This window comes from Gossypium hirsutum, chromosome A01 (genome assembly GCF_007990345.1).
Source record: "Gossypium hirsutum isolate 1008001.06 chromosome A01, Gossypium_hirsutum_v2.1, whole genome shotgun sequence".
Lineage (NCBI taxonomy): Eukaryota > Viridiplantae > Streptophyta > Magnoliopsida > Malvales > Malvaceae > Gossypium > Gossypium hirsutum.
The window spans coordinates 101944100-102016188 of NC_053424.1; the positions used below are offsets into that span (position 1 = coordinate 101944100).

At 32.4% G+C, this 72089-nt stretch overlaps 1 protein-coding gene, 1 long non-coding RNA gene and 1 pseudogene across 7 annotated transcripts; all 3 read left to right on the top strand.

The window, feature by feature from the left end:
• Positions 1-10624: 10624 nt before the first annotated feature.
• LOC107917455 (protein argonaute 4-like) lies at positions 10625-11449 on the top strand (annotated as a pseudogene).
• Positions 11450-46496: 35047 nt separating this feature from the next.
• Positions 46497-48278, top strand: LOC107917647 (ribulose-phosphate 3-epimerase, cytoplasmic isoform-like). Of its 2 annotated transcripts, XR_005925497.1 has the most exons (6): positions 46497-46690; positions 46792-46893; positions 47431-47493; positions 47589-47695; positions 47932-48017; positions 48108-48278. XR_005925497.1 is itself a non-coding variant. In XM_041111011.1 (4 exons), exons 1-4 carry the CDS (start codon positions 47309-47311, stop codon positions 48114-48116), a joined length of 387 nt encoding a protein of 128 aa, XP_040966945.1. In that variant the 5' UTR covers positions 46906-47308; the 3' UTR covers positions 48117-48278. The 2 variants fall into 2 exon arrangements, 1 of the variants encoding a protein (XP_040966945.1); XM_041111011.1 differs by lacking the exons at positions 46497-46690; positions 46792-46893 and having other exon boundaries at positions 46906-47493.
• A 616-nt stretch (positions 48279-48894) lies between these two features.
• LOC121227991 (uncharacterized) lies at positions 48895-52715 on the top strand. Of its 5 annotated transcripts, XR_005925499.1 has the most exons (6): positions 49222-49752; positions 50457-50827; positions 50923-51783; positions 51927-51960; positions 52060-52177; positions 52374-52715. It is a non-coding gene; the product is annotated as an uncharacterized lncRNA (long non-coding RNA). The 5 variants fall into 5 exon arrangements; XR_005925502.1 differs by lacking the exon at positions 50457-50827 and having other exon boundaries at positions 48895-49752; positions 51616-51783; XR_005925500.1 differs by having other exon boundaries at positions 49223-49752; positions 50463-50827; positions 50923-51960.
• The last annotated feature ends 19374 nt before the right edge of the window (positions 52716-72089 follow it).

The following is a 72089-nucleotide window of genomic DNA, read 5'->3' on the forward strand; positions in this document are numbered from 1 at the left end:
GGTTCCATTGCTATATAAAAGCACATTTCAATGTCAAGATTCATCACACTATCATAATTTCAGACATACGGCATGTATAGCTAGACTCACACACGCTATGGTAGTCCTAGAACTGACTAAACCATAGCTCTGATACCAATAAAATATAACACCCCTATCTCGTAACCGTTGCCGAAATAGATAAGTGGCATTATCAGACAGACAGAGCATACCAGAACAATACCGAATCACATATATGTCATATAACATTAATACATAAGCATTCACCAAAAATTCATCCAATAAAATGGTCTACGAGATCGACAACATACATTCAGGAGGGATCGAAACTAAACCGAACCCATTTAGAATTTTCAGAGCTTGAACAAACTTTTCAAAATTGACAAAGTCACACGCCCGTGTAACTAGGCCGTGTGACTCACACGGGCAAAAAGACGCGCCCATGTGGTCCAACCGTGTCAAAAATAGGTCCTATACTAACTTTGCCTATCGGCCGTGTGCCATGACTGTGTAAAATTTAGCTAGCTACTAACTTTTTCACACGGCCACAAGACACGCCCGTGTTCCCTGACCGTGTGGCACAATGTAGGCTTGGTTTATACCAGTTTGCCACCCTTTATGGTTCCAATTCTACTAGCATTAATTTGAAACATTCATACCAACATTTCCAACCAATTCCATACTTGAAGATGACCAAAACACATTAGAATATAGCACATTTCAAAACATACATCAAACTATACTCAAACTTATCATTTGCTAGCCAATTTATATGGCATAACTCATATACATATCAAGCTTACAAACTTAGACATTCTAGCCTATACATGCCATACTTATAAATATGTACATTTCAAAAGTACCAAAAAGAGTTTGACGATGTGATGACAATCCTCGACTATCCCTGAGCCTTTAGTAGCTACGATAACTGTAAAACAGACAGAAATCACTTAGAGTAAGCTACAAAGAGCTTAGTAAGTCAATACAACTAGTCCATCTATTTAAAACATACAAGTAAAAGTCAATTGTAAGATTTCAGAGTTATTTCACAAAGTAATTCATGATTTTGTACATACATCTCATTCATTGTATCACCGAACAAAGTCTTTCATATTCAGAGATTTAGTACAATACATACATACCTGGTTAGATTATACATTCCATATCTCATACTTTAACATCGAACAATCCAGAAACAGAGTAGACATTCACAGACAGATACAATGCCGAAGTCCCAAAAGTGGTCTTATATGTAATTCAGTATCGATGCCTCTGTCCCAGACAGGGTTTTATACAAAATCAAATACAATGCTGATGTCTCGAACATGGTCTTACACTAAATCTCAAATCGATGCTTGTGTCCCAGACACGGTCTTACATGATAATTCAGTTCAATACCAACATTCTTTAAAGGCATACATAAATTTTCAAATACTAGCATATTATCAGAGTTTACTCAAATTCTATTCATCAAGCTCTCAAGGTCGTCCAATACAGATTACAATTTATATATATATATACAGAATTTATTCAAATTAACATTTAATTGTAATTTGACTTACCTCGGACGAATTTTGGAGAAAATGAGTCGACTATTCAACTATTTTGGACTTTTCTCGATCTAATTTCGATTTTCTTTGTTCTTGATCTAACACAATACAAATTCAACCATTCAATCATTCATATACACATATTTTGGGCACCTTTCATTTTAACCCTTACAGTTTCACACTTTGACAATTTAGTCTATTTTTTCACAAAATCATCAATATGCAAAATTTCTTTGCAACAAGGGCTAGCCGAATTTTCATGGCTTCTATATAAGCCCATACAACATGTTTAATTCACAATTTAGTCCTTCAAAACCTCATGTTCAAAATTTAACCCAAATAGCTCAATTTCATAAAAAAATTTAAAGACAAAACTTATAAATCATCTACCAAACCTTCATAATTCATCCAAGAACATCACAAAGCTCATGATATCAACAATGGAATTTCATGAAATCTTTCACAGAAATAGAAATTCAGACATGGGCTTTGAAGAACAAGAAGCAACGATCACAGAAACGTAGAAATTATCAAAAACAGACGAAAATAAATACCTTAATTGAGCTTTAATCTAGCCAAACCCTAATGCTTATATTTCTTTTCTTTCTCTTTTAATTTCGGCAAGAAAAAAGTGAAAATAGCCATTTGCATGCTTTGTTTTATTATAATAAACATTATATCCATCTTTTACCATTTTGCCCATAACATATATCATTGAATTTATACTAACTAATGTTCATAATTGTCCATGCACTAATACAATGGTCCAATTGCATCATAAGTACCTCTCATTTATAAAGCCAAGTCAAATAAGCACTTTAACAATTCGCATGCAACTTTTGCATTTTACGTGATTAAGTCCTTTTTCGTAATTAAACACAGAAACAAACAATTTAAATAATAGAAGTTTTCACAGATATAAATTCACATATCGCAGGCACAAAAAATAATATTAAAATATTTTTCAACTTGGATTTGTGGTCCCAAAACCACTATTCCGTCTAAGGTCAAAACCGGACTGTTACAACACCTTTAGAGATGTCACCCTACAGGTTAGTCTTTGGAAAAGCCTGCCATCTACCCTTGGAGTTAGAGCACAAAGCTTACTGGGCCCTATGGCAACTCAACTTGGATCTAAAGCTTGCTAAAGAGAAACAGATGCTCCAACTCAATGATTCGAATGTTCTCATACGAAAATGCCAAATTACTCAAGGAGAAACTTAAGAAATGGTATGACAAGCACATTCGAGTTCAAGAATTTGAAACAGGTCAGCAAGTCTTGTTATTTAATTCCAGATTAAGGTTCTTTCTAGGTAAACTAATATCACGTTGGTCCGGTCCATTTACGATTCATCACGTCTATCCATACAGAGTTGCTGAACTCCAAGGTAAGGGAGGTAATTTTCAAGTTAATGCTCAGCGTCTGAAACATTACTGGGAGATAAGACTAAGTGGAATCAAATTTCGTTCATTTTATCAGATGTTTAAACTTTCTTATTTTCCTTTTTAATAAATGATTTATGGTATATTTTTGAGATTACTATGTTTAAATAAATTCTGTCTAGGACAATGGAACATAAGCAAGACTACTTGTGACCCCTCCAATCTTTCCTGGGAATTGATTTTAACATAATTTTTCGAGAAATTATTCCCTAAATAAAATAAAATTTTTGGTTTTTCAAATAAAATGATCAATTTTGATCCAAATTTTAAATTGCAACTCAATTTCAAATTTTCATTAAGTTTAGGGGCTTAATTGAAGTATTTTTAAAATTTGGTTGCTCTTTTCGTAAATAATAAAAATTAGATGCCTCTTTTTGTAAATATTTTCAAAAGGCTTTTAGAATAAATGTTTTTAGTTTAATAAAAAAAGATGATAATTATTATTATATAATTATATCCATTATAATATATATTAATTACTATCAACTTTATTTAGAGTTAGGATTAGTTTTAATTTAATCGTATTTTATTTGATAAGTTTTTTTTAATAATAAGATGATAATCTCTAATATATAATTATATCTATTATAACTTATATATTAATTTTTTATCAATTTAGTATAGAATTAGGATTGGTATTTTTAAATAAATTAATAGCATTAATAATTTAATATGTATTTTATTAATTATTAATTGTTGTTAACTTTATTTAGGATTATAAATTAGAATAATTTAATTGTTCTAAGAATTCTACTCTCAGTCCTATTCCTTCCTCTATAAATTTCACCCATCTTCCCATTCATCCATCACTCAAGCCCCAAACACACCTAGTGCCGTAGCTCCAATTACCCTAGCCTAGCAGCCATTCGGCCAGCAAGCACCTAGCAGCCGGGCTCCATCGCACGCCGCACGCCCACACCATGCACACCTGCCCCCATCGCGCGTTGCATTGCGCACCTCGTCCTGCTCCAGCACCAGCTGCCTACAGAAGGCATTTGTCCCGCGCATGTTACCTGCGCCCAACTCCCGCACACATTTACGCCAGGTCTGCTCAACGAGGATCCGCACGCTACTCACACATCCAGCCTAGCCTGTGCGCGCTGCTGCTTGCTACCAACTCCTGCTACACGCTGTTGCCTCTCACACATGAGCGGTACACCAACTTTGCACCAACCCCTGTAGCCGATAACCCCCAACCCATTCTTATTTGCCGACTTTTGTTTCATAATTACTTTCTTTAGGAGTTTTTAATTTTTACGAAAAAGGTAGTAAGACCGAATTTTCAAGCCAACAAGATTCACGTGTATTGTTTTCAAACTTAAAGAAAAAGCTTCAGGTAAGCAAAAATGGTTCACGTATTTATTCACACAAAATTGCAGATGCTTGCTTCTCTCAATGAAATTTCAAAAGAATAAACTCCAGGTTTGAAAACACGAGTTTGATTACTTGTTCTAAAGTGCAGCAAGGGTTTCATTCTTGCCATTAAATCAAACATGCCGAACCAAAAGAATTTCTACATGCAAAGATTCAAAAAATTTCGTTGATGTGGGAAAAATCATCCTGAGAGATACAGATTTGTGCCGTTAGACGTTCTGGCCCAGCCTGGTTTCCCTTTACGATAACAATTTTGTACTTGAAAGATAAAATTCTTACAAATGTAAAGAAGACAGGCTATTGCCAGGGCACAATCACAGATTGGGACCTCTACCGAATAGCTAGAGATTTTACAATAGTGAGTTGAAGAAATTGAGAATCCCAAAGAAGAAGAAGAAGATCCCATAGAGATCGAACTAATGCAATCGACTGAAGTCCCTGATAAGGTGGAACCACTGGAACCAGAAGTTGAACCTAATGATGAAACCTCAATGTTCAGAGCTCAACCGCCGAGCCCAGATCTTCGAGATGAGCTGTTAAAGTTTATGGACATAATGCAGCATATGCAATGGCAGCAACAAGCTTACTGGAGATACTCAAAAATAAGGGATGACTCGATGCGAAATGCTCTTAAGAAAATTTACAATGACCCATTTATTTTTATGCCTGAATTTCCAGATTTTATATTTGAACCATGTAGTCCATTATCGAAGGAGCAAACCAATTCATGCAAAGGCAATAATGATGGAGCAAAAGATGAGTCAAATTTGGAAGGGTCTGCAAATAAATAAAAGGAGGGATCTTGACCTTATTTTATTTTTGTTCTTAGGTCATTTTAGGATTAGGTTTAATTAGGAATTTTTATTTTCGCAGAATAAGAGAGGAAAATCATAAATAAAATTTGAACAAGTTGCAAAGTATAAAGTGTGGCAATAGGTATATACATGTCTAGGATTGGATCTAGAGAGAGTTTGGTACTTAAGTAGTCAATTTGACTCACCTCCTCTTTTCTAGAATCCTACTTGGTGTATAGTGTCTATTCACTTTACACAATGAGGATATTGTTCATCTTAAGTAGGAGGGACCGAAAAATTGAATTTGAATTATTTCCACTCAGAATAAATTTTTCTTTTAATTATGATTAGGGTATATTTTGTTCAATAATTTGAAATTTTGTTAAGTATGCTAAATTTCAGTGTAAATAAAGTTCTATTATTTCAATAAATTATTATGTTAGCTTAATAATGATATGAATGTATTTCTAATAAAGCATGCAAATCGTACCATAAAATTTTTAGTTCCTTACGAAAGTTAGGCGTGTATGAAAGTTTAAGTCTTTAGAATTGACTTAGTAGTTTCTCGAGGCAAAATCCTAGGAAGCATGGAAAATTGAAAATGATTTAGCCAACTTTTGTTTGGACCGTTTAAGCCTTTCAAGCCAACCATGATGACATTTTTATCCTTTGAAACCCAACTTTGAGACTATATGGCCTAATTTTTTTTGAACCCTTGCAAATTTAGCCATCACTTCTTTCTTAACTATCTTAAAATTGTCCCAAACACTAGACTCAGTACTATTTGAAGTATTCTTTAAAAATAAGTTTGGGGGAGTTGAAAAGAAGTATCAAATGCTCTAAAATTGTAGTACATTCAGCAAAATGCTCGAATTATGAAAAAAAAGCATGATTTCTTAAAATAAGATGTACAAAAGAGCATGTGAAATTAAAGAAAGTTGATATATTGAAGGTAATTATTTCGAAGGTTCAATGCAAGCTGAGTCTAGGGTTTAAAAGCCTAAATTTATCTATCTTTTACCTACCCATAAGCCCAGCCAAGTTACAAATGTAGACACTCAATTTTGCCCGGGCCCAGAAATAAGTTCAAAAAAAAACAAAGTCCAAGTCCAGTACAAAATTACAAACATATAATTTGGCCCAATCGAAATGGCCCATTACTTGAAAAGATTGAAGGTCCATCTATGAGCTTGACTCATATGGAACTATAATCTTTAAGGATATGCAATCTTAGATATGATATGCAATATTAGATATGATACAATCTTAGATACGATATGCAATATTGAAGATATGATCTTGTAATCTTGGAGATTTAATTTGTAGATATCCTTTAATCTTAACCGTTGATGTAATTGATCTGTATCGTTGGATTTGGGGAGGCTCAACTATAAATAGAGGCCTCTCCCTTCATTGTAAATCACTTGAGTTTTGGGAAGCAATAAGAATTCTTGAAAGCATTCACTCAAATTTCTCTCCCTCTTGCGTTCTTACTCTCTGTGGTTTGTTCTTATTTTATTCTTCGCCTATCTTAGTTTTTCAACCTTTTTTTATATTAATTTCTTCATTTTTCAAATATGTATATTTATTTCTATCTTTTGTACATTTGATTATGTATTTTATATATTATAATATTTAACCTTTTTATATAGTTTATTTTCAAATATATATTTTCTATGCATATATATATTATATTATCATTTCATGTATTTTGAACTATTGCATTATATTTTTATAATTTGTAAATGTTCTATTTATTCCTTTTTTTGTGTATGTCATTTATCTTATTTGTGCATAGTTTCATTTTTTTTATATATGCTATGTTTAATTATTTCTTTTATGTGCTATTTTATGATATATATTGTTGTATAATTTTTGCATGTATTATGTTTTTCTTTTAGTTTACTCATGTTTTTATTTGTTTATTATCTTATATTTACCTTAGTATGATTTTTTTCATTAAACGTATGTTCATGTTATTTAGTTTTGTCATAATGATATTATTTATGTTTGTATGGAAATGTAAGAATATTTTGTACATCTATACTTCATGATGCATTAATATGTCATCCTAAAACGTCATTTAAAAATAATATTCCAAGGGTTTTTTTAAAAAAAAATAAAAGGCAATGTTTGATGTTTGGAAACTTCGAGAAAGGTAGTGCCCTAACTTACTGGGTTGCAACTTTTCTCGTTGAATTCGAATAGTCAAGTACCCTTCTAAGTGATTTTGAGTTTTCAAAACTTAAACAATTATTTCGAGATTTCAGAACATAGTGTCCTAACTTACTGGATATGGCGTTTTGTTGTTTCGAGATAGAAATTTTCGAAAGACGAGCTTAGTTTCGAAGGTTTTAAAATGTTGCGTCCTAACTTACTGGATTGATGTTTTGACTCGTTTGAAATAAGTGAGCCTTAATTTTCAAAATTGAGACATTTTAATTAAAAGAGGTTTGCATCTTAAAACTTTCAAATTTCTGACATTAAAGACACTTGATAATCAATTAGGTACCAATTTTTGGGCGTTACGAGGGTGCTAACCCTTCCTCGTACGTAACCGACTCCCGAATCCGTTTTCTCGACTTTCGTAGACCAAAATTAATGTTTTAAAACAAAACATTTTATAAGGTGATCCAATCACACCTAAAAAGATTGGTGGCGACTCCCGTTTTCGTTTTTCTTAAAGTCGATTCCCATTTTCCAAAACTCGATTTAAAAATGGTTTCGACAGCTTGGCGACTCCACTGGGGACTAATAAGAGAGTCAAGCCGTGTAATTGATTATCTCTTGTCTTAATGTCGGAAATTAAAAATTTTAAAATTTAATCCTCTTTGCATTACATGTGTTTGTATTATTGCATGTGTTGCTATATTCTGATACGCATTGCATTTGCATGACCGTTGTGGTCACACCCTTAAGTGGGAGGGAGAAGCTACGCCTTCGTGAGGTTTTCGCCTCCGTGCAGGATAGTGGATCACTTTCGGGATACATCCGTACCTATGGTTTCGTGAGATTTTCATCTCCGTGTAGCCATAAGGAAATGTATTCCCCTGAAATGTTTTCTTTCTTTTGTGCATGTCATTTTACATTTAAAAGGTATCGATTCCCGGTTAGTTTCTAAGTTAGAAAGTTTTATTATGGAGAACAGACTTCTTGATAGAATGGAGGGCAACGTTAATGTCCATAAATGGTCAAAGGAAACGCTGAAGGATACACATCAGAATTATGGGGTTACACTCGCATCAGCGTGGCACAAAATAATCTCCAGGAGTTAAAGGAAATATGGGATCAATGGAGTAATGAAGCCAAGCAGTTGTTCTACAATAACTAAGGGGACTTGCAGTATTTGCTTGACAAGAGGATAGATGAGCAATTCAAAGTGAGTGTGGGAGTATCGATGGACACTTCTACCATTATAGCATTTCTTTTTCATATGAAGACGGTTGACATGTGGATGGTAAGGGTATTGGAAGGAAAGTGATTGATAGAGTGCATGAGACCTACAAAAATGAGTTGGATGGAAAGAATTTTGCCTATGATGGTAAAAAGCTCGTTTACTATAGGACCACAAACAACAAGCTTGAGTTTACTGTTGTACTTATCAGAAACAATGGAAATGCAAGCCCCGGTGGCCTGGATAGCTCAAGTAAGCATGAAAGAAAACAATTAAAAAAGACCGTATCATACAAAGACCTTTAGAGATTAGCTATGCTGCGAAGGTACCGAGGCAGGATGTTCTGCATGGGTAGAAATCTGAAAGCTCTCAAGAAACATTGAGGATATAGGATATTATTTTAAGGTAGCACACTGCAGAACGGGATACCTACCTGTTCGCTAATCTATCTCAAAATAATCAGAACAACTTCACTGGTATTGGAGGAGGTGCCTTTAGCTGCACGGATTACCCTACAGGTGAGGTCATAGCTCAAACTCAGGAGGCAGCTGATTATTTAAAGACATTGGCGGCACAGGCTGACATAATGAGCACCAATATGAGCTACAATCTGATCGTGGCCAAGAGTTTGTTTTGTTGTTAAAACTTTAGGCATTAGGGCGAAAGCGTATTTGTAATCCATTTATATGTAAAGATATTCTTTTTCTAAATAAAGTTTTCTAAATGAGATTGAATCGAGATCGATACCTTTTGCATTCATTTGCATCTTATAGCATTTCATTGCATCATTTGCATTCAAAATTATAAAAATACCCTAATTAGTTAAAGTTATTAAAAAGAGAAAGAAAAAGAGAGAGAAAGAGAAGAGGGTCACGGCTGAGTGGAAAAGAATTTGAATGGGAATTAACGACGTTCCCTTACATATCCCTGACTTTTGTGTCAGGAGGGATAGCTTACCCGGAGAAGGGGGTGTTTGGAAATGAAAATCATCCCATCAATGTCATACATGAGGAAGGGACTGAACAAAGAAACCTTGAGGGCATTCGTCCTTACGAACTGGGAAGTTCTTTAAACAATTGGACTGCAGAAGAACTTCTTGTAATCTTTAGGAATTTTACGGAGTAATATTCAGAACACTCTTGTTGCTCTAAAGCCTAGGAGTAATGAGATTTCTTTTGAGAAGTGGGCTCATGTTCAGACATTTTTATTTTCAATAAAACATACTTTTATTATTTATCCGAGTAAATATTCTTTCATTCTGATTCTTTTGACCTTTGACATTCTTTATAAATTTTCATTTCATGTAAATAGTCATTATTGAATTCATTTATTCCTTGTATATTTTTTCGTGTGCCTATCATAGATCCCTAGATATCAATGACACGGGCAACGATACTACAGATTCAGAGTTCCTTTTGAGTGCGATATGTGTTTAGAGGAATCTCAGTACTTTGAAGGTGATAGAAATTGTGACTTGTTTCTGAATTTGTTGAAAATGGTTTTTACCCCTTGAAGTGGTGGTAAGAAATATAGCCTTAGAGGAAGGAAAGATTGCGAAATTGGAATTAGCTGAGGAGACAAAACAAGACCTTCTTGAGGCTATTATGGGAATTAAAAAATGTGGTCCAAAGACGCATGCAGGAGGATTTGCAATTACCAGAATAAACATGAGGTTTTGGGGCACTGTTGGTCCACCATGGAAAGGGATCGCATCAGTTGTACAATGAATGCCAAATTTAAAGGAGTCAAGACTTATGGGGCATGTATGTTATGGGCTCGAGTTCGTCAAAAGTTTCAAGCTGACAATGACTTATCTTTGTGGACGTCAACTACTCCATTAAGTGGGGGAGATAGCTTCATATGCCAATATTACAAAGTCAAAAGTCATTCATTTAAAAAAAAAGATTATAACTGCATAATGCCAAAAGTTTGCAGTCTTTTCAAAGATAATGCGCCATACCACAGTACAAAAAAGGTTGCCAAAAGAAAAGAAAAAGAAGAAAAAAACAAATTACAGAAGATGACGGAGACTGGTAAAAATTGGCATAAGAAACTACCGCCTACTCTCTATGCTTACGCTGGGGAAAAAACCTTCAATTCCAGTTGTTTCAAAGGTTCCAACCATCATCCTTGGAATGGGTGCATTGTTTGGCTTTCCTGAGCAGTCTGATGTGCTGTCAATAGCTGCGATGGTTAGCTCTAGGCGGTGGCCATTGATTTCTAGCTATGGGGCATCAGGTCGTACACAGTCTCTGAAGCTTAAAATGATAGATTCTTTCTTCGAAACCAGTTTCTGACAAAGTGGATGACGGTATCATAAAGGAAGCTCTCTTAGACTTCTATACAAGTTCAGGGATGGGGTTAACGAGTCCCAATTCAATCAAGTTTTGATCAAGTTATTGAGGCTTGCAAGTTCCTTAACGAGAAGTGGAACCCTAAAGATTATGGTTATTGTTGTACGAAAAACCATCATACCAGGTTTTTTCAGCAGGGATCTCCTGACAATGTGCTACATGGTACTGTCATTGACAAAAAAATATGCCATCCAAAGAACAACGATTTTTACCTTGGTACCCATGCTGGAATGATTAGAATCACGAGGCAGACCCACTATCATGTTCTCTTAGACCAGGCTGGGTTTTCGGCTCATGATCTGCAAGAGTTTGTTCATTCTCTATCCTATATGTATCAAAGGAGCACCACATCCATATTTTTTGTGGCTCCTATTTGCTACGCTCATTTGGCAGCTTCACAGTTGGGGGCAATTTATGAAGATTAGGGATACTTCAGAAACATCATCGAGTCATGGTGGTATGTATGCTCCGGGAGTAATCTCTGTACCTCAGATTTCCAGGTTGAAGGATAAAGTCAGCAACTTCATTCTTGTCTGCTGAGAATCATTGAACCATTTTTTTGTAGGGTTTGACAAACAACAGCTAGGACTGCTGCTGGGGTAATCCCTTTCTCATGGGTTTATGAATCAAGATTTTTCCTCCAAGCTTTGATGGAGTCAAGAATTGAATACCTCTAGTAAACTTAACTTGAAAGTATTCATCCTAAGCAAATGTACCAAGAATGGATGACACAGACTTATGACAAAGAAGGTTCGTCCAAAAAAATTTCATAAAGGAAACCTTGTGCTGAAAGAGATCCTTCCCATGCAAAAGGATGCCGAATTGGGAAGGGCCATATGTTGCGAAGAGGGCTTTCTCTAAAGGTGCACTAATTTTGAAAAGAAATGGATAGGAAGAATTTATCTGATCCAGTGAATTTGGACTCGGTCAAGGAGTACTTTGTCTGAAGGAGAAGGGAAGCCAAGGTGAAAACCCGCAAAGGGCATTTTGGGACTTCTATTTCAAAAAAAAAAAGAAAAAAGGAAAAAAAAGAAAAAGAAAAAAGAGAAAAAAGAAAAAAAATGGAGAGGCCAAGGTGAAAACCCGCAAAGGGCGCTTTGAGACCAAAGGGGTTTTGAGTTGAAAACCCGAAAGGGCAGCTCAAATTTGGAAAGTCATGCAGTGACCTTGCTATACTGGATTCGATGAGAAGTGAAGTATGTTACATATCAAGGCATCAACGAATTACTTTGGATCTTTTAAACACATGTTGAACTCAAGAAAGTCTTCATGGAGCTGGTGTATAGACGCTCAAGCGGCGATATCTGGGGCATCTGATTTCTGTCCTATTCACTATCTTTGGATTCTTTTTCTTCGCAAAGATATGTTCTCAGGTTAATCTTTTTGCATTCCTTCCAATAATTTGTCCAAATCTAATTATCCTAAGGATCAATTTATTTGTCTCCCATTATTCATAAAGCATGTTGCATTGAAATAATGATAGATGAACTAAAATATCTTCACAAACGAAGTTTTGCATATTACTCTGGAAATTTCTAGATAATACAAGAAACTAAAACAAGACAATTGTTTAAGGAATTCTCATATGTATGGGTTGGAGATACTCGAGAGATTTTCTTCTTCAGTCTAAAAGGTGGTTGGACATTTTAAGCAATATTGATCTTAAGAAAGGATCATTTTATAAACATCTTCAGTGGGTCGTAACATTCGGGGAATGGTACGGTAGACCAAATTGATGGAGAACATTCGAGGCAAATGAGCAGAGTATGATTGATATGTCGAGAAGAAAGAGGTGGAAAGCTCGATAGATGAATGAGTGATGACGTCCGAAATAGGAGTTATTTTCATAAACATTTTGCATCATAATATGTCTAATTAAGAGCATTTGACTCATTTCGATCATGGCATCTTAATTATTTGGCATAAGCATAAATTCCAGGAAATCAATTCTATAGGTGGATTCCCCAATGGGCAATGTAGCAAGGTTGATTGAAAATTACAAAATTCAGCGCCTTAATCCCCTAAGCAGTAGGGTAACAGGTTAAATTTGCAGATCTTATCTCCCTAAGTAGTAGTGGAGCAGATCGAAGACTCGCCTTAATCCCCTAAGCAGTAGGGTAACAGGTTAAATTTGCAGATCTTATCTCCCTAAGCAGTAGTGGGGCAGATCAAAGACTCGCCTTAATCCCCTAAGCAGTAGGGTAACAGGTTCGCAGATCTTATCTCTCTAAGCAATAGCGGAGCAGATCGACGACGACTCGCCTTAATCCCCTAAGCAGTAGGGTAACAGGTTAAATTTGCAGATCTTATCTCCCTAAGCAGTAGGGTAACAGGTTAAATTTGCAAATCTTATCTCCCTAAGCAGTAGTGGAGCAGATCGAAGACTCGCCTTAATCCCCTAAGTCGTAGGGTAACAGGTTAAATTTGCAGATCTTATCTCCCTAAGCAGTAGTGGAGCAGATCGAAGACTCGCCTTAATCCCCTAAGCAGTAGGGTAACAGGTTCGCAGATCTTATCTCCCTAAGCAGTAGTGGAGCAGATCGACGACGACTCGCCTTAATCCCCTAAGCAGTAGGGTAACAGGTTAAATATGCAGATCAAAGATGATTAGGCATCTCTGTATTGTCAGAAAACAGATCGAAGATAACAGATTTGGCGTCTCTGTATTGGATGGGGAGTAGATCAAAGATAGCAGATATAACCTTTCTGAGTTGCAGTGAAGCAGATTGAAGCCGTCAAGAGGCCATTTAAAGAAGATCAAGGATCAAAAACTCAAGACTCGGCGAGCCCGGGCAAAATTGGTCCTTTTATAGTCTTTGCTCTATTCCTGTTACACAGCAATGAGCAAAGAGGGGCAGCTGTAGACACTCAATTTTGCCCGGGCCCAGAAATAAGTTCAAAAAAAAAACAAAGTCTAAGTCCAGTACAAAATTACAAACATATAATTTGGCCCAATCGAAATGGCCCATTACTTGAAAAGATTGAAGGTCCATCGAGCTTGACTCATATGGAAATATAATCTTTAAGAATATGCAATCTTAGATATGATATGCAATATTAGATATGATACAATCTTAGATATGATATGCAATCTTAGATATGATATGCAATCTTGAAGATATGATCTTGTAATCTTGAAGATTTAATTTGTAGATATCTTTTAATCTTAACCGTTGATGTAATTGATCTATACCGTTGGATTTGGGGAGGCTCAACTATAAATAGAGGCCTCTCCCTTCATTGTAAATCACTTGAGTTTTGGGAAGCAATAAGAATTCTTGAAAGCATTCACTCAAATTTCTCTCCCTCTTGCGTTCTTACTCTCTGTGGTTTGTTCTTATTTTATTCTTCGTCTATTTTAGTTTTTCAACCTTTTTTTATTTTAATTTCTTCATTTTTCAAATATGTATATTTATTCCTATCTTTTATACATTTGATTATGTATTTTATATATTATAATATTTAACCTTTTTATATAGTTTATTTTCAAATACATATTTTCTATGCATATATATATTATATTATCATTTCATGTATTTTGAACTATTGCATTATATTTTTATAATTTGTAAATGTTCTATTTATTCATTTTTTTGTGTATGTCATTTATCTTATTTGTGCATAGTTTCATTTTTTTTATATATGCTATGTTTAATTATTTCTTTTATGTGTTATTTTATGATATAAATTGTTGTATAATTTTTGCATGTATTATGTTTTTCTTTTAGTTTACTCATGTTTTTATTTGTTTATTATCTTATATTTACCTTAGTATGATTTTTTTCATTAAACGTATGTTCATGTTATTTAGTTTTGTCATAATGATATTATTTAGGTTTGTATGGAAATGTAAGAATATTTTGTACATCTATGCTTCATGATGCATTAATATGTCATCTTAAAACGTCATTTAAAAATAATATTCCAAGGGTTTTTTTAAAAAAAATAAAAGGCAACGCTTGATGTTTGGAAACTTCGAGAAAGGTAGTGCCCTAACTTACTGGGTTGCGACTTTTCTCGTTGAATTCGAATAGTCAAGTACCCTTCTAAGTGATTTTGAGTTTTCAAAACTTAAACAATTATTTTAAGATTTCAAAACATAGTGTCCTAACTTACTGGATATGGCGTTTTGTTGTTTCGAGATAGAAATTTTCGAAAGACGAGCTTAGTTTCGAAGGTTTTAAAATGTTGCGTCCTAACTTACTGGATTGATGTTTTGACTCGTTTGAAATAAGTGAGCCTTAATTTTCCAAATTGATACATTCTAATTAAAAGAAGTTTGCATCTTAAAACTTTCAAATTTCCGACATTAAAGACACTTGATAATCAATTAGGTACCAATTTTTGGGCGTTACGAGGGTGCTAACCCTTCCTCGTACGTAACCGACTCCCGAATCCATTTTCTCGACTTTCGTAGACCAAAATTAATGTTTTAAAACAAAACATTTTATAAGGTGATCCAATCACACCTAAAAAGATTGGTGGCGACTCCCGTTTTCGTTTTTCTTAAAGTTGATTCCCATTTTCCAAAACTCGATTTAAAAATGGTTTCGACAGCTTGGCGACTCCACTGGGGACTAATAAGAGAGTCAAGCCGTGTAATTGATTATCTCTTGTCTTAATGTCAGAAATTAAAAATTTTAAAATTTAATCCTCTTTGCATTACATGTGTTTGTATTATTGCATGTGTTGCTATATTCTGATATGCATTGCATTTGCATGACCGTTGTGGTCACACCCTTAAGTGGGAGGGAGAAGCTACGCCTTCGTGAGGTTTTCGCCTCCGTGCAGGATAGTGGATCACTTTCGGGATACATCCGTACCTATGGTTTCGTTAGATTTTCATCTCCGTGTAGCCATAGGGAAATGTATTCTCCTGAACTGAAGTCGATTCAAATGAGCCTATAATGGGTGAGGATCGAGGAATCTGCTGGTTCGGGTACCTCAAACTTTAGAAACAAACCACATATAGAAAAACAGTAAGAGCTCAATATAGATAGAATTATACTTAGGTTATCTTTGTGTTTATTAATATCATATGATACTGACTGTTTTCTTTCTTTTGTGCATGTCATTTTGCATTTAAAAGGTATCGATTCACGGTCAGTTTCTAAGTTAGAAAGTTTTATTATGGAGAACGAACTTCTTGATAGAATTGAAGGCAACTTTAACGTCCATAAATGGTCAAAGGAAACGCTGAAGGATAAACATCAAAATTATGGGGTTACAGTCGCATCAGCGTGGCACAAAATAATCTCCAGGAGTTAAAGGAAATATGGGATCAATGGAGTAATGAAGCCAAGCAGTTGTTCTACAATAAATAAGGGGACTTGCAGTATTTACTTGACAGGAGGATAGATGAGCAATTCAAAGTGAGTGTGGGAGTATCGATGGACACTTCTACCATTATAGCATTTCTTTTTCATATGAAGACGGTTGCTATGTGGATGGTAAGGGTATTGGAAGGAAAGTGATTGATAGAGTGCATGAGACCTACAAAAATGAGTTGGATGGAAAGAATTTTGCCTATGATGGTAAAAAGCTCGTTTACTATAGGACCGCTACTAAACAACAAGCTTGAGTTTACTGTTGTACTTATCAGAAACAATGGAAATGCAAGCCCCGATGGCCTGGATAGCTCAAGTAAGTGTGAAAGAAAGCAATTAAAAAAGACCGTATCATACAAAGACCTTTAGAGATTAGCTATGCTGCGAAGGTACCGAGGCAGGATGCTCTGCGTGGGTAGAAATCTGAAAGCTCTCAAGAAACATTGAGGATATAGGATATTATTTTAAGGTAGCACACTGCAGAACGGGATACCTACCTGTTCGCTAATCTATCTCAAAATAATCAGAACAACTTCACAGGTATTGGAGGAGGTGCCCTTAGCTGCACGGATTACCCCACAGGTGAGGTCGTAGCTCAAACTCAGGAGGCAGCTGATTATTTACAGACATTGGCAGCATAGGCTGACATATTGAGCACTAATATGAGCTACAATCTGATCGTGGCCAAGAGTTTGTTTTGTTGTTAAAACTTTAGGCATTAGGGCGAAAGCGTATTTGTAATTCATTTATATGTAAAGATATTCTTTTTCTAAATAAAGTTTTCTAAATGAGATTGATTCGAGATCGATACCTTTTGCATTCATTTGCATTCAAAATTATAAAAATACCCTAATTAGTTAAAGTTATTAAAAAGAGAAAGAAAAAGAGAGAGAGAGAAGAGGGTCACGGCTGAGTGGAAAAGAATTTGAATGGGAATTAACGACGTTCCCTTACATATCCCTGACTTTTGTGTTAGGAGGGATAGCTTACCCGGAGAAGGGGGTGTTTGGAAATGAAAATCATCCCATCAATGTCATACATGAGGAAGGGACTGAACAAAGAAACCTTGAGGGCATTCGTCCTTACGAACCGGGAAGTTCTTTAAACAATTGGACTGCAGAAGAACTTCTTGTAATCTTTAGGAATTTTACGGAGTAATATTCAGAACACTCTTGTTGCTCTAAAGCCTAGGAGTAATGAGATTTCTTTTGAGAAGTGGGCTCATGTTCAGACATTTTTATTTTCAATAAAACATACTTTTATTATTTATCCGAGTAAATATTCTTTCATCCTGATTCTTTTGACCTTTGACATTCTTTATAAATTTTCATTTCATGTAAATAGTCATTATTGAATCATTTATTCCTTGTATATTTTTTTGTGTGCCTATCATAGATCCCTAGATATAAATGACACGGGCAACGATACTATAGATTCAGAGTTCCTTTTGAGTGCAATATGTGTTTAGAGGAATCTCAGTACTTTGAAGGTGATAGAAATTGTGACTTGTTTCTGAATTTGTTGAAAATGGTTTTTACCCCATGAAGTAGTGGTAGGAAATATAGCCTTAGAGGAAGGAAAGATTGCGAAATTGGAATTAGCTGAGGAGACAAAACAAGACCTTCTTGAGACTATTATGGGAATTCAAAAATGTGGTCCAAAGACGCATGCAGGAGGATTTGCAATTGCCAGGATAGACATGAGGTTTTTGGGGCACTGTTGGTCCACCATGGAAATGGATCGCATCAGTTGTACAATGAATGCCAAATTTAAAGGAGTCAAGACTTATGGGGCATGTATGTTATGGGCCCAAGCTCGTCAAAAGTTTCAAGCTGACAATGACTCATCTTTGTGGACGTCAACTACTCCATTAAGAGGGGGAGATAGCTTCATATGCCACTATTACAAAGTCAAAAGTCATCCATTTCAAAAAAAAAAATTATAACTGCATAATGCCAAAAGTTTGCAGTATTTTCAAAGATAATGCGCCATACCACAGTACAACAAAGGTTGCCAAAAGAAAAGAAAAAGAAGAAAAAAAAAATTACAGAAGATGACCGAGACTGGTAAAAATTGACATAAGAAACTACCGCCTACTCTCTATGCTTACGCTGGGGCAAAAACCTTCAATTCCAGTTGTTTCAAAGGTTCCAACCATCATCCTTGGAATGGGTGCATTGTTTGGCTTTCCTGAGCAGTCTGATGTGCCGTCAATAGCTGCAATGGTTAGCTCCAGTCTGATGTGTTTACATTACATGTGTTTGTATTATGTAATTAAATCAACACAATTATGTCATCTTGATTAAATCATATTTTGAAATCATGCATTTGAGATTTATTTCTTTAGTTAGTTTAAAATCTTATTTTTCTTAATCACACTTTTTAAAACAAAATATTTTTCTTCACCAAAGTGTTCTAAATTGCATTCATAAATAATCCTTTTCACAGTCCTTGTGGGTGCGATAACTCGACATTTACTTGTCACTTTATTACTTGTTGAAATTGTGTACACTTGTACATTCCTGTCGTTCCATATAGCACAATATAGAACAACATTCGGATTCAAAAAGTTGATTGCGACTTTGCAAGCCAACAAGATTCATGTAATATCCCGAATTAGGGCATAATTGAAATAGTAGTTTTGTGACCACAAATTCGAGATAGAAATAATTATTTTATGATCATTTTGAGGTCTATGATGTGATTTCATGATTGTGTGAAAATTTCGTGAAGAAATTCTATGCATAAAGTGCTTAATTTGAAGTTAGGGACTAAATTGAATAAGTTGAAAAACTTGCATTCTAGAAGTTTCTAGTATGAAATTGCTTTGAAATATTAATTAGGAGGTCTTAAATAGAAATTTTACCAATTTCAAAGTTTATGGACAAATATTGGACATGAATGGAATTTTTGGAAAGTTTAGTAGTAAGGGCATTTTGGTCATTTAGGGGTAAAATGAATTAAAATACAAAATTAAAAGCCAATTTTGCTCATCTTCTTCACCATGGACGTGTATACCAAGGGAGACTCCATGGATAGGTTTTCCAAGCTTCCAAGCTCGATTTTAAGTCCGTTCTGGCCTCGTTTTTAATGATTTTTACGTTTTTAGAGTCCTCGTAACTTGATTTAGCTTATGCTAGCAATAATTCAACCTAGGGTTCATATTTGGAAAAATACCCATAGGTGAAATTTGTGTATTTTGGTGTTTTATGATAGAATATGAGGTTTTAAATTATGTTAGACAACTTGTGCTACTCGGTTTTAAGTGAAAACGAGCAAAAGGGCTTAATCGATAAAAATACCTAATAGTCATAAGTACATGTTAGAGTGAGAATTTGATGTTTCCATAGAAGGGAAAAATGATCATCATGTCATAAAACATAAGAAAATAGGATGAAGTTTAATTTCTGAATCTTGGGGCAAAAGTGCAAATATGCAAAAGTTTAGGGGTCAAAATGAAAATTTTTAAAAATATGATTTTTGGACCCGTATGAATAGTGTGACTAATTATTAGGCTAAATGTGATATTATAGATGAAGGAAATAGAGATTCGGGCTTAAATCAAGAAAATATAAGGTTATGGAATAAAATGGTAAATTGCTGTTTCTGAATCGATGTAAGTTCGTATGATAATAATAATGCAATGTTATGTTTGAATTATATTTCTTACTATTATTGCATATATTTTATGATTTATATATATTGGAAAAGTTGATGGAATGGTGTTTATGATGTGGAAATATGACATGAAAGAATGTTACATGAAATGCAAGAAAATGAAGATACATGACAAGTGATATATGAAATATGTGATATATGTTATGTAAATTCTTAAAAGCTGATTTGATATTTGAGTTGTGTCTTATTATACTATGAATGGACAATTGGTACTATGGATAGTGAGATCGACACTTCAAGTAAATTCGTACATAAATAATCTATCGATTCTTTTTATGTTATTATATTTTGATATCATATGAAATGTGGCTGCCTATCAAATGGTTATTTGATGTAAATTATGAATTTAAATTGATTACGGACAATTTAGTAAAATTTTGAAAAGTGAGGAATTTCCCGATTGAACCTTCGGAATAAAAACGATACGAATGATCTATTGTGAGGTCGCATGTCTAGTACTAAGTGCAGGCTACTATGCGTACCCGAAAACTGTGATCACGTGTGTAGTACTAAGTGCAGGCTACTACGTGTATTAGATGGTGAGGTCACATGTGTAGTACTAAGTGCAGGCTACTACGTGTACTAGACTGTTGGTCGCATGTGTAGTACTAAGTGCAGGCTACTATGCGTACCAGATAGCTTTGGCTACAAGTGTGGAAATGGGAAAATGTGCAGGCAATTGTGTATCTGTTATTATTCCGATAAGTTCAACGGGAAATCGATTAAATGAAAATACATGTGAGAGTGATAATGTGATGAACAAGCACAAGTATATGTTTATTTTAATTTATGAGTAATATGCTCAATATTTGAGCGAACCTCGGTAAAATGGAATGGATTAAGTGAAATTGTGTAAAAGTGAACTTTAGTAGGAAAACAGTATTAGACAGCAGCAGTTCATGACTTTGAAAATTCACCAAAAATTATGTAAGTTGAATTAAATTTAAAAAAAATTATGTAAATAAATATTAATGAGTCTATTTTCACATGAAAGAAACATGGGAAGCAAAAGAATTCTATATTCTGTGATATTTGAATTCTTGTGAAACAGGGTCTGAATGAATTCGAGATCCCCTATTCTGAATTTATAAATTCACCATAAATTGTACAAAACTTATTGAGAGTCATACCTTACATGAATGGATTCCTTATTGAATCTAAGTTTAAGGGAAACAAACAGCATGGTCGTTGGAATTCTGTATAAGGAGAAATTCGGTTCGTAGTGCATAGGGGTCAGAGTAATCATACCCTAAAACAGGGGAGACTTTAACTAATAAACTGTACTAAATGGCCCAACCAAAAATTCTAGAAAACAATTAGTAAGTAGACATATGAGTCTAGTTTCATATAAAATTTACAGAATTAGATTTCGAGCTTTGTAACTTGAGATATGATTTTTTTTAACACCGGGACTCCAGAAAACAGTTTGTCCTGAATATGTGTAATTGTACAATTATAGTGTTTTATCTTGAAAAGCATGGTAGTAATTGCTTATTACTTTCATATGAACTTACTAAGCGTAAAGCTTACCCATCCTCTCCATTTCTTTAGTATTGGTAGGTCGGCTCGGGGTTGGAGATCGTCGGAGGCAAAATCACACTATCAAACTATCATTTTTGGGAAAATTAATTCAAATATTAGAAATATCAAGTGAGTGGCATGTATAGGAAGTTGGTTTGTGATTTGTATTTTTATAATGATTTTGACCTTATGTATCAGTCTGCATTGAGTTATCGTATATGATCATGAGATGTGGTCCTTATCCATTATGGTTTATAAGTTTAATTAATCGTGCCATGTCCTACATTTTGATGTGATGATATAGTTAGCTTTGTTTGTTATGCATGTGTTCGAAAAGTTTTGAATTAAATGAAATTTTATGGCCCCGTTTTCGTCTATGTGTATTGTTAAGTCTGGTAATGCCTCGTACTCTGTTCCGGCCTTAGATATGGGTAAGGAGTGTTACAATTCACATGTATTGTTTTCAAACTTAAAGACAAAGCCTCAGTAAGCAAAAATGGTTCACGTATTTATTCAAACAATATTGTGGATGCTTGCTTCTCTCAATGACATTTCAAAAGAAAAAACTCTAGGTTTGAAAACACGAGTTTGATTTCTTGTTCTAAAGTGCAGCAAGGGTTTCATTCTTGCCATTAAATCAAACATGCCAAACGCAAAGAATGTCTGCATACAAAGATTCAAACAATCAAACCTCTCAACATTCATCCAAACATATTTGCACAAACTCAAGGATTTCGCACAAAGCAGTAAATGATTCACATAATTACCACAATCAAACAAATTGGGATTTTCACATAAAAATGCTTTGTCACACGTGACCAAGTTTTTTATATGCTGATTTAATTTTACTTCATCAACAAATTTGTCAACGCAACATTCTTTAATAGAGAAACTCTTTAAACCATAGTCCCAAACAAGGTCATTATCAATCATATTATTAACTAAGTTTTCGGCGAACTCACCACTATCATGCTAGTGAAATGGTCGAGACTCGATTAACATAGAACCCTTACCTTGCTTACCTTTAACCGTTGGTGGACTAAGGTAATTTACGATCTTACCTTTCTCGATCAATCAGAATCGTCTTTCATCATAAAGGTATTGAAGCTAGAACTTGTCAATTGATTCTTTGGAAACCTGAAAAGAAGAAACAACATGAGGAAAACTCACTTGTTGGTTAGTAAAGACGTTTCTCACTTTTTCTTGTTCTCTCTCGTCTTTTTCACTCGTTTCTCCCTCACTATCTTTTCTTTCTTCAATCTCACTCTCTTTTTCAAATTCCTTTTCTTGCTCACACGCTTTTTCACTCTCAATCTCTTTTTCTTTTTTGATTTCTTTTTCTTTTATTTCTCTTTTTCTTCTCTCAATTCCGTTCAAGATCCACTCATTTTCTCTCATTATCATTTCTTCCCTCTCTTTTCTTTTTATTACTTTTTTGTCTCACTTTTTCATTACAATATGAAGATGACATATAAGAATCAGAACGACAAACTTTTCATTCAAAGGAAGGGAAAGCATCTATAAATGGAATACGATCACCTCTTCGTGAATGCCCCTCCGCGGATGAATGCATTGATGGACTTGAAGACATATATCTACCTTCTCATTTGTCATCTCGAAAGATCTCATTCTGGAAGCTTTCTTTCTTTCTACTTGAATTCCTCGAAGTGTATGAATCACGATATGGATCTCTTCTCGAATAGTCTTTGGATGTTTGTCTCCGTGGTGATCTTGACTCCATCTTTTGACTTGGAGACAGTTGTTCCCGTTGGTCTCTTTCCTCCAATCGGTCCAATCATTCATGCAATTTGTCAAATTTAGAGTTCACGATTCTACTCATCTCTTGCATCACATATTGAAATTCTGATTCTGAAAGCTCTTCTTGAAACATGATTTATTGATGAAAAGAAAAGAGATTAAAAATAGAAAATGAATACCTCACAAATACAAACCTCACGAATCCGCTCACAAAGAAAGATAATATGGCATTTCACTCGTGTCTGTACTCTTCACTTAGCTTTTTCTACACTCTAATAAGCTCACAACTCTCGTGCCTTTTACCACTCAATTCACCTCTCGGAGTTCGTAGAAGACTTGTTTAGAGTTAGAAGCAAGCTCAGTGGTCGATTTCAAAGGGTTAACAAGGGTAGATGATGTTTGGCTATTGGGAAGGCTCAAAGAAAGAAAAAAAGGAAAAAAAGAAAGGCTGAAAGTGTCGCGCAAGGGGTTGATTGTGGGCAGAAATGGATTTGGAAGATCGGGAAAAAATTTGAACACTTTCAAAACAACTTCTTTCTTTCTTTTTTCTTCTTTTTTTTTTAAATTTCAAATCTTTTCATTTTTTTTCTTTTTCTTTTCACGGGATTTTTTTTCGAATTTTTTATTAAATATATATGAATTCAATACAACTTGTATTATGCTGTTCTTGTAAAAAAAATTTATACACAATTTTTTTTTATTTTTTTGAATTTTTTTAAAACTCACCCCTAAACTTCACAAACGTCCGTACTCCTCAATTTTAACTAGCTTTGATACCAAATGATACGATCTTGTCTTAGTGATGATTTGAATCGTTTAGATTGCCCGATCGTAAAATGGAGAAATTCCGTTCAATTCAGAGTTTGATAGAATTTTGCTAAGTATAGTCTTTAAACAAAAAAGGTTTGAAGTATTTTAGGTATGGTAAGTATATGGTTTCGGCTAACAAGAAATAAAGTTATATTTAAGTCGAGGAGTGTGGATGGAATAGAAAAGCTCAAGGTTGAAGAATGAACCAATACTATATACAGTATTGACCCAAGACTTATAAAAACACTTGAGATGGCAAATGATAGAACCTTGACCCAATATCTATAAGGAGATAGGAACCAAAGGTATGAAGGTGAATGCCACACTTGGTTTAGGAGTGATAAGTTCAAAAGAAACAGGGTGACACCACTAGCTAGGCTAGATAAGTCAAGCTGGGTCTTAAAAGAATAAAGAGAGTTGAATTAAACTCACAATGTTATAAACATCCATATAAGGGTAAAAAGTGTTTTTGTCTAAATTGTCTAACCCCAAAATGATCTCAAAACAAACTATTTATAGCTAAACATCTAGCTAGCTAAATAGACACTTAAGGAGCTAAATGGGCAGCAAATATTCTGCTTTAATGAACTAAAAATTTTTGGCAACATCCTAGAATGTCTCTTTAAACTTCCTTGAAGTTTCCTAGCATGGGAGATGCCAATAGACTGCTTCTAGAGGCCTTTATTCAGCTGAAATTAATTTGGAATGACTGGGAGCTGAATTGGCTTAATAAAATTCGGTCAAGAGGTGTGAACTTGTTGTAATTGAGCTACCTTGAATATTTGGACAATCTTGGACTTTAATAAGCAACTTGGAGTACTCAACAACCTTTGAGTGTGAACCAACAAAATTGAGCAGCCATCTTGGTGTGAAAGCTCAAACCGAACAGCCATGAGTGTGAAAGGAACCTCCAGCAAGTGTGAAAACGTTTAAGGGTTGTTGGAACACAATGGTCAGCTTAGGGAAGAGAAATCAGCAGCTCAAGGTCTCTTGGACTCAACAAAAAGGTGCTTGGAGCATCCCAACCATCAGCACACCCCATTCAACGCCGTCCATGCATATACCTGAAATAATATTGAAAATCAGCTTAAAACAACTTAAATTTAGCTAGACAAATTAATTAGAAACATGAAATTAATTTGCCTTAGACTTGGACACATTAAACAACTATTAAACATGTATTAACTAAGACACAAATTAAATTCAGCAGCAGCTAATTAATTTGTCTCCACTTTAGACACATTTAAACCATGCATTAAACTAAGACATATTTAAGCTAAATTAAAATGTCCAGTATTTAGACACATTAAAACGCAATTTAATTATTTGAGCTGAACTTTAACTAAATTAACTAACTCAATTAAATAGATAAATTTATTCCAGCAGCTTAAAATGCATGAAATTAAATAAATTAGAATCAAGCTCAATGAGCTAGCATCAAGCCGAATTGAGCTCTATTGAGCTGGGTAAAAACCAAGATTGAGCTCATTGAGCTAAAATTAAGTTCCATTTCGCACTTGGGGCCCTCGTGTTTAGACCATTCCCGGTGTCACTGATTTAAGTCATAGCAGGATGTGGTCAGGATCGCATCATTCCCTCCCTCTTGAAGATGATTTGTCCTCAGATCGGGTCATTTGCTCGCGAAAAATCTTTCAAGATCATAGCCCCCTTGGTTGATGAAGTTGGCAAAGTTGCTCCCGATAACCTGAAATTTACACACAACTTGAACACAAAACAGATTGTTTGCATGCCCTCCCTCTTTTGGAGGGAACCTTTCCAATGTGCCACCTACACGAAATTTAAATGGATTAGTTACACCATGGTATATAGGCTTAATAGAACTTGTTGATGTCTTATTCACAAATTGAACATATGAATCAATGCCGGGATAAAAAATAGTAGTTGATTTTGCCTTGTTCCTTGATAGAAGCAAACCAGAATCATGAAGCATTCGAAAGTTATAGTTTTGGACAAAAAAGTCCATGACTCAATTCCTTTGAACAATGATAGAAAATGATGTTTTCCGGGATCAAAAACAATATTTTCTCTTGCCATTTCAATTTGATTTGACAATTTCTTAATCGGCATCATAGAAAGATCATAAGGCAAGTTAAATTCATTACCATGCAACAGATGCTCGAGTCTTGTATACCACAATATAAAACAACATCCGGATTCAAAAAGTGGATTGTGACTTTGCAAGCCAACAAGATTCACATGTATTGTTTTCAAACTTAAAGACAAAGCATCAGGTAAGCAAAAATGGTTCACGTATTTATTCACACAAAATTGTGGATGCTTGCTTCTCTCAATAACATTTCAAAAGAATAAACTCCAGGTTTCAAAACATGAGTTTGATTACTTGTTCTAAAGTGCAGCAAGGGTTTCATTCTTGCCATTAAATCAAACATGTCGAACAAAAAGAATTTATGCATACAAAGATTCAAACAATCAAACCTCTCAACATTCATCCAAACAGATTTACTCAAACTCAAGAATTTCACACAAGAGAGTAAATGATTCACATAATCTCCACAATAAAACAAATTGGGATTTTCACATAAAAATACTTTGTCACACGTGACCAAGTTTTGTATATGCTGATTTAATCTTACTTCATCAACAAACTTGTCAACGTAACATTCTTTAATAGAGAAACTTTTTAAACCATTGTCCCAAATAAGGTCATAATCAATCAGAAATGGATACTTAGACAAATCAAGGTTGGGATTTCTTTTATTAACTAAGTCTTCGGTGAACTCACCACTATCATGCAAGTGAAATGGTCGAGACTCAATTAGCATAGAACTCTTACCTCGTTTACCTTTAAGCAGTGGTGGACTAAGGTCATCTACGATCTTACTTTCTCGATCAATCGGAATCGTCTCTCATCATAAAGGTATTGAAGCTGGAACTTGTCATTTGATTCTTTGGAAACCTGAAAAGAAGAAACAACACGAGGAAAGCTTACTTGTTGGTTAGTAAAGACATTCCTCACTTTTTCTTGTTCTCTCTCATCTTTTTCACTCGTTTCTCCCTCACTATCTTTTTTTTCTTCAACCTCACTCTCTTTTTCAGTTTCCTTTCCTTGCTCATATGCTTTTTCACTCTCAATCTCTTTTTCTTTTATTTCTCTTTTTCTTCTCTTAATTCCGTTCAAGATCCACTCATTTTCTCTCATTATCATTTATTGCCTCTCTTTTCTTTTTATTGCTTTTTGTCTCACTTTTTCATTTCAATATGAAGATGACATATAAGAATCAGAACGACAAACTTTTTGTTCAAAGGAAGGGAAATCATCTACAAATGGAATACGATCACCTCTTCATGAATGCCCCTCCGTGGATGAATGCATTGATGCACTTGAAGACATATATCTACCTTCTCGTTTGTTGTCTCAAAAGATCTCATTCAGGAAGCTTTCTTTGTTTCTACCCAAATTCATCAATGTGTAGGAATCATGGTATGGATCTCTTCTCGAATAGTCTTTGGATGTTTGTCTCCGTGGTGATCTTGACTCCGTCTTTTGACTTGGAGACAGTCGTTCCCGTTGGTCTCTTTCCTCCAATCGGTCCAATCATTCATGCAATTTGGCAAATTTAGAGTTCACGATTCTACTCATCGCTTGCATCACATATTGAAATTCTGATTCTGAAAGCTCTTCTTGAAAAATGATTTATTGATGAAAAGAAAAGTGAATAAAAACAGAAAATGAATACCTCACCAATACAAACCTCACGAATCCGCTCACAAAGAAAGATAATATGGCACTCCACTTGTGTTTTCACTCTTCACTTGGCTTTTTCTACACTCTAATAAGCTCACAACTCTCGTGCCTTTTACCACTCGATTCACCTCTCGAAGTTCGTAGAAGACTCGTTTAGACTTAGAAGCAAGCTTAGGGGTTGATTTCAAAGGGTTAACAAGGGTAGATGATGTTTGGGTACTGGGAAGGCTGAAAGAAAGAAAGGAAAAAAAATAAGAAAGGCTGAAAGTGGGCGTAAGGGGTTGATTGTGGGCAGAAATGGATTTGGAAGATCGGGAAAAAAAATTAAACACTTTTAAAACAAATTCTTTCTTTTTTTTCTTTTTTTTTTAATTTCAAATCTCTTCCTTTTTTTTCTTTTTCTTTTCACACGATATTTTTTCAAATTTCTTTCTTTCTTTTTTTTAAATATATATGAATTCAATACAACTTGTATTACACTATTCTTGTAAAAAATAATTTATACACGAATTTTTTGAATTTTTTGAATTTTTTAAAACTCACCTCAAAACATCACGAATGTCCGTACTCCTCGATTTTAACTAGCTCTGATACCAAATGATACAATCTTTCTTCAATGATGATTTGAATCGTTTAGATTGCCCGATCGTAAAATGGAGAAGTTCCGTTCAATTCGGAGTTTGATGGAATTTGGCGAAGTATAGGCTTTAAACAAAAAGGGTTTGAAGTATTTTAGATATGGTAAGTATATGGTTTCGGCTAACAAGAAATAAGGTTATATTTAAGTCGAGGAATGTGGATGGAATAGAAAAGCTCAAGGTTGAAAAATGAACCAATATTATATACAGTATTGACCCAAGACTTATAAAAACATTTGAGATGGCAAATGATAAAACCTTAACCCACTATCTATAAGGAGATAGGAACCAAACGTATGAAGGTGAATGCCACACTCGGTTTAGGAGTGATAAGTTCAAAAGAAACAGGGTGATGCCACTAGCTAGGCTAAATAAGTCAAGCTGAGTCTTAAAAGAACAAAGAGAGTTGAATTAAACTCACGATGTTATAAACATCCATAAAAGGATAAAAAGTGTTTTTGTCTAAATTGTCTAACCCCAAAATGATTTCAAAACAAACTATTTATAGCTAAACATCTAGCTAGCCGAATAGACACTTAAGGAGCTGAATGGGCAGCAAATATTCTGTTTTAATGAGCTAAAACTTCTTGGCAACTTCCTAGAACGTCCCTTAAAGCTTCCTTGAAGTTTCCTAGCTTGGGAGACGCCAATGGACAGCTTCTAGAGGCCTTCATTCAGCTGGAATTAATTTGGAGTGATTGGGAGCTGAATTGGCTTAATAAAATTTGGTCAAGAGGTGTGAACTTGTTTTAATTGAGCTACCTTGAATATTTGGACAGTCTTGGACTTTAATGAGCAGCTTGGAGTACTCAACAGCCTTTGAGTGTGAACCAACGAAATTGAGCAGCCATCTTAGTGTGAAAGCTCAAACCGAACAACCATGAGTGTAAAAGGAACCTCCAGCAAGTGTGAAAACGTTTAAGGGTTGTTGGAACTAAATGGTCAGCTTGGGGAAGAGAAATCAATTGCACAAGGTCTTTTGGACTCAACGAAGAGGTGCTTGGAGCATCTCAACCATCAGCACACCCCATTCAGTGCCGTCTAGGCATATACCTGAAATAATATTGAAAATCAGCTTAAAACAACTTAAATTCAGCTAGACAAATTAATTAGAAACATGAAATTAATTTGTCTTAGATTTGGACACATTAAACAACTATTAAACATGTATTAACTAAGAGACAAATTAAATTCAGCAGTAGCTAATTAATTTGTCTCTACTTTAGACACATTTAAACCATGCATTAAACTAAGACACATTTAAGCTAAATTAAAATGTCCAGAAAACGCACTTTAATTATTTGAGCTGAACTTTAACTAAATCAACTAACTCAATTAAATAGATAATTTTTTTCCAGCAGCTTAAAATGAATGAAATTAAATAAATTAGAATCAAGCTCAATGAGCTAGCATCAAGCCGAATTCAGCTCCATTGAGCTGGGTAAAAACCAAGATTGAGCTCGTTGAGCTGAAATTAAATTTCATTTTGCACTTGGGGCCCTCGTGTTTAGACCATTCCCGGTGTCACTGATTTAAGTAACAACAGGATGCGGCCGAGATCGCATCACCAATTGCATATATGCTTAATCAATTTCATACTTCAAACATGATAATACTATATATATACCAAAACATGACCATTACAAGCCATTCCAATGGCTAATTACAACCAAAACATTTATATGTCAACATTGGCCAAGTTAACCTATACATACCATTATAACCAAAGGTAATTTACTAAATATACCTAGATGAGCTGATGGATAGTGTGATGATATCTCCGCCAAGCTTTCAACCCAACGTGCCTCCGAATTACTATAGAACAGAGGGAAATAAAATAGAGTAAGCATATTATGCTTAGTAAGTTCGTATAGCGGGAAATTAACTTACCAATCATTTACATTTAAAGTAAGCATGCAAAATTCATCCAAAGAAGTTTGGCAATTTTCCTTAACACATATAACCTCAAGAAACATGTTAGTCATGTATTTCATGTGAACATCAAGAAATAAGGATGAGCTCATCATGTAACAATTTTCATAAACATATGTTTTCTAGCTTATATTTCCATATAACATGTACATTTCCATAATAATTCATCTCAAGTTCAAATTATTTCATGTCAGAACTTTGCCAGTTGAATTTATTTGAAATATCGATGGTTACACAAGTAGTACACTTGAAATGTACAAACTGAAATCCGTCAATTCATATTCAAGAGTGCTCATTAGAGCATATAATCGGGAAGCCCTCTCTCGAGCCATATAACAGGAAGCTCATGTGAGCCATGTAATGGGAAGCTTATCTGGGCTGTATAACAGGAGGCTCATAAGAGCCATAATCGGGAAGCTCATGAGAGCCAATAACGGGTAACTCTGAAGAGACATTAACAGGAAGATTTGAATAGCCATGTATCAGGAAGTTCAAGCGAGCCATATCAAGAAACTCTAGAGAGCCATTAATCAGGAAGCTCACAAAGAGCCATATAACAGGACGCTCATAAGACCTGTGGTGTGCCCACAACACATGCGAGATCACGACTGATCGGGATGCTCTAAAGAGCTATTAATGGGAAGCTCGCAAGAATCATATAATAGGAAGCTCGAGAGGGCTAATGACGGGACACTCTTTGGAGCTACAGTGTCTTCGCAACATATGCAGGACCACAACCAATTCGAGAAATCTTGTATCTATCGAATTTCATTTATTCAATCGGGACTTGATATTTGTCTAGCATTGTCGGATTTAATATTAATTTCATAGTCATAGCAACAATACAATCACATACACAACATTCAAATCAAGCATCTAAATATACACAATTTAGTTACACAAACTTAACTCGACAATGTCCGTGAACTTGTATGCTACTAATTCGTTACTTTTTCTTTACCTCGATCTAGCTCCGTATTTGATCTATTTGGATCTATACGAGTAAATTTAGCTCAATTTAAAACAATTCATATTCAATTCAATTTAATTTACATCCTAAGAAAAATTTATCATTTTGCCCCTATACTTTTAATTAATGACAATTCCAATTTAGTCCCTAAATCATAATTTCATCAAAATTTACATCCATAAATTTTACATCTTTTCAATTTAGTCCTTAAATCACAATTTCATCAAAATTTCCTTTACAAAAGTTGTTTTCTATCAACAACCTTTTATTTTCTACCATAAATTTCATAATTCATCTATATTCATCCATGGTAAAACCCTATTACTTTGATAACTTTACAAATTAATCCTCGAGATAGCTATATTAAGCTATTACGATCTCGAAAATGTTAAAATCATTAAAAACAGGCAATGATACATACCTAATTAAGCCAATAAAGTTTACTTGAACTCTTTTCTTTTAGCTAGGGTTTCCATGGATTTAATTTTGGGAAAGATGATGAAAAATGATGATATTTTCTTATTTTATTAATTTATCATCTTTTCATCTTTTTCTTTCTAATTTAGTCATTTTCTTTATCAGATTTTCTATGGATGAATCATCATACTTATCTTCTAACTCCACTTAATGGTCTAATTTCCATATAAGGACCTCAAATTTTGAATTCCATAGCTATTTGATACTTTTAGCTCATTTACATTTTATGCATTTTGGTCCTTTCCTCCTAATTAAACATGTAATCAGTAAAATTTTCATACGATATTCTTATCATAAAGCAGATCATGAAATAATATTAAAATAATTTTTCTTACGGACTCAAATTTGTGGTCCCGAAACCGTTGTTTCAATTTCACTAAAAACGGGCTGTTATAGGGATGATCAGTTCCTTGTTAGTTCTAAAAGAATAATTTTGTATTCATAATTAAAGTGAAATAGTGAATATTCTCATATCTAAGCACTTCAACATCAACAACTAGGCTCAACATTAAGGCTTGCCTCATCATCGAATACCTACACAAGCATGGTGTCACTATTAGCTAAAGTTTCAGTAGTTGAGCCAGTTCAACATCAGCAACTATGCTCAACATTAAGGCTTGCCTCATCATCGGATACCTACACAAGCATGGTGTCACTATTGGCTAAAGTTTCAGTAGTTGAGTCACACTCAATGCTATCGATAATCCCCCTTCATAGTCCTTACCACCTCCACCATTGAATGCTCAGAGCTCCCAATCTCAACATTTGGTGATCTCGTTGGCCGAAATTCCTCCATGAGTATAGGTCTTTGTCTCGTGTTCTCCTCGGCCATACTCATCTCCCCAAACTTGAAACTTGCATTTTTTTCTCGAAAATTGAAATAGAACTCTTTGTCTCTATACTTTTCACTACCTTGTTTTTCATATATTGTAACGAGCCTTTGACCTAAACATGCTAAATGCTAAAGGGGCTATCTTTATCAGACACTCTCTTTTGGCCTATTTCTTATCCATCATCAAAAGAGTTTGATCCACGTTCAGAGGAAGACTCATTAGAGAAATTGTTGTTTTATTGATAATTTATGAAATTGTATATTATCATTATAATTAGTTTTTAAAAAATGTTCTGATTAATCAATACAGGTATTAAATATCATGCGATAATCACAATAAATAAAATGCTTAAAATTGCAACTAATATAATAGATCATTACTAATTAATTATTACAAGTTTTATATTTCTTAACCTATCAATTAAAGATATTTACAAGAAGAATATTTATAGGTTAAAAATTTATTACCCTATAACTATGAGTTTTATAACTTGTCAATCAAATATAATTTTACATACACTACTGTAAATATGCCCAAAATTTTGTGGTTGTTTAAAGGTTTAATATATTTATCTATTTTAATTTGCAACACATATTTTGAAGTTAAATTGTGATGTTATAGTAATACATTCTTTAAAAATAGTTATAAAATAAATTGTGGTGCTAATTTATAAGAGATATTTCAGAAATTATAATATTATATTTCAAACCAAGTATTACGAAGCTTATGAAAAGTGACTACCCACTGTTTAATGCTACACAGTTTGGTAGTCATGTTGTTGATGCAATTTGTCTACAAAATGACTACATAATTGGTGATGTTTATGTGGTAGAATTTTATTGGCCTGAAATTGAAAGTGAGAAATCAGAATCTTTAGCACTTGATATCTTCAAAGACTTGAAAAACATGAAGAAAAAGTTTGTAACTATAAGGCTTTGAGGTAATGAAGTTGGATTCGAGAGAGAAACCATTTCAACCACTTTGCAGGGGATGATGTATACGAGAAACGCTCGGCTGGCTTCATCCACCAATGATTTACTAAACTCAAACACAACATGGTCTTTGAATGCAGTTCAACCATATGATGTTCATGAAATGGAAAGACATGGGCTTGTCGAGCAAGTATTTCTAATCAATTGTATTCATGTTATATTATTATAGACTTGTAGTATTCAAGTACATGTGTATAATGAATAACAATATTTTCTTTTAGGTTGAGTCATCTCCTTTTAGCACACCCAATCCCATGAGTTATGGAAGAGTACTATAAACACAAGGGCCTCATAAACAGGTAATCATTTCTATATAGTTCGTCTAAAACTTGAAATCTTATTAGTAAGACAAAGCCCTAGAATATGTAAAGAAGAAACATATACTATGATTTATCTTGAATTTTGTTCTTAAACAACAGGAATGTAACTTAAGTGAAAAACATTTAAATTAGTTGCCTGCCATTTTTTTTCCTTTTCCTTTTAAAAGAAGAAGGGTTTGGTTGAATAGCTTGTCAACATTATATTAACATTGTATGCTTATATATAATGTAATGGTGCATGCCTAAGCTAAGTATTCAAATGATTATATATAATTTTGAGAGCTTTAGCTATTGTAATGTGCTTTGAAGTTTTTACTTGTAGAAAACTTATTCTTAATTTGTCTACTTTTTGAAAAGAAATTGGAGAGAAGGACTTCATTTCTCATACTATATCCATTGGTGACTATGAGATTATGAAAGCATACATGGAGACCTATCAAGTCCCACGAGCCAAACGGAGAAAGTTCTCGTCTAAAGTTTGGCTGGGCTTTGATAAGTTTGAAGTGAATGGAAAACAAGTACCAAATGTAAACACTACAATAAAGATTTTACATGGTCAAGCAAGAGTGGAACCACACACTTGAAAAACCATTTGGAAATATGCCAAAATAAGAAAACAAGAAATCAAGAAAGGCAGTTAATCACATCTGAAATAAGTAATTTGATCACTCGGGATAGTGATGAAAGCAACTTCATGTTCGATTAAGAAAGGAGATGCTTGGGTTTTGTGAAAATGATCATCAAGCATCAATGTCCATTGGATATGGCTGAACAAGAGTTCTTTAATATTTTTTTGAAAAATTTACAACCAATGTTAACACCCCTAATCCATATCTGTCGCTAGAATAGGGTTACGGAGCATTAGCAAATATTACAATTCAAAATAATAAAAAATTTAAATCATATATTTCACAACATCAATCATAGCAAACTCTATTAATAACATACATATTGTCCCTTATATAAGCCCTCGAGGCCCTAAAAACACATTAATTGGGACTAAATCGAGAACATATAGATTTTTTGGGGAAAAGATATAAATTTTTAAACTGCAGGGGTCACACGGCCGTGTGACACACACGGCTAAGACACACGCCCATGTCTCAGGCCGTGTGGACATTTAAAGTAGGGACATACAGTCGTGTCCCAACCCGTGTCTCTGCCCATGTAACTCTCTAACTTGGGTCACACGGCCAAGCCACACGCCCGTGTGCCAGGCCGTGGACCCTTCGAAATGGCCTCACACGCCCGTGTGCCAGGCCGTGTGCTAGGCCATGTCCTTGTGCTAGGCCATGTAACTATCTGACTTGCAACCCTTAGTAATCTACAGGGGACACACGGCCGTGTCGCTGGCCATGTGGACAAAAAATAGGTCATTTCCAAGCCATTTTTCTCACCCATTCATGCATATACCTATAATCACTTTTGCACATATAAACAAGCCTTCAATTTGCACTAAGACCATGCATAAACAAGCTATTGAAATATGGTACATAAGCATACAACCAATCTGTCCAAAAGGCACCTCAATCACAACAATTAAACATATATAACTAAATACTTAGTTTAGCCAAAACTTGCCATTTTGTACACATATCAAATCCACACTTATATGTACTTAATTTACCATTTAACATTTAGCATCATAAGCCATAAATACCAACTACATTTTTTAATACCAAAATGATCATGTTCAACTTCCATCATCTAAGCATCATAAAGACTATAAAATCATCCATCAGAAGGCCACATACATATATCCACGTATCAACTATTTCAATCATTCAAAATACCAAAGTTACAAGCCAAAATATAATGGCTAAAAATCAACCAAAAATACCTATACATGTGCATATTTATCCAATTATCAATTAACTTGTTTCCATGCCAAAACATAACATAATTGCTACATAATCACCATACCATATTAGATACATGCCATATCTAGTTCAAAACTTTTCAAAAGCATACGATATCTTGACCATGTTGAGGTCAATTCATCATATATCACTTTGACCATTCAAACATGCTTTAACACATAATCAAATTAACATATATCAACAAGGCACCAAATGTACCAAGGTTATATCACCCAAAATGACATATACATGCCAAACTCATTACTAACATTCAAATATCATCAACCATAAGTTCACCTATACATGCCATCATAACCTTAACCAAAACATCGAAAACTACCGATATAACTGCTGGATAGTGTGATAGATCTCCGACAAGCTTCCAACTTGATCGAGCTTCCTATAATCTGAAAAGTAAAGGACAAACAACTACGTAATCAATAAATGCTTAGTAAGCTCATATAAACTTTAGTCATATCATTCCATTTCAAATATGAAATTTATACATGTCAAGAATAATTTTATACCAATACTGCAAGATTTATGAAACCATATTCAACAACTTACAATGTGAATAAATCCACAGCATCACATAAATATATCATCGCTAGCTTCATGGGATTTTATAAAACTTTAAACCCTTTCCAAATTTTCTTACTTTCATTTGCATTTTATTGCTTTCTATTGCATTTACTTTCTTTAACTTAAATAACAACATCAATTCAACTCATCATTCCCATTTTCATCATTTTACACTTCAAGTATGAACTTACTATTTCATTACCTTTCCACACCCGTGTCATATGCATATCACACAAGACGTAAGCATATTATTCAACCATAGCCACAAGCTAGTGCATTTAAACATAGGTCTTTCGAAATTAACCACGTGGTAAACCATTTCAATAGAAATTACATAATTTAGACCTTACCACTCGTTCATAATCACAAGTATATTTCCATTTAGGCACTTACTATTTCAATGCATAACTTATAAGTTTAACGTGGCATAATCCAACCACAACTTGGCCAAAGCCTAAGAATTTCCACCAAACATGTTAGCATACAAGATATAAATCGTAGGAATATTAACATAAATTGCCATTTAGCCACAACATGTATCTCATGAGTTTATAACTCATCTTAACCTATATAATTTTCATGTATCATCATATCAAGGATGTTCATATATGTACATGTCATAAAACATATCATTCTCTTACCATTTCTTATCCGAATAGTTCTTGTTGAACCATTTAGAATATTATTGCATACCGGGGATAGCTCACACATAGTGTGCTAAATCATATAGCTGTAATCTGTCAATTCCTGTACATGTATGCTCATACGAGTTCTGAATCAGAATGCTCACACGGGCTATGAAAATGGGTCTGCTCACACGAGCTGTGGAGTATCTGCAACACATGCCGGACCTTAGCCATTAATAGGACGTTCAGGACCAACACCTGAATCATATAAACCCTAATGACATGTCATTTGTATCCTATGAATTCCTAAGGTTCAAACGAGGCTCTGTAATCGTCATACGTCATTGGATTTACGTCGTTTCATAACACAGTAAATTTCATACTAACATATATATATTTAATCACAATATAATCACATATTAACATTCAAGTCAATCAAAATTATACAGAATACAATTCATACGAACTTATCTAGCTAAATTGCAGAAATACCAAAATTTAGGGGCATTTTGGAAATTTTTTATTTTTCTCGATTTTCCACCCGATCTTGATCTAAATTAATAATTTCATTCAATATATTAATTTAGAAAATAAAAAATTCATGTTATGCAATTTGGTCATTTTTATATTTTTACAAAATTACCCTTAAAGTATTACTTTTATTCAATTTAGTCTCTAAGCCCAAAACATGCAAATTAACCATTTTTACCCAAATTTGAACTTAGTCGAATGTTCATGGTAATCAACACAGCCCATTCATACAATAATTTCACATTTAATCCATGCATTTTTACTATTTTAACAAATTAGTCCCTAATCGATAAAATCATCAGAAATCACTTAATAAAATACTTTTAAATAACAAATAATATTTTAAATTCATCAATTAACATCTACAATCACAATTTTCATCAATGGAAATATTCAAAATCTTTAATAGTTTTAAAATCGAAGGTACAGGCTAGCTAGACCTAGTTGTAATGATCTCAAAAACATAAAAATTATAAAAAACGGATAGCTTAAGGACTAACATGCATAATTTTAACCATGGCCGAACCTAGCTTAATTTACATGGATTTTTCTTCTTCCAATTTCGATGAAGAAGACACTAAAATGATGATAATAGTTTTTCTTTTATTTAATTAAAGTTTAATTATAAAATTACAATTTTGTCTATTTAAAATTCAACCAATTTTAAAGCTTTTAATTGCCCAAAACCATCCACTAAATTCTTAAATGGTCTAATTACCATTTAAGTACCTTTTCCTTTATTCAATAAACCATTTAATCACTCAAATCAAATAGTGACTAAATTTTATATATTTTATAATTTAGTCCTTTTTAATTAATTAACTATCGAAATGTTAAAATTTTTCAATGAAACTTTAATACCACCTTAATGACGCTCTGTAAATATTTATAAAAATATTTACAGCTCATAGAAAGGAGGTCTTGATACCTCATTTTCTAAAATCACTTAACCTTAGGGTCATACCACTTGAACTTAATAAATCGCTTATAAATCATTATTTATCAAATCAAAAAACTTTTTTAAAAACCATAATTGACTTGTAAATATTAAATAATAATATTTACGAATTTTCTCATCAGATTTGGTGGCCCCGAAACCACTATTTCCTACACCACTGAAAAATGGGTTGTTACACAATGTTTGAGTTTCCATTAAAATATATTTTATTATTTGACATACATCACATCTATAAAGATGAAAATGATAAACTTCAATTATATTTTGACCAGCTTGCTTATAACTTCAGTTTGACAATCAATTTGTGGAAGAACAGCCTTAGAAGGATTGAATATTGTTGTATGATAGCACACTTCATTGATGAAAATGGGGAAACAAAAATGAAGATTCTTGCCTGCAAAAATTTGGAGCATATCTATGACACAAAGGCTTTAAGAAATTATTCAGAGCTCAGTTTTGGAGCATAATATAAGTAAGAAAGTATTTTCCATAACTATTGATAATCTTATTTGAATGATGATATGTTTTAGAAGATAAAGGAAACTTGTTTTAGTGACCAAGGTTCATTTCCTTCAAATCATTGGTTCCTTAGTTGCATTTTCATTGAGGATGGTTTTCGTGATATGGATGTAATACTTTTGAAATTAAGAAAATCCATTGAATATGTCAGTGAAACAACACAAGGAAAGTTGAAATTTGAAGAAGTTGTAAATCAAGAGAAGCTATAAGGTCGGAAATCATGAGATGATCTTTCTTTAAGGTTGGATTTAGACTTTAGTGTGCTTCATAATGCCTTGGAATCAAGAAAAGTATTTTTTCAATTGGAGAAAATTGACGGCAACTTTAAATTAAAGCCATCAGTGGAGGAATGAGAAATGGTACTAGTTTTCCACAGTTGTTTGAAATGTTTTGATAATATCGAATGAACTCAATCCATTAATACAAATTTGTACTTCCCAAAGCTTTGCAACATATAAAAGAAATTTCTTCATCTGAAAAAGAGCAATTATCCAATTGTTACATTGATGAAAAGGAAATTTTACTACTATCGGAGCTTATGTAATTCGGCGTTCATTGTTGCAACTATTCTTGATCCAACGTTAAAGTTTAAATTTTTGGAGTTATTATATACTAAAATCTATGGCCATGATAGTAAGATGCATTTGAAAAAATTTCATAAAATCCTTCCAAATGTTTACTGTGAATATGCCAATGAAGCCAGAAATCTGTTTAAATCTGCTTCAGACTTGGATGATTCCAATTCTTCAACAATAGAGATTGATAATGATTGTATTTTGGAATCTTTTAGTAAATTTGCATCTGCAAGCAACTTTAATGAGGTGGCCTCATGGAAGTCCGAGCTTGACTATTACTTGGATAAGCTATTACTGCCCTTGGATGGAGCCTTTGACATACTTTACTGGTGGTGTATTAATACAAAAAGGCTTCCTACACTAGCAAAGATGGCTCGAGATTTCCTTGCAATGCCAATGTCAATAATCATGCCATGTTTGAATTTCAATGCCATGATCACCAATTCAACCTAAAACAACTTGAATACTGATAACATTGAAGATTTAGTATGTAGTCAAAATTGGTCGGAAATTCCAAAAGGAAGTAAGTCTAACTTTTAATTTGATCTAAATCCTTCCATTCTATTTTATTACACTTCACTTTGAGGGTCTATTCTTTAGAGTTACATTATCTTATCACTTAATTGAGTTCATTTTGCTATCACAAATGACAGAGAAAATCATGACCACATGCAAAATATGGTAGGAATTACATATGAATTATGATTAGAAAATGATATCCATTGAATTCTTTTTCCTATATTATGACTAAGAATTTATGAAGAATGAGTTACCTTAATGTATTTTCATTACATAGTATAAAAGGAAAAGGAAGACAGAAGAGTACTCTAATGTGGTAAAAGTTTCCAAAAATTGGAATAAATAAAAAGCTAATAGTAGTGGAGGCATTACTAAAAGATCCAACAAAAATGGTAATTGAACTATACTTACTATTCAAGAAGGATGAAAAGAACTTTGTTCTTATTGAACTTGAAATGCCAAATGGTAATTCGCCTATTATTGAAAAAGCAGAGAACATGGAAGCTTCAGTTCACATTCGAAATAGGTTGGAAACGTCAATAGGAAGTAAGCTCCTTATTTGATCCATTTATCACTAATCTACTTCAATTTTCCAACGATTTTTTTTAATCTATTTCTCATCTTAAACTGAAACTAAAAGGTTTGTAAAGAGTGGTAAGTTGCAAAAATTGATTTTATGGAGAAACTAACAATGGAGACAAATCCAAAACAACTTAATAATGTTTCCCTTTTAAAATTGGCAATGGCTCAATCCATTATTAAGCAAAATTTCTTGATACAGAACCTAATCATGGAAGAAATATTACTACCTTAATTGAAATTCCAAAAGATGACTCACCATTCAACAATAATAAGTCGGGTCAATTTCAAAGCTTGTCTTCTGAACAATATTGAAGGAGCAAGGATCATGGTGAAAAAGGTTCATACTTCTTTCTATTCCTTATACACATTCCTTTGCTTTTATGCATATATCATTCCATTCCTTATACATATTATTTTACTTTTATGCATATATTAAGGCTTTTACGTCAAGTTTCTTTTCTTTTTTTAAATTATTCTTTAGGATGTTCAGGCATATTTAGTCTCAAGATTTACAGACAAGGAGAACAAACGGCTAAATAGATGGCAAACTAATGAGTTGATTGGGTATGTGTTAGCTTTGATAAGTTAATATTGGCATATGAAGTGATCATTATAACCTAACTATACATCAAAGTTTATGTTTGACAGAAAATTGATTGGACAAGATAAGGGGTTTTGCTTAATAGGTGACAAATTAACACATTTACTCATGGTGCCCCATGGTGATGAAACTCGAAAAGAGTTTTATATTGATGATTCGGTAAGTAATTATCAATATTTTTTAGAGATATGGGCATAACCTAATTTGGTAATCCATATATTCATATAATTTCATAATTATAGAATTGTGTTGTGTATTAATCATGTATTTTATCATGTCATGTTCAAAGTTACCAGCTAGTATGAGTTGGAAATAAACAAATGTTGTTAATTAATTATGGTATGTCGGTCATTAATATATTCTTCAAATTACTTAAGAAGAGATTTGATAGATTTTTAAAGGCATACATTAATCACTATGCATTCGACTCTCAAATAGTTGTAAAAACTTTCATCTGGCACAATGAACTGTATTGGCATTTCAAATTGAAATTTTTAGTATTTTATATCAAAATATTATATATAGTACCGTTTAACATATATATTTTTCAATATTAGACTTCTTTAATACAAGGATCCGGATCAGAACATGAATTATTATCTTGGTTTAAAGTTGAAAGCTAAGAGGTGTTCATAAAGTAAGCTTTTCAATTTTTTCTATCTGTATTGTAGTGGTGATCAATTACATTAACTATTTTAGTAGAAAAAACCCAGATCGAAAATATCAACATCAACTTAATCTTTTATTGTAACTAACAAAGATGGATGTAATCTTTTTTGTTTTCCTTTTTGTGATAGCAGTTCTTTTTACCATTGTGTTTATCAGCCCATTGGGTTCTTTTCTATGTTGATAACAAAGAAAAGAAAATTTCATGGTTGGATTCAAATGCATCTTCTCAAATAATGTCTAAAAATGTTGAAAAACAAAGAATATTACAATGGTTCACTACCTTTCTACTGCCAGAGTTTGGTTATGATGATGCAAATGAATGACCATTTATAGTGCGTATCGATTATCTTTTAAAATCTACACATTTTCTACCTTTTATTTACTTATTATCTTACCTTTCTTTTTTCGTTTCTTTTTGTACTACAACATAAAGCTCGGCTGATTGTGAGGTATTCATGATGAAATATTGTGATTGCCTTATACATGGTGATTTCTTCCCTTTCACACAAAATGACATGGTTCATTTTCAACGTCATATCTTTCTTGATATATATCATGGAAGATTGTATGGTAAAATTAGGCAAGTTTGATGCATTGTTTTTTTTTTTTGTTACTTTTGTGAAACCTGACCTTTTTTTTATGCATGCATGGTACTTTTATCCTTATTTTATACTTATTTTCTACGATTATAGGTGAAGAACAACGTACTTAAAAATATACAGTGGCGGAGCCAGGATGTTTATTTTGGGGGAGCCAAGTTAAAGTTAGACGTGCTACGTAACAATTGATTTAAGCATATAAACAATTGAATCAAAAGAAGCAGTATTCCAACATAGCAATCAATTTAAATATATAAACAATCAATTCAAAAGAAGCAGTATTACAACATGACAATCGATTTGAACATATAAACAATAGATTCAAAATTCATAAAAATAAACTTAATATAGCTAGATATAGTAATTTAAATACTAATGAAAAGCTTGAATATACATGGTTTATCAAGTTGACAACCTAAGTTTTCTGATCCCAAATTCCCAAATAGACTTGGTTAATCATTTTTTATTTTGTTTTCAATAGAATACTTACTGCTTCACAAACTATCATTGACATAATTTTAAACAAAGTGACCAAGATTTTGTTCCCCCTCTTCACTTTGGTCGAAACTTACTATAACATTATCTACCTATTTTTGTTTCATTTTTACACTTCTAACAATTGGAAGTTGTCTCCTAATCATTTTCCATAAAAAAAAATACACATTTCACTTAATTTTATAAGTTTCCATCAACATCCTTTAACAGTGACTTTTAATAACTTGATAAAATAAAAAACAATTGGTACATATTGTAAAACAAGTTTCAAAGGTTCAAACTCTATTAAAAATTTGAAGAAAAACATACATTATACTTAAAATTTGAAGGAAAAATAATGAAGATTTTTTCTTCTTCTTTTCTTACAAGGCACGAAAATGAATAAGAAAGATGGTAAAAATATATTCATATTTTCTTTTCTTTATATATATTATTATATTACTTATAAAATATTATTATTTTAAGTAAAATATTAGATTATTATTTAACAAAAATATCATTCAAAACTTATCATGAATAATTTAACTTCTTCAAGAAGATTTTCCCTTTATTTTTATCAATAATATTTTTAAAACTATAAAAATATTAGAGGGGCCTACTTATATTTTTGGGAGGGCCTAATATAATTAAAAAAGGCTAAATTGCAAAAAATTTGAACCTTGGGGGGCCAATGGCCCCACTAGACTTCTATTACGCTTTGCCAATTTTAAAGTTAAGTTATGATCATTTTCCTTTGCATTTGAAATAATGTTTAATTTATTGCTCTTTAATCTTAAAGGACATTGAGCTTGAGGTGAAACAATTGATCACATTTTCAGGATGGCATAAGTGTTTATCCAGCCACTAAATGGAGAAGAAGATCTAGAGTATGTTCACCATTAGTATTTCTTGGAGATCCTATTTTCAAGTTACAAGACAAGATGATTTGGGAAATGTGGAGAGTTTAAAATGTTGCATCACAAGTTTTGGAAGCAAAGAATGTGAACAAATTAAAGACATTTTTTCTCCAGTTAAGTATGTTAGTTCAGATCATGCATATGCATTCGGATATTCTTCAATACAGATGCAGATCATTTCAGGCTGTGTCAAATATAGGAATTTGGAGATGATAGTGAAACTTTGATTGACAACTCGATTCCTAACATGTATGTAAAGTCACTACAAAGTGTGGTGACATTGTCTCGGCTTGATGAGTACTCGGAATGGTAGACTTTCTTGTAGACATTGATGATTGCTACGTATACTCAGCATGGTTACCCTGCTAAAGCATTGGATTTATTCAATAGTTTGTTAAGAACTGATCTTAAACCGAATGAAGCTATCATTACCAGCATACTCTCTGCTTGTGCTGATTTGGGGTCACTGAGCATTGGGAATGAGATTGAACTTTATGTGATCGACAGGTCCAGGCCTCATTAGTTCACATGTACTGTAAATGTGGTGGGATAGACAAGGCAGAAGTACTTGAGAGGAGTGTTACATAAAGAATTAGCTTTTTGGAGTTCCAAGGTAAACGGTTATGCGATTCACAGAATAGGTCACTCAAGGTTGTGGAGGATGGATTGAAGTACTTCAAAAGCATGAAAAATACTTTCTGAATAAAGCCCGGTATAGAGCATTATACTTGCTTGGTCGATCTTCTTGGTAGAGTGGGTCACTTCAACTTGGCTTTGAAAATTGAAAACCATACAAGAGATGCCTATGCAAGTACAAGCTCAAGCTTGGGCTCCATTGCTTAGTGCATGTAGGAAACACCAGTAGTTATGTTTTTATGGCTAATATATATACATCAGCCGGTAAACAGAAGGAAGCAGTTAAAACAAGAAGCATGACGAGGAATAAAGGATTGGTTAAAGCCGATTGGAGCGGGATCGAGATCAATGGCTTAATACATGTTTTTATGGCTGGAGATCAATCAGATCATCAACAGGGCAAAGCCAAGGGGCTGGCATGGGCCCCGGCCCCCTTAAAATGTAAATTTTCTCTTTTGGCCCTTAAAATTTTTTAAAAATTTTAAATTAGTAAAGGTAAAATTGCACTTTGGCCCCCCTAAAATTATAAAAATTTGATTTAATCTTATACAAATTATAAAGATATAAACTATAAAAAATTAAAATTTTATCTGCCCCTAAATATTTATTCTGGCTTCGCCCTTGATCATCAATCTGTTGATATCTATAAAAGTTGAATGAGCTTAATACGAAACTTAAAGAAGCTGGTTATGTTGCTGAAGTCATCATGGAAAAAATTATTGAGATCGTAATTGATATTTTGTTAGTTTTAGAATCGAGTAGTGATCACTTTCCTTCGCATTTGAAACAATGCTTTGTTTATTACTCTTTAATTACAAAAAGCATTGAGTTTGGGTGAAACAATGATCACATTTTTTTGTGATAAATGGAGAAAAGCAACAAGCTTGCTCAACAGAATGATGAACACTTTCAATTCTTTAATCAATACATTATGCAAGGACATGTTTTGGATGACAAATGTTCATCTAGTAGCAAAATGGAGAAGAGGTCATGAGCATTTCATGGATTTGATTTGAAGAACTTTTTCCAAGAAGCAAGAAAAGATGATTTTGGAAATGTGGAGAGTTTCACAATGCATGCCCTTGCATACTTTGGGTAAGCTTCCATTGTTTTGTAATAGATCCCTTGATGGCAAACCCCAATATCTGCTAAGATTAGAATTAGTCAGTAATAGATACCAGCAACCATGCATTAAGATGTTTGATGTTTTGATTTACTTTTGTAATATACCTTTGTTGTGTTAAAGAGAATTAAAGTGTTTTTTTGGGTAGAAGGGAAATTGTGGTTTACGTGCTTGCACTTGTTGAATTACCCTTGTTTAGGGTGCCATGAACTAAGTTACCTCATGCTATTTGAATACCGTTATTATTTTTAAATATATATATTGTAAATAAATTGTTATTTGAAACTAAACAATTGGTTCTATAAAAAATTACATACAACTACACATAATTCATATCCTCTTATATAAATAGAAGGATAATGCGTTTCAACCCACTCAAACTCACGTCCTCTTATATGGACAATAATGCCCATGCCAATTAAGCTAAGACTCAATTAGCTATTTTATTTATATAAATTATTTAAAAATTAGATTAATTTATATTTTATATCTTATTATTTAAGTATCATTTATAAATATATTTAAAATTTTAATTTTTATTGCAATTTTTACGATAATATTGAGGGTAAATTACACCAACAGTCACCTAACTTTGAGTTAGCTGACAAAACAGTCACCTAGGTTTCATTTCAGTCACTTAACTTTCGAAAAGTTACAAAATAGTCACTAACGTTATAAAAAAGTGACAAAATAGTCACTGATTAACAGTTTTCGTTAAGGTGTTAACGGCACCATGACGTGGCAAGTTAACCTGCTGACATGGCAAGTCAGCTTTGACTAAAGTGCAGCGTGTATCTTAAGCTCAACTCAGAATTCCATTGAATCCAACTGTAATCTCCCTTTGGTTTGAACCATCCCCCAGCTCTTCAACAAAAAAACAACTGCAAACCCCGAAACACCTGAATCCCAAATATGGGTGTAACACCAAAAATTGCTCCATCCATGCTTTCATTAGACTTCTCTAACTTAGCATCGAGGCAAAGCACATGCTTGATTTCGGTGCTGATTGGCTTCACATGGATATCATAGTAAAATTTGTTTCTAACTTTGCTTCTTTTATGGATTCTCAAAAGAAACGAAATGATTTTCAACATTCTAACTTTTCCTGGTTTCTGGCTTCTTTCTGCAGGATGGATATGTTTCATTAGCTTTCGTGGACTTCTCTTCTCTAAGATTTTCCTTCTTTATCTTTCTGTTTCTTCTCTACTTCCTGTTTTTGTTATTTTTATAGGTTTGGTTTTTTTCAGCTATTTTATATTTGCTAATCTTTTTAGTGAAGATTATTAACTTATACTTAAGCCTTATGTTTCTGTCATCCATGAAATCATGATCTATGGTATGAAAAAAACATTTAAGAGTTGTCTACTTTGGGTGAGGATATGATTATGTGTTAGGAAATTGAAAGACTCAATGATCTTGCTTGTTTATAGCTTGAAAAGTTACTTTTAGAAACTTTGGGATTTTGGAAGTTTTTGTTGATGGAATGTGAAGGACCTTAATTAACTGTTTAAATTGAATACAATCTTCTATGCTTTCATTATGTTAAATGAACTTTTGAAATTGGATTGGTTTATGCAAAGTGCAAGTTATTCAGGTTCTTAAGCTTTGTTTAATATCTTGCTATAGTTTTTTAATGATGATTTCTTATGTTCTGGTTAACACTAGAGCTTTTGATCAGCATTACGTATTATTTCCTTAGTCCTTCATGTTTACATTATTGGGTACTTGTAGATATGCTTACATGTTCATTGTTAATTTTTTTATATAGGCATTTTGTCCCCAACTTAACCATTGGCGCTCCAGTCATTGAGAGTTTAAGAAAGCACACAAAGTAACATTCTTTGTACACTTGCACTATTTTGGCTTTTCAATATTAGCTGCAAGTTTACAATTCTAAATAGATCAAGTATTCTTCTTCACTTACAGGGCATTTCTTGATTGCCACCTTATGGTCACTAATCCTATTGATTATGTTGAACCTTTGGGTAAAACCGGTACTTTTGGTTTTACTTTTCATGTTGAAGTATCCAAAGGTGGGTTTTGATTGTCTTTTTCGTTTTTGTTTTACTCACTGCCATCTTATTGTGGAGACACGCACCCAACCTGCAAGGTATTGTCTGCTTCGGTCTAAAAGCCTCATGGTTTTGTTCCACAAAAGATGCCATAACCAAAGTTTCTGCATATGTATTGTAGTAGATCCTCAAATATTCTCAATGTAGTTTTCTATTCCTTGTTTCCTTATGCAAAGATACTGTGTTACCTTTTGCAGAAAACTGGCAAAAACTTATCCAAAAAATTAAGTCAAAAGCCATGAGGCCCAATGTGGCATTAAATCCTGGAACACCGATTAAGGAGGTTTATCCTTCTCTCCTTCTTCTTCTTCTTCTTCTCCTCCTCCTCCTCCTCTTCTTTTTTTTTTCTCTAACCCTAAAATGGTGCTTGTAGGGCTGTTAAATGAGAGTAACCAGCCAGCTGGATGGTTTTTTGACACCAACGACGCGTCACCTGCCAGGCCACTTTGTCGTGACGTCTATGACTAAAAACAGCAAAAAGGATTGTTTTGTAACTTTTCAAAAATTGCGTGACTGAAATGAAACTTAGGTGACTATTTTGTCAGCTACCCAAAATTGGGTTACTGTTAGTGTAATTTACCCTAATATTAACTACTTGAAATTTCAAATTACTTCTGCAGTACTTTTAAAAGTATATTTTTCTAAACCATATTTTTGTTTGGTTTCTAAAAATATTTTTAATTATTATTTTTATTCTCATTTTCAAAAAAATGATTTTCATTTTTTATTTTGAAAATTGAAAAGCAAAATTTTTAAATAAAGATAAAATTTTATTTTTAATAATTTTAATAAAATAATTTTTGTATCATTTATATAGATTAAAATTAGTGTATTAGATTTAATATTTAAAAAAATTCTTTTTACATTTATAATTACTACCTTAGTCCCTATTCAATGTTCTAATTAAAAATTTTCAAGTAATTGATTTTTTATCACTTTTATAATTTAGTCTATGTAACTTAATTAATTATTAATCTAGTAAAATTACTTATTTAAAATTCAATTTACCTGTAAAATCACTCCGTAAATATTTAGTGAAAATAATTACAGATTCAGTTTATAGAAACAAGATCCCGAAACCATATTTTCTGACGCTACTAACTTTTGAGTTATTACAATGAAATTTATAAATAGATATAGGATAATGTATTATTTCACACTTACAATATCTATTATTTAAATAAAACATTTTTTATTCTTTTCCCCTTCTAAAGCAATAGAATGAATTTTTTTTAATGTATGAAATTTTCTCCTTATATAAAAAAACTAATTTAAATTCGCAACATTTCATCTCGCAATGGTACAACTTTTGATTTCCGTCAATTTTGATATTTGTAAATTTAAAAAGTTATATCAATTTTTGTAAATTTGAAATTTTATATATTTGTAAATTTGATCAATGCTGTTTTTGATACCTGTTTTACGGGATGAAATGTTTTTAACATACTCATCAAACTTTTTTTTTTTAGAGAAGAAGAGAATTCATACATTAAAAAAATGAATTTAAAGGAAAAGACTAAAAATGTGAATTAATCATGTCAGCAATCTCCAACCCTCCACCTTTAAAATAAAATCATCCTGTCATCAATGACAACAACGACATCCAACAACAAAATTTTTTTACTAAACCAACCAATGATTGGGTTAAATATTCAATAATTTTGGATGAATTTAGAAAAATAGCCTATAATTAGGATGGGTAACCACTTGAAATTGGAAAATTGGAATAGGAAAAAGCTAAAGATAAAATTCTTAATTTCCATTATTTAATAGCTAATTTCTAAATCCCTAACAAAATAACTTGCCTTCTCCACTCCGACAACCACCGGCCATCAGCCCACCACCATCATCGTTCAACGGTCGGCAGTCACCAACGGTCCACCACACACCCACTAGTCACTGTCGCTTCCCTCATCTCTTTTTAATCTTCCCATTGTCTCCTCATTCAGAAATCTGAAGCCTGGCCTTCCCACTGTTCGACGATATTCCTCAACTAGCAAAAGTAGAAGTTGATTCAAGTAAGGATTCTCATTTCCCTTTTTATTTTCATCACTGTGGAGATGCATCATAAACATAGCAAATACTGAATATTGTTGATTCAACTTGTGCTTCTCACTTTTTTCACAGAAAGAAGTTCTATATAGATTTTGATTTCAAAGTTTTACTAAATCTAGTTAAATTCCTTGAAAGTAGATTTTGATTTTGAATGTCACTGTTATAACTTACATACAAGGCCTAGAAAGGTGTTTTAACTAGTTCAGTAATGATTGGGGGGGGGGGTTGATATGAAAATGAAGTATTAGAAGACGAGCAATATATATTGCAACAAAGATGTCATAAATCTGAGTACAGAAAATTTTAACAAAGAGGGGGAGGACACTGTGGGAGTGAGTCTGGTTTGGTTTCTGCTGGAAACAGAAGTTAAAAAAGCTGCAATTCATTTCGTATGAATGTGTAATCTGAATGTCGCGTTAAAAGGAGGTTGTTGCTTATATCATCTCTCCATTGCTAGTTGTTTTATTTTCTTTTGTTGTCGCTGTTTTATTTTTTCTCTTTCATGCTCTATCGCTTCTATGGACAGTTGGCTTTTGTTGTTGACCAGAGCTTGGGTATATCTGTATTTTTTGATGAAGTTATTAATACAAAAAAAAAATTGTTAATGATGTGGCCTCACTGAATTCAGAGCGTGACTTGTACTTAAGAGAGCCTTTGCTTTCCATAGCTGCAGACATACTTAGTTGGTGGCGTGTTAATTCTCAAAAGTTCCCTACACTTACAAAGATGGCTCGCAATCAGCTCGCAATGCCAGTATCAATTTCCGCGCCACGTTTAGATATTAGTGTCATGACCACGAATCCAGCCAACTTGAACCCCGAGGGCATGGAAGCTTTAGTATGCAGTCAAAATTGATTGGTCTCCCAAAGAAAATAATTCTTTACTCTTAATTTGTTTAGACCCTTTCATTTGATCTCCTATGCATCACTTTAGAGGGTCTAATCTATTCCGTGGAGCTACATTATCTCATCAATTAATTAAGTTCATTGGCTATCACAAGTGATGAAGAAGTTCATGAACCCACACAAACTATGATAGGTACCACATGTGAATTATGATTAGAAGTGATCTACATTGATTTTTTTTCATACACTATTAAGATTGAATTATCTTAATACCTTTTCATTTCATAGGATAAAAGGAAATGGAAGATAATTATCAACATGATACCAACCAAGTATGTCTGCATCCATGGGAAACAAAGGCTCTCTTAGTTACGAGTCAAACTCTGAATTCAATAAGGCCACCTCATTAACGTTGTTTGGAGATGCAAATTTATTGAAGTAGTTCACAATATAATATTTTGCGGTCTCTCTTGTCAAAGATTTGGAATCATCCAAGATTGAAGTAGATGCAGTTAGATTTTGGATTTTCTTTATTAAACATCTTTTCAAGTGGTCTTTCAAGTGTGAGGTTCCATAGTGGTTTGGTGATGAATAATCTTTGAGTCAATATTTATATTTGGTTTTTCTTTCTTCCTTTACTTCAAACCTAACAAAGTAATTGACAAGAATTAGATATGCACTTTGTTAGGTTTGAAGTAAACAAAAACCAAATGTAAATATTGCCTCAAGGATTATCCAACACTATGTGGCTGTGGAACCTCACGCTTGAAGACCACTTGAAGAGATGTTTAGTAAAGAAAATCCAAAACCTAACTGCATATATTTCAGTCTTAGATGATTCCAAACCTTTGACAAGAGAGACTACAAAAGATTATATTGTGAACCACTTCAGTAAATTTGCATCTCCAAGCAACATTAATTAGGTGACCTCACTGAATTCAGAGCTTGACTTATACTAAAGAGAGTTTTTACTTCCCATAGTTGCAGACATACTTGGTTGGTGGCGAGTTAATTCTCAAAAGTTCCCTACACTTGGCTCACAATGCCAGTATTAGTTTCTGCACCACGCTTAGATTTTAGTTCCATGACCACGAATCCAGCCGACTTGAACCCCGAGACCATGGAAGCTTTGGTATGCAGTCAAAATTGGTTGGTAACTCTAAAAAGGAAGTCATTACTCTCAATTTGTTTAGAATCTTTCATTTGATTTCCTACGCATCACTTAAAGGGTACAATCCATTCTTTAGAGCTATATTATTTCATCACTTAACTAAGTTCATTTGCTATCACAGGTGATGAAAAATTCAAGAACCCACACAAACTACGGTAGGCACCACACATGAATTATGATTAGAAGTGATCTAAATTGATTTGTTTTCTTACACTATGAAAATTGAATTATCTTAATGCCTTTTCATTTCATAGGATAAAAGAAAAAGGAAGATGGACCAGGAGCATAATTATCCGGTAAAGTATTTCAAATCTTTGAATCTTGAAGAAACTAAAAGTATCGAAGATATTGCCAATGATTCTAACAGCAATGGTAATTGATCTATACTTATTATTAACTACAATGTTACTCGAAGTCAAATGTTAATGTTGATATGAGTATTTGACTGATTAAGATACTAAAATAAAATAAAGAGAAAATTGTTTTATTTAATTTGAAGTAAATTAAACTATTGAAAAAGCATAAATCCATCTTTATTATAAATTGATGGTGCCACAATGTTCTTCAGATGAACCTGTTGGTGAAAAAGCAGAGATCAAGGAAGCTTTGGTTTGCAATCAAAATAGGATAGAAATGTCACATAAAGGTAAGTCCATATACTATTTTATCTAGTTCAATTTTTTGAAATTTTTTTTTTCTTTCACATCTTGAGTTAAATTTAAAAGGGATGGAAACAGTGAGAGGTTGCAAAAATTTGTATCATGGAGACACTAGTAGTGGTGACAAATCCAGAGCTTCCAACAAAGTGGTAGGAAATTGAATGTTGATTTTTATCATGTTTTTATTTATTTAAAGAATAGATGTTATTATTTCACTTGAAATAAAAAAAAAAGTGGGAACTCTTTCAATACAGAATGTTGGCCAAGAAATTAGATCATTACAGTCATCTGGTTTCTAACTACACAAACTACTTAAATAATGGTTTTCTTCAACATTAGAAATGGCTTAACTTATTAAGCAAAGCTTCTTGATATAGAACCTAATCATGGAAAAGACATTAATTATGTAATTAATGAAATAACGAGAGACTTTTGCAATGACTCCACTTGTTTTATTAACAGAAACTTTTATTTATAGAGATAAGTGGGAGAGTTTGAAAAAAAATATGGGTCTAAAAAATGGGTTTGGATAAAAAATAATGTCTGTTTAGAAAATGAATTGGGCCTTGGATAAGATTTTTTTTCTTCAAGCTTGGCTTGGCTTGAATTTGCAAAAAAAATTAATGTTTTGCTGCTGTTTTTTCACTATTTTGTCGTAATTTTGTTGCCATTTTATTATTATATTGCTATTATTTTTTTGTTATTGTTTAAATATTGTATAACTTTTATTTTTTTAATTTTGTTACTATTTTAGAAGCATTTGCTTGTTAAATCATAATTATCTTAGTGTTATTTAAGTATAAAGACTTTTTAAATTTATTGAGAAACATTTATTTTAATTTTTTCAGTGTTTTTGTCATATTATATTTTTTAAAATTTTTTTTATAAAAATTTTAATACATGCAAGTCGAGCTTGATTTTTAGAATCTTTATGCAAGTCGGGTGTAACACCCCAAAATTTGGCCTAGAAGTTTAGATTGAATCTCGAAGGTTACATTGGCCACCAAATGTGGCAGAAACAAAAACTTTAATTTAAACTAAGAAAATTTTTTTGTTCATTATGTTTGAAACAATATTAAATAGACATCAAATATTTGGAAATAAAATCCATAGTTTCTAAAGTTCAATCCAAATAGCATCTTACGAAAGTCCACCATAAAAATTTGTACCACAGGTTATATAATCGTTTTACAAATCGACTAAAATTAATCGAATAAATCTTATGAGATTTTACTTAACTGAATCAAATCGTATCTTTCTGAGACCTCCGGTATGTCGAGTCTAGCTCCAAAACATGGAATGTACTTGAAAGGAAAAATACTACAAAGATGAGCTATGCGAGTTCAGTGTAAGTCTAAAACATGAATAGATGGCAAAAGACGGAGTGACACAATAAATACTTCAGACAAGCATATGTATAAAAATATTACTTACTAAAGTCTCAATCGATATGTCAAATACAATACTAAACCACAAATATGGTGTTCCAATCATACGCAATAATCAGAGCATATTACATGACATTAACTATATTGTCAATAACCAAAAGTTCACACAAATAGACAAAATGTTCTAACAAACAGATGTATATCCAGATGCGAATGGATGCACAAGTCAAAATGCTGCCCCACCAACCAAACACCATTTCGTCCATCCAGCTCACCATATAAGGGCTATGGTAGGCCCGTCCACCATGCATACCACATAGAACCATAATTGGTTCATCCACCCTACACACCACAACATGGAACTATGCCACTTGAGTAACTGTATACAACTGAGCTGATAGACATATAGAATAGTGCGATAAACCGCTATACAAAAGTATCGCAGTTAAAACTGCTAAGTCTGTCTTTTTTCTCTTCATAACCAAATCTCAAAATTTTCATGCTATGCAACAATGCACACATTACATAGACAACATACAAAAATGGACATTAACTTTTCTAGTTGAACAGATTCAGATTTGATTCCACTTGTATTCTAATATTTAGTTACAACAACATTAATAAACTTGTACTTATTCATCACATAAATGAGTAATAAAATTAAAGCTTATACACGCACATATACACACAAACCAAACTAAATTGAGTCCCAAACACACTTATCGAAGCTTGATCAATGGTCGGATTACACAGAAACATAAAACAGGCAGTTTATGTCTCAAAACAAAAATTCTCCAAAATAAGGCCATATGGCCGTGTGGAGGCCTACACGCCCATGTGGAGGAGACACACACCAGTGTAAGCAAGTTAGATGGTCGTCTGAGTAGCCCGTGTAACTCATTGTCCAAAAGTGCCAAAAATAAATAGTAGATGAAACACGGTCGTGCGGAGATCTTACATGTCTGTATGGCCAGGCCGTGTGAAACCAAAAAAACCATCGAAAACCCTAATCTCCCAATTGCACGTGACTGTATGGACTGCCTGTGTGCGGCACACGCTCGTGTGGCCACCCATATGGTCACTAAACCACATCGAAACAGACTGAAATTTGTGTTTTTGACATCGAAACGATCCCCATCCTTTGGCAACCAAAAAATATACCGAAATATGCATAATATCATGCAATCCATCAATAACTCAACATTTAAAATCAATAATTTCGGAGACACACCTTAAATTGGAATAGCAAACAATAAGGATTAACCACTTCACCTCCAATAAAACGAAACACGCGAGGACGATCAGTCTTGACAGACAACACGTAATGTGAGTGTAAAACGGAAGAAACAAGAAATCAAAAGAACCAAAATTTGAGGAATGAACCAAAAATAACAAAGGAACAAAAAAGAATACAAAAAAGGAAATGGAAATGTAATAGCCCGATTTTGGGCCTAGTCGGAACAGTAGTTTCGGAACCACTATTTCGGGGCTGGAGAAATTATTTTTAATATTATTTTATGTGTTATAGCATGATTATATAGATGCATGAAAAATTTGGTGAATTAATTTTAACGTTTGTGAGCTTAATTACGAAAAAGGACTAAATCGCATAAAGGGAAAAAGTTATGTTTTACTACCCAAATGTATTAAATAGCTAGAGAACCATAATTGGAGGTATTTAAAGTGCAAATATACCCTTAAATATAGGTTGGCCAGCTATAGAGACAAAGATAAGACAATTTTCAAAGTTAGGTGGAATTTGGTGGCTTATTTGACGAAAAAGAAAATAAAATAAAGAGGGAATGATATCATCTTCTTCTCATCCCTTTCTCCACCTAAAATACCAGAAAAGAGGGGAATTTTGAAGATTTAAAATTTCAGCTTGGTTATTCCTTGCAAGTAAGTGATTTTAATGACTTTTCTTGCTGATTTTTACATTTTTGGGACCACTAAAGCTTAATCTAGCTATTGAGGGGACTATTTTGCAAAATGGTTGAGAGTTTAAGGTTTTTCCATGAAAGAATGTGTGTTATTAACTGAAATTTTATGGAAGAATACGAGTCTTGGCTGTGTAATAAACAACTCTTGTGAAAGGATTTTTATGGAAAACACCTAAAAGGGTCATTTTGTGAAAGTTATAAAACAGATTGTAATTGTGTGAAATAGTGAAAATTTTGGGTTGTCATAAGACTAATAATTGGTCGGTTAGGCTTGGCTAATAAGGAAATTTGATAAAAATCGATTTCCGGGCCTAAGGGTAAAATGGTCATTTTATGAAAGTCTAGAGGCAAAATGGTCATTTTGCCAAAAATGTGAATTTTGATTGTCCAAATTTATTTAGTGATTAAATGAGTAAATATCATCATTTTAGATCATGAAAATCGAGATTTGGGCTTAAATCGAGAAAGTACGTAGTTAAGGACAAAAAGAGAATAATTAGCTGAAATTGCATTTGAGGTAAGTCCGTGTGATTAAATGAGCACGATATTTATGCCATTGTTATTATACTTGAAAATCTATCTTGCCATGATTGTATTAAAGTTTATGTTGATGATATTGTATATGAGAAAGTGATGTCAAATGTAAATAACACTTATGTGTTGATTGAATGCTTGGATATTTGATGGAATATGATATTCCATTGAAACGAGTAAGTTGTATGTAAATAATACTACATTGTTATTATATGTGTTTAAATTGATATAGCATGAATTGCTTGGTTGTGGAAATGATTATGTATGATGAATATTGATATAGTAGAATTCCCATTGAACCTTAAGAAACAATTCGGATGTTCATGCCATGACATTCGGGTTATTTGTGTGCTAGTGTAAGACATGTCTTGGACATGCATCGGCCATATTATGAGAGCCAGTGTAAGACCATATCTGGGACATGGCATCGGCATTGAGATGAGACCTAGTGTAAGACATGTCTGGGACATGCATCGGCCTCGAGATGTAAGCCAATGTAAGACATGTTTGGGACATGCATCAGCTACGAGATGTGTCAGTGTAAGACCATGTTTGGGACATGGAATCGGCACGGATATGTGAGAGTTAGTGTAAGACCATGTCTGGGACATGGCATCGACATTATACCCTATATTTGAGGCTTAGTGAATATCCGATAGCTTTCTGAATGGTTCAACGGTGAGAGTTACGGTTTAAGCTAAATGAGAAAGGTTATGACCATATTGTGAGTGGTACAGGTACTTACATGAAATTGATGAGATGTGAATTCAATTCATGTTATATGATTAGTAAGGAATGAATATGAGCATGTTGAGTAACACAAGTATGTATGCCAAGCTCATGAGAAATAATTTCAGTTTATGATGCACATTTGGTGAAGATGTAAATAGGTAATTCATGCCTATGAGAATGATTTTGAGATGACCTTGTGATTATAGGTCTACACTTATGATGTATGAATATGTAGCCTTACCAATGTGGTGAAAACGAATTAATATGGTGTGATAAACTTAGTATCATTAATTTACACTAAAACAGTTTTGGATAGCAGCCATAATCCGACTTTAAAAATCCATCAAAAATTTTGAAAATTGAGTTAGAGGCTGAATAAAATATTAAATTAAATCCCTATGAGTCTAGTTTCACATAGAAGAAGCGGTGTAAGAAAAAGAGTTTCATATTATGAAATATTTAAATTGTTGTGAGATAGAGTCAGAATGACTTCGAAATCCCCTGTTCCGATTTGAGAAAATCATTGAAAATTGTAAAAAAATATTTATGGGTTATAATTTATATGCTTATAATTCTTAATGAGTCTATTTTCAACAGAAATAGAAGGGAACATCATCCGAGTCTTCTATTATGAGATAATTAATTTTTAGTGAAGAGGGGTCGGAACTGTTAGACAACAAAAAAGGGGTAACTTTAAAGAATAAACTGTACTAATTGGCTGAACCAAAAATTATGAAAATTTTATGGTAAGAATATATGTGAGTCTAGTTTCAGGGAAAATTAGAAAAACTTAATTTGGAGTTCCGTAGCTCCAGATATAAATAATTTAGTGACTGTGACTCGAGAAAACAGCTTGACTAGAACATGAGTAAAAATGCAAATAGGGTTGTATTACCATGAGAAGCAAGTTGATAAATTGCTTATTATTTTCATACGGTCTTACTAAGCTATAAAGCTTACTCCCTTCATTTCTTTCCTTTTAGTGTTTTTAGGTTAGCTCAGGGTTGGAGATCGTCGGAGGCAGCATCACACTATCAAGTCGCTACCTTTGAATAATGAAGCATATATTAGAAATTTCAAGTGAGTGACATGTATAGGTATTTAGTTGACTGACATGTATTATTTTAATTTGGCCAAATGTGTTGGCTTATATTGAGTTATATGAATATGGCCATGAGATGTGGCTCATATTGATTATGGCTTGTAAGCTTAGCTATTCATGTCATGTCTAATGTTTATAATGTGACTATGTTTGTTTGCCATGCATGGTTAGTAATATGACATGTGTATGGGATGTATGCTCTATAACCAATTGAGGTGGTCATAGCCATGTAGTAATTGCATGTTATACACACAGCGTGATAATGATTGAACATTAGTGCTTAATGGATAAGTTGGTAACCATAATATAATGGTAAAAGTGGTCATGAAAATGACAAGTCTTATGAATGTGAAATAAGGAATCTAGACTTGGTATTGCATAAGTAGATGCATTAATTATAAGAGGACATGTTACTGTTAAGGATATGTCTATATAAAGAGTGTTTAATCACTAAAATGATGCCATGATTTGTAACTTTGTTTTGCATAAGGTTGTAAGAGATGTTTAATTCCGCAATGCCTTGTACCCTGTTCCGGTGTCGGACATGGGTAAGGGGTATTACAGGAAAAGAACGTGAAATTGAAAAGACCTCCTCTTTCAAATTTTAAAAGTAAATCTTTAAAAATTTAAAAATAAAGTCAAAATAAATTAATTCATCACAACACACATGAGGACTCGAACACAAAACTCAAAGGTAAACTAACACACTCACCACCACCGAACCAGCAAGCTCATTCTGACATTAAAACCCGAAAATCTGCTCAAGTGTTTGACCTATTCAATGACCCTAACCACAACCTCAAAAATTTTAACCCCAAATTACGGGGTATTACGTCGGGCTTGGAAAAATTTTAGGCCCATTTTCAGGCTAAACCTAATGGGCCTAAATTTCTGTTAGGGTCCAACCTAAACTTGGCCCTACTCGGCCCATGGACACCTTTAAGACAAAAAAGTTAATTATATTTAAAATATAGATAAAATAAAACAATAATTCAAAACATAGGATAAAGATAATAAAAAATATATTTGAATATTTCAAATTTTGAGATTATGTTAATAGAATCAAAATTTCAAGTAATGATTCATTATTAGACAATAATTGATCGGATCAAGTTCAAAGCTCATCTTTCGAATTTGATGATGAAACAACATTGATGAAGCAAGGACCATGGTTCGAACAGGTTCATACTTCATTTCTTATATATATATATATAATGTATATATTAATGGCTTTACATCTTGATTTTATTTGGATATTGTTCTCATAAGATGTTAAGGCATATTTACTCTCAAGCTTTAATGAGCATATTTATTAAACAAGTTTTAAACGAACATAGATAAACAAATTTTGTTTGTGTTCAATTCGTTTAATAGACAAACCTCAGAATCTTGTCTATGTTCATTTATTTAGCTTAATAAACAAATATAATGAACAAAAACAAAATTGTTCATCGAACACATTGTTTATTTACGATCCTAATTAATGGTAGAAATGGTTAACATGCATGCTAATTGATGGTTCACCTATTAAGACTTTAATCGAGTAATCGTGTGGTTTTACTGATAATAGGTTCAGTATCTAAACTTATAAGGGATCTTTTTTGCACATTATTACGAAATTTAACATCAATTGAATGTTATTTTCAAATTAAGCCTCAATTAATTATTGAATTACTTTACATGAGCTTTTTTATATAAGAGAAATTTTATTTATGAAAGAAATTCAATACAACAACTATCATAGCCATCGATAAACAAACCAATGCATTCGTCCCCAAGAACCCAGTTCTCCGTAGCCAGTCATGTGATCTAGAAGGACAACCAAAATAAAAGCAGTCTACAACTATCGAAAAAATAGGGATAAAAAATAAGAGAGAGAAAAAGAATGGGAAAAGATAGGAAAATTATTAGACTCCAGGTCTTTATAATTCGACTAGTGATTAAACTAATCACAACACTAATTTTGATTGGTTTGACCAATTCAATTGAAAAATTTATTAAAAACCATATAAATAAAAAAATATTAAAAAAAACTTGTTTCAATAAGTTTAACCACCGATTCAATCAATTTTAACCTGGTTCAACCAGTTTGTGGGTTAACCAATTCAACTCTTTTATTTCGGACAGATATCCAAACCACTTCCCAATCTAATTAATTTAGTGTCATTATAAAAATAGTGACAATAAAGTACAAGCAATGACAGCAACAATTCACCTAACCACCAATCGACCTTACAAAGACAACTACAAAATTTTCCCTCTCTAACTACTAAGAATCAAAGATACTTAAAAGAGAAAAGATGAACAAAACCTGATTAATAATTTTTATATTTAAAAATGATCCAAACGTAATCGTTTTTATTTAATTGATTGCTCATGTTTTTCAAATGCAAAGAAAGCAAAGACAACCTTTCAAACATCACTTCTATTCTAAAACCTTAAATTATAACAGCTTTTCAACTAAAATTTCCAGTTGAAGTAACTCTTCTAATAGAATTCCAATTTTCTCCTCCACTACTTGAAATCTCGTTAGTTCAGTTAATCAGATTTCCTTTTATAGTAACTCTTTTTCTTCCTCTAGATTTCTGGCTTCTTTTTTAGAGATTTTGAGGAGCTTCAGCTTCCATATATCAGTTTAAAAAACATTTTTTTTTCTTTTGGAATTTCATTTGAATATAATAATTAAAGGAAAATTTTACCAATTTCAGCAATTTCTTATCTAAATTCGTTACATAGTATTTTGAGTAAGTTAATTTTTTGACTGGGAATCACTGGGGTCTTCAGAATTCGATATTCCATTCATTTCATCTTCTTGATATATGTACTTCTTTTCTGGGTTTTTATTTTGAAATTTTTGATATATATATATATTCTATAAATGGATGAATCTTAGGTGGGTTTTGTGAGTAATATTGATTGAAAATTGTGGATTTTCTTGCAGGATTTGTGGCAGCTTTTCGATGATCCATTTAACTACTCAGAGCTGATGAACATGGATGCTTATGGTGGTTGGTGTAGTAGCAGTGCAACTACAGATCAGATGGTCGCTTCCTTTGGTTTCTTCTCATATCCATCCATGCGACATGCCTCTTTTGATTCAACAAATGGTGTAGGGCGAAGTTCTGGTGCATATATTGAATTTTAACAGCTGCTCAACTAAACTTTCCAGTTTTAGTAACTCTTCTAAGGTTTTCTTTGTAGTAAATCTTCAACAAAGTCTAGTTCCGGTACATACGTTCAATTTGGTTATGCGAATCAATACTTCTTATAATTGTTTGGACATAATGGTGTTCCGGTAAATAGATGAACACTTTGGTAATACATCGATCTTATAATCTACTATGAATCTAATTGGATATAAATTAATGATAATATGTTACTCGTTATTATTTTTTCTTCAAATTGCTTAAAAAAAATATGATAGATTTTCAAATACATACTGTAGGGTGTGCCTCACATTTATCGAATATGTTGCAGGCACCTAAGACGAGGAACTGAAGGAGAGCAAAATGACGCGCGATGTCGGGACGAGAAAGTCGTGGATGTCGAGATGACATGATGTCCTTGGTACCCAAGCAAGGTTGCTATGTCGTGACGAGCAAGTAGGCCATGTCATGACGAGACAACAATTTCTGCTCAAATACAGTCACATTTTTTTACTCTCAACAAGATTTATTCTCCCAATCTGTTTAGATTTGATTAAGATTCAGAGAATTAGATTTGCATTTATATCTCTTTGTGAGATTTGTTAAAGAGTTTTGAAAAGAGTTTTCCAGAGAGCTTTTGTATTTGAGATATTTGGAGTTTGCTCTTTGTGTTCGAGTTTTGGACACTGTCCATCATTGTACTCTTTGTTTGTTGTTTTAGTGAAAAGCTAAAACCTTCCTTATTTGTAGGTTTTTATCTTTAGTGAGAATTTTCCACATAAATTGTTTGTTTTCGTTTTTCTCTACTTTTATTTTCTCGTTGTTCATACGGATTGATGTCCAACACATAAATCAATAACTTTTCATTGAATTCTTAAATAATAGCAAGAATTTTTATCTTTCATGACTATATTAGTATTTTGAATTGAAATTGTTAGTATTTATATCAAAGATATATATATTATTATCCAATCATTAGAATTTTTTGATAGAAAGATCTAAATCAATACAGAAAGCATTAGCTTGGTTAAAAATTGAGAAGTTAAGGAGTGTACCTAAAGTGAGCTCTTCAATTTTTAAATTTATTTGAAATTTAAATTGTATTTGTGAATGTGATAAAAAAAAATTGCATTCAATTACCAACAAATATCATAGTAGGAAAATCCTAAATTGAAAATACCTAATTTTTTTTAAATCTTTATCACAAATAAAAATAATAGGTGTAATTTTTTTTATTTTTTTTATTTTTTATGATTACAGATATTTCTACCATTCTGCTTCTCATTATATTGAGTTCTCAAGGAGAAAAAATGTTCATGATTGGATTCGAATCCATCTCCAATGTTATATTACATAATCTAAGACTATGCGAATTAATTTCTTGAGCATGTTTGATTGTAATCATGCCAGTTGGCTTGAATTAAAATTTTAATAATAAAATTAATATTTTTATTTAAATTTAAATTTAATTATACATATTAATATAATCATATTTTTAAAATTTTAATTTTTAAAATAGTAAAATAATCCGATTGTGCTTCATCCAGACTTAACTTGTATGGTTGTTGAAATTGTCAAAAGTAAAATATACTTGTAAAAAATGAATAGTAGAAAATGACAAGTAGGATCGCATTTATAAAGATTAGTAGAAATTTTATTCCTGCAACTAAAATAATTAAAATAAAAGAGGTTTTGTTTAAAGAAAAATTTAAAAATTAAAATTAAGATTTGAAAAAAAACAAAGAAAGCAATAACTAAAATTTTGGGGAAATCAATGAGATGAAGTTTCTAATCAAAGTAAATTTGAATCAAAGGTTTGATGTAAAAAAAAAAATTAATGTTTTTTAATAAATTAGTTATAGTTAACTTAATATTTTCTTATCTTCTTGATAACAAAAAAAAATTATCATTAATTACTTTCCTTATTGTCAAACAATCCTATAACAATCACTTAAGAATTTAATTTATAAATAGCCTTAAAGAACGAAAGAGACCCAATTCTGACCAACAAATGCACTATCGAGGTTTATTAAAGTTAGATTGCATACCCACACTACTCAAATTATCATACAATTATCACAATTATTAGAAACCAATTGATCGACTAATTATCTAACTCGCAAAGCAATTATTCTAAACTATCAAATATTGGTCATATATTTAACAAAAATCAAAAGACCAAAGAATCAAACTTCAAGTAGAAAAAAGTTACAAATTTTACTTCAAGTTTTAATTGATTTCAAACTGGAGTTACAAACAAGACTTAAATTTAAACTGGCTGCTGGGCTGGAGCGCCACTTGCTAATTTGGGCCGGCACTAGTGGAGTTGGTTTTGGATGAATGCGCGATTAGAATTTTTTTTTTCTTTTACCATCCCTGGTAAGAGCTTATTATTCTTTATAAAATTGGTAACAACAAAATAGTATATATATTTGACAAATAATTAAATCTAAGTGCAAGTCAAATTATTTCCAGGAAAAGAAGAAAATCCAAAGTTGAAATATTTTAATTTAATCCTTAATCTTTTTTGTTTACTTTAGTTTTAGAATTTTGATAATTTTTTTTAATTTTAGTTGATGTGATATCATAATAATATGATATTGTATTATGTAATTACTTGAAATATTAAGAAGATCAAAATTGAGAAAAATTGTGAATAAATGGACTTGTGGTTTTTGAGATATTACATAATTTGCAGGCAGATAATTTGTAGGAAGCAAAAGTAGAAACAGTAAGTATTCCGCGTGACGCGCGTTTCCTACTCCTTTTGCTTTTCCTGAATTATACTATGCATATCAATCAATTACTTCGTTTCATATGATATCTTGCTGCTTTCACTTACTTTTCAACCATATTTCTCTTCAGCTTTACCCAAACTCTGTTGAATCTCAGCTTGTTTCATGGCTTCTTCTTTTTTGACACCGCCTTGAGCTTGTTACTATCCAGCGCTAAAGCTATTGAAGATGGGGATCTGAAAAGCGCCGATGCGTTCCTTCAGAACATCTTGATTCTTGCTGATCACATATCCTACCTATACGAAAGCAGAATGGTGAAATACTTTGCGGAGGCTCTGGTTCGCCGAGCCTACGGACTGCATCCCCCTTCTTCCTACTTCACTTTCCCGGTGAATCCTATACCGTATTAATGGCGTCATAAAAAAAAAGGTTATCGATGATGCTTTTATCGGAAACAGGCGATTGCACCTCATTGATTTCTCCATCCCGTATTACAATAACTATTTTGAGGGTTTAGCTCTTCGTACACTACCGACCTTCTCCGGCGATCCTCTATTACATACTTGCACCATTTCCATTTCTGAAAAAACATGTAAAGTTGGAGGATGAGTTGACAGTGATTTTTGCCAATAGTTTGGTAGAAGTGGATGAATGTGAACTAGATATGAAAAGAAGTAGAGATGATGAAATTTTGGTGGTTTAAACTTGATAACTAGTTGCTAAGATGGAGAGAGAGTTGATAGGATTGAAGGAGCTGATAAATCCGAGGGGTAGACTTTTATTCTAATCATAGCCTCTCGGACAATACTCAGGCATTTATTTGGATGATGAGTATTGGTGGGAATGCCAAACTTGGAGTGAATGGCAACGTCTCTTTTCAATGGCTGGTTTTACTCCAATTCCATAGGTATTTTTGGGGATTATAGTTCCTCAGAAATAATGGGGGAGGATGAAGAGTGTTTGATTTTAGGTTACAAGGAATGTCCAATGTTTTTCTTATCCGCATGGAAACCATCCACAGTTCGATTCCAAATCCACCAACCATAAGTTTGTACAAGCTTTTTTCTTTTTAAAATTATAGAAGGATTTGAGAATTAAATTAAATCAATTTATTGATTCAAACAATTTTATATTATGTATTAGTTTTTTTTTATTTGATGCATTCAAAATCTATAAATTTCTATATTAATAGTTAATCATATGATACATCCATACTAAAATATATTATTTTAAATTTACTAAAAATGTTAAAATTTCAATTAATTAAAGTTAACGGTTAATTGTTAAATGGTAATAATTACCTTTTTGTGTTATTTTCACCGCATTGCATGGTAGAATTGTGCCACATGGTAAAAATTGATTTTTTAACAATAATAATCATTATAAAATATTATCAAAAATATATAAAATTATTTTAAAAATTACAAAAAAAATTATTGAAAATATAGAAAAGTGCACAAAATATAAAATTATTATAAATAAAATAAAAATTGAAAATTATATAAATTAAAAATTATATAAATTGCAAAAAAGTAAATATTGTAAAAAAATTTTTTTGAACAATATTAAAATATAGAGAGTAATTAAAATTTAATAAAATTTTAAAATATTATAAAAATATAAGATAAAAAAAATATAAAATCACTTTTTTTCATTTGCACACTAGCCATGGTTAACACTACAACACCTATTAAAAATTATAAAATATCTAAAAGTTATTTGTTGTATTTGTCCACCGTGGACCTCCCCAAAGCTTGCAACCTTTTGTCCATCATCGATGAAAGGGGAGTGTTTTGAGATACAAACTAAAATAGAAAAATAAATTGAGAAGTTAAGTGATAATTGATGTTGTATATAAAATTGTAGATATTTATATTTTTTAAAATATTATATATATATATATATATTCTTAAAATTTCTATTATTTTTTGAATATTTTTTTAATTTTATATATATTTGCATTTTTATATTTTTATAGTTATTATAATTTTCATAATTTTTATAATTTTTATTTTTATTATTTTTATGGTTTTTAAATGAAAATATCAGTTTTTCACTACATGACATAATCTTAACATGCCACGTGATGAAAACAACTCAAAAAAAGTAGTTGTTACTTTTTAATTGCTGACCATTAATTTTAACGGTCAATAAATTTAACTGATTGAAATTTTAATGTTTAAAACTTGAATTGAGCGAAAAAAATATAAAAGTTTAATTGATTTTTTTTGAAAATTTCAAAAGTTTCAAAAGCTTTTAGCCTTTATTTTAATATAAATATGATTTAATGACTATAAATTTATATACTAACAAGATATCAAATATAGATTATAAACACGCGTGAGAATAAATAATTTACATTAGTTTTCACTTACATGACTTTTTACAGGGGAGTTCAAACATCGATTAAAATCTAATTTTTGTTAGACACTAATTAAAATTTAGTTAAAGATTTAAAAAAAATAGTTTTCAATTGATTTGGTTTAGTTAAAATTAATTAATTGAATTACTCATTTAACTAAAATTTCTCAATACTACATCTCTCTCTATATCATTAGTGGTATTAATTTTTTTTGGCTTAATTCAACTTTGATTTATGAATATCGCTTTATGTAGAAAAGAATCAAATTTGCTTGAATAAGTATAATTATGATATTGTGTTTTTAATTTGTTTAAAATTATGAATATCTAATGGAAAAAAAATCACCTTTTGGTTTTAATTATCTTTATCAAATTAAAAACATAATGTCAAAATTCTTTTCTTTTAGAGTGTTATTTCAAATTTTTAAATTTTGTTTGTGGTAATTGCTTTTTATTTTTATAATATTACAGGGTTTGACGTTGAACTGATTAACTGCTTTTACTGAGATACATAACATATCAAAAGATTTATGTTGTAAACATGATCTTTCATTAGCTTTAACATAGGCTTATAAGATTAACAATATGAATGAAACTATGTCAGATCCAAACAAGAAACTTAGTTCTTATTATGCGAAAGACTACACCTCTTGTCGATTCATAAATGTATGTGAATTTTATATGATTGAGCAACTCTTTATTGAGAAAGCACTTGAATCAAGAGATGGCTACCATTTTGAACCATCTATTACTACGCTTGATGAAGAAGACTGTTAGTACAAAATTCTGGTGATGAAAAATCTCGAACACATGACGGAACTTGAACAGCAAATAAAGAAACATGACAGGGCTCCAAGACGTGTACCAAGCCATTATCTTTAAGGTTATTTTCATTCCCACCTATATTTGGTGTTCAAAAGAGTTTCAAGCAAATTAACCTCGAGGATACAATGAAGCCGATGACTATTTACATTTTGCACTGACAAAAATAGTCCACTAAGCACTTAGCAATGTATAACAAGAAACTCAATTTCTAGAAAGAATTTCTGCAGTAATACTTTATAGAATAATCTAATAATAAAAAATGGAGGAAGGAAAAAATAATTTTAGAATTTGTTGGTGTGATTTCCAAATGAAATCACATTCCTATTTATAGGAATTTCCATGTCTCTTCATAGAGACATATTTCAATAGGTGTCTTTTTTGAATAATAATGTCTTTAAAATGACGCATAATTATTCATTTAATATTATAACTATTCAAATAATATTGTTTGAATAGTTATAATTTTGTCAAAAATCAAGTGATATGACTCTTGACCAATAATCAAAATATTTAACTTTTAATTAATTACACCATTTCATTTATAGTTATTCGAACACTATAAATATTTGAAAATGTTTCAACAATCTCCCCCCATTTTCAAAATATTTTAGATTTTGATATTCTTGGAAATCAATTTGCATAAATGAAGGTGTCTTAGGATTGAACCTTCACTTAGTGGAAACATGTTAAAGTTAATAGAAATTGCATGGTAGACTAAGCTTTGAACTAGTTATTCCATTTGATTAACCGAGCACATCACACACAATGATTTCAACATTGGTCAATGCATAGTATCTAGAGACACTATTATGGCCATGTGCCTGTGTCCTCTTTTCATGAGTGTTGTCAAAGTCAAGCCCTTAAGCTCTTAGAAGTGGCCACACTTCCACTCACATAGGTAGATCCCATCAAGAGTGTTCTCCTAATTTTAACACTTTAACATATTTATATTATTGGTCCATTAAGAGTACATTATTCATCATTCCCTTATCATTACGGCTACCTAGCACTTTAATCTTAGGATGGATTTAATTATAGTGTTAACAGCCACATAGATGTACTTTGTCTAATTGAACTCAAAACTTGATGTTATACCAGGCGTTAAGTTGAGTTTCCATCATGGGTAACTCTAATTAATGGGCTTGAGTCCCATCCCTTTTGAGGTTCTGTTGACTACATCTCTAGCAAGAGTTTTTGTCAAAGTATCCGCCAAATTTTCACTTGAACTCACATAATTAATAGTAGTCACCCCATCAAAGCTTAACTGTCGGACATAACTATTTCTTAATCCAATGTGTCTAGACTTTCCATTATATACTTGGCTATATATCTTTGCTAGAGTAGCCTCACTATCACAACAGATAGAGATAGGTGAAATTGGCTTAGGCCATAGAGTTACATTATAAAGCAAATTTTTTAATCATTCTGCTTCTTTAGATGCAACAACTAATGCAATAAATTCTACTGTCATGGTGGAATCAGTAAGACATGATTTTTTCTTGGAACCCTAAAAAATGACTCATCCTCCAATAATGAAGATCCATCCACCAGTAAATGCATGATCTTCCAAACTTGTAATCCAACTAGCATCTGAATACCCTTCTAAAATTGAAAGATATCCACTATAACACAATCCATAATTAATAGTTTTCTTTAATTACCTAAATACTCTATTCAAATCTTACCAATACAAACTACTTGGATTACTTGTGTACCTACTTAATTTCCCAACAGCATATGCAATATCTGGTCTTGTACAAGTCATTATGTACATAAGATAACCAATTAGACTTGCATATTTCAATTGATAAATTTTTTTACCAGCATTAAATACTAATTTTATTTGAGGATCCATGAGTGTAGATACTAGTATACAGTTGAAAAGATCAAACTTTTTAAGCATATTTTCAATGTAATGTGATTGTGATAAAGCTATAGTGCTTTCATCTCTGGTTATTTTAATCCCAAGAATAACATTTGCTACACCCATATGTTTCATAGCAAAGCTGTTTGATAAGAATTTCTTTGTGTTTTCTATTTGTTCTAAATCCGTGCTAAAAATTAGTATGTCATCTACATATAAGAAAATTATGAGACCTTTTCCATTTTCAAATTTGCTATATATGAACTTATCAGATCCATTTATTTTCTAGCCCTTAGCTAAAACAACCTTGTCAAAATTTTGGTGTCATTACTTTGGTGCTTGTTTAAGTCCATATAGAGATTTAACAAGCTTACATACATTATACTCCTGTCCTAAAACAAAAAATCATTCTGGTTGTTCCATGTACACTTCCTCTTCCAATTCACCATTTAAAAATGGAGTTTTAACATCTATTTGATGAACAACCAATTATATATTGAGGTAAGTGATATTAAGAGTCTAATTGTAGCAATTCTTGCTACTAGAGCATAAGTATCAAAGTAATCAATACCTTGTTTTTGTGTAAAAACTTTGGCTACCAACATTGCTTTAAATTTATCAATGGTTCCATCGACCTTTATTTTCCTTTTGAAGATCCATTTATGACCTATTTGTCAGGAATCTAGTGGAAGATCAACTAAGAATCAAGTTTGATTTCCCATTATTGAATCCATCTTATCATTTATTGCTTCTTTTCAAAAAGTAGAGTCTTGAGATTCATTGCCTCTTCAAATGTAACAGGATCAAATTTTGTATTATAACAATCAGTTATCTTATTGCATATACTTTCACATTTTCCTTCTACGAGAAACATAATGAAACCTAGTCCAAAATCTTTGGCCTTTTTAATCCTTTTACTTCTTCTTAAATCTTGACAAGATTCATCATTATTATCAACTTGTTCCAATGGAATCTCATTCTTATTTGAAGAATGAATCAATTGTTGTGGTTGTAATTGTCTTGAAATAGAATTAAATCTATTTTCATCAAAAATAGCATCTCTTGATTCAATAACAATAATAATTAAAATTGAATCATTTTGTTCAATTACCATGAACCTATATGCCTTTCTATTATGTGCATATCCTATAAATATGCATTCAATTCCTCTTTCCCCTAACTTTTTACGTTTAGGTGTTAGAACTTTGACAATAACTCTACAGCCCCAAACCTTCAAATAATTAAGGTTTGGTTTCCTTTTCTTCCATTGTTCATAGGAGGTTATTTTAGTTTCTTTATTAGGAACTCTATTCAATATATGACAAGCTGTTAGAACAACTTCTCCCCAAAAACCTTGTCCAAGACCTGAATATGATAACATTGAATTTATCATTTCAATCAAGACTCTATTTTCCCTTTTAGGTACACCATTTTGTTTTGATGTGTAAGGGGCTGAAACTTAATGGATAATGCCAGTGGATTCAAAATAACTTGGATTATAGTATTCTCCACCTCTATTCGATCTTAATCACTTGATAAATGATTCACACTGAAGTTCAACTTTAGATTTATAAACTTTAAATTTATCAAACACTTCATCTTTTGAGTGCAATAAATATACATAAAAATATTTAGAACAATCATCAATAAAAGTAACAAAATATTTATTTCCACTTAATGTAGGAGTATTATGCATGTCATCAAGCAACTTTATTTTCTTTTTAACCTTAGGGAAAGGGTTTCTTGTAATTTTAGTTAACATACATGTATTGCATTTTTCAATATTATTATTAAAAATAGGAATTAAATCTAATTTATGCATGTCGTTTAATTTGCTATAATTCAAATGACCTAATCTATAATGCCATAAACAAAAAGATTTAACCATATGAGCGGAAATATTTTTTTTATTCTTATTAATAATATTGAGTTTGAACATGCTTTCATACAAATACCCTTTCCCTACAAAAATTCCTCCCTTAGACAGAATAAACTTATCTGTCTCAAAAACAAGTTTGAAACCAAATTTATTCAGTAGACTTCCAGACACTAAATTCTTCCTAACTTCTAGTATAAAAAGTACATCATTCAAGGTTAAAAACTTTCCAGAAGATGTAAAAGATTATAACATAATTGTTGCAATCTGTCTGCAAAATCATTACACAAGTAATGATGTTTATGTAGTAGAATTTTATTAGCCTGCAACTAATAATAAAAAATCAAAATCTTTGGCTCTTCAACTTTTCAATGACTTGAAACATATGAAGACACAGTTTGTAAGAGTGAGGGTTCATGATAGCGAAATTAGGTTCCAAAAAGAAGCTATTTTAAACATTCCAACATCTTCAAACACAATTGAAGAAGCAAAGGACGTTGATGCAATAGAAATAAATGGGCATATTGAGTAGGTAGTTACATTACGTTATATATTCTTATATTATTTCAATACTGAGTTCATTATGGATTAACATTTATGGGTCTAATATGATAGTAACATTTGCTCTAAGAAGGGGGTGGCTCCTAATTTTGACTCAATGAGTCTTCATCAAAAGTTGTTGCAACTGCTTTTAACACACTATAAATTCCTTATAAAAAGGTAATGTAACACCCCCTACCCGTGTCTGAAGTTGGGACCGAATACGAGGCATTACCGGACTTAAACATGCACACAAATGAAAACCGACCCTAAAGTTTCATTTAGTTCAAAACTGTTCAGACACATGCATAACGTCCCTTATTTGGGTCTACGAAGCCCAAAACATACTTTGGAACGGTTTCGGGACTAAATCGAAAACTTACAAAAACTTGGAAAATTTCACGCAACAACAAGTCTTTCATTTTAAACATATTTCACTTTAACCAACATCCATGACTATCAACCTCAACACAAGATATTAGCACATACATGAGTTCAATAACATTCAATATCATCTATTTTAATACCAACGTATCATTTGCCTACCATCATGTATGTAATGTACATTCTTACATTATATTT

What these genes read in the sequence shown, in the direction of transcription:
- LOC107917647 (XM_041111011.1), top strand. Translation starts at nt 47,309, where the DNA reads ATGTTCTGGTTAACACTAGAGCTTTTGATCAGCATTACGTATTATTTC. An exon ending in AGTTTAAGAAAGCACACAAA is followed by an intron (nt 47,494 to 47,588) that starts GTAACATTCTTT and finishes CTTCACTTACAG; the next exon opens with GGCATTTCTTGATTGCCACC. An exon ending in TCATGTTGAAGTATCCAAAG is followed by an intron (nt 47,696 to 47,931) that starts GTGGGTTTTGAT and finishes TACCTTTTGCAG; the next exon opens with AAAACTGGCAAAAACTTATC.